Here is a 72,089-nt window from a genome sequence, read left to right as displayed (position 1 = left end):
CATCCAAAGTAGCTTGAACAAATCCTTACATTGCTTCGTTGTAAAATGCAAGTTATACAACCTAAAAGGGGGGTGAGTTGGAATTTTAAAACTTATGCAAAACAATTCACGCAACAATTTAATCTATTGCCTTAATTAAATCAAAAACAATAAATTCAATAAAGCAAAATAATAAAAAGAGTAAGGGAAGAGAGAGTAAAGACAAAAATTTTTACCTGGTTCGGTAATCCCCGCTTACGTCCACGCCTTCAAGCCAATCAAGCTCAAGGATTTCACTATCCAAGCCTCCCAAGGCTTCAAGTTCTTTACAATTAACTTCCAAAGTGTCAATAAACCTTTACAACCAGGAGATTATCTCCAAATTTCTTTACTCAAGTGTTTCTCACACTTATACACTCACAAATTTAATGAGAAAATAAAGTTTACAACAAAGAAACTCTCTTTTAGAGTGGAAATACAAATTATAGCACAATGATGATTCAATATATGATGATTTGCGAAATGGAAGCTCAATATATGTTGCATGCACTTGTTTGTGCTTGTAAAAGTCTTAAAAATGAAGTTGTAGTTGAGTTTTTATAGATAAAGCTAAAAAACTAGTCGTTACAGTAAAATTCTAGCAAGCAAGCAGCTAGCCGCTTAATTTAGCCAGCTCCCCGCTTCAGAACAGAAAAGTTACCATTAAATTTGAATTTTACTACAGTAACACTGTTAACAAAATTGTAATTTTGCCTAAAACATTCTATAATTATAGTATAGCTCAAAATGTCAGAGAACTTTGCAAAAAGGTCCAATTTTAGAATTTTTAAATAATACTTTTCATTCCAAAAACTTTCTGAAATTATGATATAACCCAAAGCATAATAATATTTTTTTAAAGAAGTCCTTTTAAAACTTTAACAAAATACTTATAAATTTCAAAGTTCTCAAAACCATTTTAATTTAGTACAAAATTTGAAAATATGAAATTTTCTTTAGGCGGTTAGCTGCTAACTCTCTGTCTATTTTTAATATTTACACTTAGCCCCAAACTTCTAGAAATTATAATATCACCCAAAACATTTAAACAATTTACAAATAGGTCCAAATCCAGAACTTAAAACAAGACTTATTAAAATCAAAGATTACAAAACTTTTTTATTTTAGTCCACATCTTAAAAAACAACTAATTGCCTAAAGTTCTTGGCTCATAATTGTTAAACCTTTTACTTATGAAAAATGATGATTTATTAAACAAAATATAGAGCTTCTCAAATGCTAAACCATTCATATATTAAATAATACCAGCTTTACAAGAATTGTCGCAATAATGAGTCTGTTAAGCTCCAAACTTTATTCTTGATCACGACATTGTCCGTTGAGTGTCTTGAGCTTGATTTCATGTGATTCACTTTATCATAAATATTATTCTTCAAGAACTAGTGAAAATGTGAAATACAATATTTATCAAATTACTTAAGACACATGTTTGTTATAATCAAAATTACATTATGTGTAAGCTCATTAGGCTAGCACATTGATCTTCTTAGCTTGTGCTCCCTAAATTGGCCCTTCTGGAACAAGTAATGGATATTTAATGCTCTAACCACTCTGGATCACATCATTCCCCCTCTCCTGAAAACGATTCATCCTCGAATTTGAGCCTGCAAATGGGCTCATGCTCTCTCTCACATACTCCTTGCTCATCAGCTCTATACTTCTATAGGCTGGTCTTTTGGGTATGACGGCTCTTGGTACGAATTATATCTGATGCTAAATGCCTCTAATAGGTGGTATGCCAATAGGCATTTCCTCAGGAAACATATCTTCAAACTCTTGTAACAAAGAAGTTACAACACTAGAGAGAGAAGGGCTAGTGTTATCAAAGGTTAGATATGATTATTTGAACACGAGCAAAACCATGAAATGGTTGCTTTTTATACTTTCCTAATCTCGCCCACTCTTGCGAAGAAGTTCTTTTTCACTCTCCCATTTTTCTCACTCTTTTCCTTTTTTCTCACTTTTGGCCTCACTCTCTTTCGTTTTCCTTTTAAAACTCTTTGCCTCACTTTTTTGTGTTCTCCTTCCTTTTCTCTCATTTTCATTTTGTCCTCGTAGACCTCTTTTAGTGTTAAAAGAACAAGCATCACAGTTCTTCTATCCTTGACAAAGTTATATCTATTCCTAAACCCATCATATGTCACATTTCTATTATATTGTCATGGCCTCCCTAATAATAAATGCCCAGCATGCATAGGGACTATGTTACAAAGCACCTCATCACTATAATTCCCGATAGTAAATGTTACCAATACTCGCTTATTAACCTTGAGCTCTCCATAATCATTTAACCACTGTAATCTATGAGGCCTATGATGCATTAACAAGGGAAACCCTAACTTCTCTACAAGGGTAGTACTAGCTACATTTGTACAACTCCCACCGTCTATTATCATATTACACGTCTTGTTACTCATAATGTATCTAGTATGGAAGATATTCTCTCTCTGCTACTCCATGTCATTAACACTTATTTGTGTACTTAAAGCACGCCTAGTAACTAGGGATTTAAATTTCACAAGGTATTCTACTTCGTCGTCATCACTAGCATCAATCAACTCTAAGATCTCTCCACCATCACTCTTACTCTCATTCACTACTTCCGTACTATCTTGCATTACTATAACTCTTTTATTTGGGCACTGAGAAGCAATGTGTCTGGAACCTAAACGCTTGAAGCACTTGATGTCCTGATTCTTCTATGGTTGAGATTTAACCTTAGACTTATTTTTGCTGCTGAAATCTTCTCTTGCTTTAGGTGGTTCAATCTCTATAGGTTCATTTTGTCTCTTATTACTTCTCCACTCTAGTTTCCATGGGTTTGAAGAAGCAGAAGTATATCTAGTTGTGCCCTTTTTCTTTAATTGCCTTTCTACCTTTATAACCATGTGGACCATATCTTCCAACTCCACATAATATTATACTTCACTACATTTGCAATCTTTTTGTTCAACCCGGTCAAAAATTGTGCTATTGTAGCTTCCTTATCTTTCTCTATATTAGCCCTAGTCATAGCAATCTCATCTCCTTGTAGTAATCCTCTATACTCTTCGACCCTTGGCTAAGACTTTGTAGCTTAAGATAAAGATCCCTATAATAATGACTAGGAATGAATCGCTTCCTCATAAGCACTTTCAACTCTCCCTATGTAGCTATTTTCATGATTCCTCCTCTTATTATTGACTAACGGATCCCACTAAATAATAGTTTTCCTTCACTACCAGCGAGAACTAAGTCTGGACGCAATCGAGTTCTCGGTCTTAGTATTACCTAGCGTAAAAGAGAATCGAATCCCTTGATTTAAGCATTGGAGAGGGTCCGAAGGAGGTGTTGAACTGATTCGAATCTTGGACTTTGACTAGATCTTGTTTTGTCGAAACGATTGGGTTTGCTGGCTAACCCAGAGTGCCTTTTCAGTCAATGAATTCAATAACTAATTGCTTTACCTTTTACTCCTTTGGATAATTGTGACAATAAAAGATCAACTCAACCTTTTTTTCCCACTCTAAGTAAGCCTCGGGGTCAATCTTTCCTTGAAATGAAGAAATTGTCATTTTGATTTTACCTAAATCTTTATCCCCATCATCTCTCTTATACCCTCTCTCTTGCCTACTTTTTCTACATCACATTTTATCCATATCTACTTCAGATGCTTGATCATCATGATCATCTTCCAAAATTCATTCTCTGCCTCATATCATTTATAGGCTCATATTTACACCTATTATTTCACCTGTTATGTCTTGCTTCATCATGTCTAGCCCCATTACGCTCTCCACTAGTTTGCTCCTTCTAAATACTCTCAATGGCAGCCCATGTTGCCTCAATTGGATTCCTATCTCTTCAAATCTTATATTCATCTTCTGAAATGCCTAGTGCATATCTTTCAAAGTTAAAGTAAGGTTTATCGTGGAAGGTTGCACCTCATCCATATGAGTTATTTGAAGTAAGCTGTAAAGAGATGTTAGCAAAAATAGAGAAATAAAATAATAATAAACCTCACAAGCCTCATGTATTTACACTCGAGATGTCACTCCACTTGTGTTTACACTTAAATAGGCTTTTATATGAAGCTATGCTCATACACTTTTGTCTTTTACCACTCTTATATTTTCTCAATCAAGTTCTTTATGAACTAATGACTCAATCAAGGGAAAGAAACAAAGTATAATCCCTCTAACAATCACAGTCCAAGAAGCAAGAATGAAAAAAAAACCAGAAACAAAGGAACAAGAAAACTCAAAAGAAAAATAACAAAACAAAGAAACAAAGGAGATCACTAAATATGATGATGATGATTATTATTATTATTATTATTAGGGAAATTATCCACCGTCCACCCATTTTTTCCAACTTTTTTCAAAAATACACAATTCTTTTTTTTTTTTTGTTAGAATCCACCCAAAGTTACATTTCTTTTCACTTTTCCACTTCCGTTTGGGGACCGTTAAGAAAACTAACGAAATATTGTGTAAATGACTTTTTTACCCTCAAATGTAAAAGATAAATTATCCACCAACCGCTTGTTTTTATCATATTTTTTAAAAAATACATAATTCTTAATTTTTTTTTGCTGAACTCCACTTGAAGTTATATTGTTTTACACCTTTCCACCACCGTGTCATTGTGAAATGACAATTTTACCTTTATGATGTCAGCAAAGTTCTAACGGTGTTATACCGAGAGTGGACCAATGAAAAAAATGTTAATTTCAGGTGGAGCGTTGCCCAAAAAAAAAATTTGTGTATTTTTTAAAAACGGTGAAAAAACTGGTGGACGGTGGATAATTTCCCTTATTATTATTATTATTATGTAAACCCTAAATAACTACAATTTGAATGGATTTAGGGAAAAAATAGGTAAATTTTGTGGATGTAAGGAAATAAACCACAAAGATGAAAATTTGATAAAAATAAAACCTAAAAAATATTGTTCATGCAAGACTTTTCACGCGGTACTGTTCATGTGGCACTGTTTACAAGCTTTTTTGTTTTGTTTAGAATACTAGAACAAGAATGAAAAATCTCAAACGAGAATGAAAAACAATAAAGATAAATGAATCTAACCTTGGTGCCTAAGCTCTTATACAAACTAATGAGAACCCCTATAGATCTATATAGAAAAACCCACAACTAGATTGATAAGAACCTAAGAAAACCAATATGATCAAAATTCGGATAAAAGATCTAAACCCTTGAAAAGCTAAGTCTCAAGAAGCTGGATTGCTAGATAAACGCCACAATGGTTAGTAACTCCTTTGATAAGTCGAAAGTTCTTTTAAGAACAAGTTGAGAAAATCCTTTCAATGTATTAAACTCAAGATTGTCAAAGTCTGTTCAAAAGAACATAAAAGAATGTTTATATAAGGTGGCTAACCCTATTTTAACTTAAAACCTAAAATTAAAAACCCTGAGCCGCATAGGCCTTGGCCTGCAGAGCCATTAATTTTAAACGGGCAGTAACTTGGGCATATGATTGTTGAGTGTTAGAAAATGTATATTTATAAAGGAGAAAAACATCATTTTACACTACAAGTTTTACTAACACCTTTACTTTTATGAATTTAACCTTCTTTTGATTTAATTCTATGTGTTTTATTTTAATTAAGTATTTTATGTATTTTAGGGGCATCGTAGTCATTTCACAATAAACGAGAGATCAGATGGCAAAACGGACATCACTTTTGAACTCAGGACGGTCGAAAATCTTAGGAGGAGTATAAAAGGAAAAATAACACTATTCACATGTACGGTACTATTCACGTGTACGGTACTGTATACGTTACTGTTCACAACACTGTTCACATAGACGGACGATGACGTGGTATTGACCGATGATGTGGCATTGACTGATGAGGTGTCACGATCCTGTTGGGCTAAACTTCTTATGTACTGTTGATGGTGACGTGACAGCATATCAGTGGACGAAAAATCTCGCGTACGGTACATGCATCACACTGGATTATTTTCAACCAAACCGCATTACTGTTCATCCGGGTCAAACCGTGTTACTGTTCATCCGCGTGGTCAAACCGCGTACTGTTGACTGATGACGTGGCGCAATCCTGAGCGTCCAAACTGTTTTTAATCCGATGGCCATGATTTACTCCATGTATCTATAAAAAGGGGGCCTCTCTCCCCTAATTTAATACCTCTGAATCCATTTTTGGACTTTGTTTTCTGTAATTCCCTCTCCATCTTGTATTTCTTCATATTTTAATAAATTTCTATTTTGCCCCTAGTTCAATTATGAGTGGCTAATTTTCTTTCAAGTTTGGGTTGAAGGTGAAATCTCAACATGTGTTATGGGCTTAATTTGGTAAATTTATTTTCTCTTCCCCTCTAGTTTTTGTGGATGTTTTGACTTCTCGTCGACAAATAATAATAATCTTGTCTAGATACCGTCTTGGTTACACCGGCTCTCTAGTACAAAGTTATTATTATTTGGCACGATAAGCCCTTAGCACCATATTGATTAGAGCGTGGTTCATGAGGTGTGGATTCCTCCCTCATGATTTAATTGGCATTAATAATGAATATTTAGCCCATGATGCATGTTGATACGGATCCAGATACCCAAGTACATCATTTCAATATAATTCTCTTCAATTTATTCTCGTCATTTCAATTCCAATTTCAGAATTTATTCTCGTCATTTTAATTTAAGTTTTAGCATATTCCAAATCATTTCCACCACAAATCCAATCACCCATTCACAAAATTAATTCTACACAATTAAAATCCACCTCCTCGTGGGATCGACACTCGTCACTATTGATCTATACTACAATAGATTCGTGCGCTTGCGAGTACATTAAAATTTGCACAACAAGTTTTTGGCTCCGTTGCCGGGGAGGTAAGTAATTTTAATTCATAGAATTAATTTGTGTGGATAATTTCTTTTAAATTGTTGTCTTGTATTTTTTTTAAAAAAAAAAAAGAAAAAAAAATGTGAATCTGCATTTAGAGGTTAGTATTTCTTTTCTTTCTCTATTCTTTACAATTATGCAATTTAATTTTTAAGTTATTTTTCTTTGTAATTTTTGTTTATCTTAATTTAATTTTCTTTATTAAGTTTTAATTTAATTTTTAGTTAATTTTACGTATTTATTTTTGTGTATTTTTATAGAAAGGTTGTAATAGCGCAATAAGGTTAGTATCGTAATTTCTACCTCTTCTTTATTTTTATTTGTTTTGTTCCCATCTTTATTTTTTTTTATTTGTTTTGCATGCATGGTCGTAGGTCATTATTACCTAATTTTGAACCTATAGACCTTGAACTAGAAAAAACACTTTGCACGCACAAGAACGTTAAAAATATAATGGATTTACAAGCACCACAGGAGAGGCCATTTAAGGACTATTTTAGTCCCTTAGCTAATTTGAGCACATTATGCATAAGATACCCAAATGTAGCTGCTAGGAGTTTTGAATTAAAACCCAGTGTGCTAAATTGTCTCCCAACATTTTATGGCCTAGAAAATGAGGACCCATATAATCATCTGAATTATTTTCATTCAATTTGTCAAACTTTTAAATATGAAAATCTTTCAGACGATGATGTTAAACTCATATTATTCCCATTTTCTTTAAAGGATAGAGCTCGTTCATGGTTAAATACTTTACTTGCTAATAGCATTTCATCATGGGAACAAATGGTAACAAAATTTTTGAATAAATATTTCCCAGTGCATAAAATCTCAGAGTTTACCCAGAGAGAGGACGAGCAGTTTTTTGAAATATGAGAGCGATTCAATGGGCTACTCTTGAAGTGTCCACATCATGGGTACGAAAAATGGCACCAATGCCAATACTTTTTGGAGGGATTATTGCCGAATGTGCAAGAATGGCTAATGGCAACAAGTGGAGGAGAGCTAATGTTAAAAAGTGCATCAGAAATTTGGGAATTCTTCCAGCAACAAGCGGATAATTCCCAACAACGGAGTCGATCACTCAGGAATACTAGAAGAATTAAAGGAGTGAATGAGGTTCACATTGGAGAGTCAACTTCAGGAATCAACGAAGTCAAGGAGATGGTTGAAGGTCTTACTCGACAAATAGCATCGTTATCGACTGCTAAATTAACAGAACCACATGACCATGACTCATACTCAGATCAAGCCAATGCCATAGGTGTAATGAGAAAACCATCAAATTACAACCCATACTCCAACACATATAACCCTGGATGGAGAGACCACCCCAATTTTTCATAGTCTCAAGGATTCCAACATAATGGACCAACAACTCCAGCTCCATCAATGCAACCAATTCCTCAAGCCTCTCAGCCACCATTTAGACTATACTATCAGAACCAAAACTACTCTCAACCCAGACCATGGGACGATGCATTCCAGAATTTCAAGAATGTTACTCACTCCATAATTGAGCAACAAAACCGCACCATTGATGGACTACGAAATGAGTTGAGAGCAGGCTTCAATTCACAATCCCAATCAGTTTCAAGCCTAAAAAAGATGGTGGGACAACTTACTTCTTCAGTTCAGACCTTGGCAATGACTGTTGAGAAAGAAAAATTTCCAAGTCAACTAATGCCTAATCCTAAAGGAGTGCATGAAGCAAGTACCAGTTCACCACAGCAGCATGGAGAAGTCAAAGCAGTTATGACCTTGCGAAAAGGAAAAGAAGTCGACAACAAAGTGGAGATGCCGGTGACAAAAGAAAATCAAATTGTACCTATAAATGTTGACGACTCATCACCGGAGGAGAAAGAAGAAACCAACCCACAAGAATATATTCCCAAAGCTCCATTTCCTCAGAGATTAGCTAAAGGAAAAAAGGAAAAATCCACAGGTGAGATTCTCAAAATCTTCAAACAGGTAAGTGTTAACATCCCTTTGCTTGATGCTATTAAACAAGTTCCATCTTATGCCAAGTTTCTTAAAGACCTTTGTACTAAAAAGAGAAATATGCATGTTCAAAAGAAGGCATTTTTAACAGAAAACGTTAGTACTATACTCCAACATAAAATTCCTTTAAAATGCAAAGACCCAGGCTCCCCCACTATCTCATGTAGTATAGGGAACCACACAATTGAGAATGCTTTGTTGGATTTAGGAGCTAGTGTAAATATGTTGCCTTATTCAGTATTTGTGAAATTTGGACTGGGAGAATTACACCCAACTCCAGTGGTGTTACAGCTTGCAGATCGGTCCACAAAAATACCTCATGGTATTGTGGAGGACGTGCTTATCCAAGTAGACAAGTTCTATTTTCCTGTTGATTTCATTGTAATTGACACTCAACTAATATAGGATTCAAGGAAGCACATTCCCATTATCCTAGGCCGACCTTTCTTGGCAACTGCGGATGCTCACATTCAATGCAGGACTGGAAATATGTAGTTGTCCTTTGGTAACATGACTATGAAGCTGAACATCTTCAACATTTCCAAACAACCTCACAATGCAGATGATGGAATTGTTGATGTGGATTTAATATAAACAATAGTTGATAACACTTTTCTTTCAAACCTTAGTGATGATCCTTTACAAACATGTTTAACTCACTTTGGTTTTGATTTTGATATTGACAGATCGGTCGATGAGGTCAATGCCCTACTTGACTCAGCACCATCCATGGACACTAATAAATGGAAGTCAAGAGTTGAACAACTAGCACCATCAGAGAAGAAACTCATCCCATCATCAGAATCACCACCAAAACTCGAGTTCAAACCATTGCCCAACACTTTGGAATATGCATTTTTGGGAGAAGAAAGCGCTCTGCCAGTAATCATCTCATCATCCCTCAATGACGAACAAAAAAGTAAGTTGTTGGATGTTTTAAAAGAGCACAAAGGAGCATTAGGATGGACCATAGCAAACATAAAAGGTATAAACCCAGTAGACTGCATGCAGTACATTCACCTCGATGAAAATGCTAAATCTACTAGGAAAATGCAACGTCGGTTAAATCCTAATATGAAAGAAGTTGTTAGAACTGAAGTCCTTAAGCTATTAGATGCAGGTATCATTTACCCAATTTCTGATAGTTCATAGGTCAGTCCTATGAAAGTTGTCCCCAAAAAGTTAGGAGTCACAGTAGTTACGAATGCTGATAATGAATTAATACCCACTAGAGTAACTACAGGATGGCGTGTATGCATTGATTATAGAAAGTTGAATTTTTTCACACGTAAAGATCATTTTCCTTTACCATTTATTGATCAAATGCTTGATAGATTAGCAGGCCATGAATTTTATTGCTTTCTAGATGGCTACTCAGGATATAATCAGATTCTCATAGCACCAAAAGATCAGGAGAAAACTACTTTCACTTGCCCTTTTGGCACATTTGCATATAGGAGAATGCCATTTGGATTATGTAATGCACCTCCTACATTTCAACGATGCATGTTGAGCATTTTTTTTGATATGGTTGAACGATTCCTTGAAGTCTTTATGGATGACTTTTCTGTTTTTGGTGATTCATTTGATCAATGTTTACATCATCTAACACTAGTTCTGCAGAGATGTATCGAGAAGAACTTGGTCTTAAATTGGGAGAAATGTCATTTTATGGTAAAACAATGTATTGTTCTCGGTCACATCATTTCGAGCAAAGGTATTGAGGTTGACAAAGCCAAGGTGGATCTCATTTCTAATCTTCCTTCACCCAAAACAGTCAGAGAAGTAAGATCTTTCCTTGGGCATGCTGGTTTCTATAGACGTTTCATTAAAGATTTTAGCAAAGTGTCTAGACCCTTATGCAATCTACTTGCTAAGGATGTACCTTTTATCTTTACTGATTCATATCTTGTGGCATTTGAAAAACTAAAGCAGTTGTTGACATCATCACCCATCATTCAGCCCCCAAACTGGAGCTTACCATTTGAGCTCATGTGTGATGCATCTGATTATGCAGTAGGAGCAGTATTAGGACAAAGAGTTGATCGAATTCCCCATGTTATTTACTATGCTAGTATGACATTGAATGATGCACAGTTGAACAATTCAACTACTGAAAAAGAAATGCTAGCAGTAGTGTTTGCACTAGAGAAATTTCGATCTTATCTCATTGGTTGTAAAATAATTATATTCACAGATCATGCTGCTCTTAAATATCTTCTCACAAAGAAAGATGCAAAAGCTAGACTAATTCGTTGGGTGTTACTTTTGCAGGAATTTGACTTGGAATTCAAAGATAAGAAAGGGACAGAAAATGTTGTGGCAGACCACCTCTCTCGTCTCTATTTTGACACAATTATGGAATCATTACCATTGAATGAGTCATTCCCAGATGAACAATTGATGAGTGTGGAAGTATTACCTTAGTATGCTGATATAGTTAATTATCTTGTTACAGGACTTCCAGTGCATTGGACAAAGAAAGACAAGACTAAATTCTTTGCAGAGATAAAGAATTTCTTTTGGGATGACCCATATTTGTTCAAGTATTGTACAGACCAAATTGTTAGACGATGTGTCCCAGAAAGTAAAATTTAGAATATCCTTTCATGCTGCCATGAACAAGCTTGTGGAGGCCATTTCAGTGCTAAGAAAACAGCGACTAAAGTTTTACAATGTGGTTTCTATTGGCCAACTATATTTCGAGACGCTTATACTTTCTGTTTTTCATGTGATAGGTGTCAACGAATGGGAAGCATTACGCGAAGGAATATGATGCCACTAAATCCAATTTTAGTGATTGAGATTTTTTATGTATGGGGTATCGACTTCATGGGACCCTTTCTCCCATCTTTTGGCCATCAATACATATTGGTTGCTGTTGACTACGTATCAAAATGGATAGAAGCAATTCCATGCAGAACCAATGATCACAAGGTGGTGATAGGATTTTTGAAAAGCAACATTGTTTCACGCTTTGGATTCCCTCGAGCGATAATCAGTGATGGTGGTGCCCACTTTTGTAACAAAGCATTCAAAGCTCTTTTGACAAAGTATTCAATCACACATAAAGTGGCAACTCCGTATCATCCGCAAACCAGTGGCCAAGTTGAGATATCTAATCGAGAAATAAAGCATATATTAGAAAAAACGGTGAGGCCAGACAGGAAAGATTGGTCATTAAGACTTGATGATGCATTATGGGCATATAGAATGGCTTTCAAGACCCTGATTGGGATGTCACCCTACAGGCTAGTGTATGGAAAAGCTTGCCACCTACCTGTGGAACTCGAGCATCGTGCATATTGGGCAATCAAGAAATTCAACTTTGACATGCAGCAAGCCAACTCAGAAAGAAGATTACAACTGGCAGAACTTGAAGAAATTCGCAATGATGCATACGAAAATGCCAAGATTTACAAGCAACGAATGAAAGTCTTCCATGACAAGCAAATTATGAGAAAATCTTTCACTCCAGGTCAGAAAGTGCTTTTATTCAATTCTCGCTGGCACTTATTCCCAGGTAAGTTACGCTCTCGTTGGTCTGGCCCATTTATTGTACATACTGTTTTTCCACATGGGGCAATTGAAATTAAGGACCCAAAGAACAGTGTCACGTTTAAAGTTAATGGTCAAAGATTAAAGTCATATCTAGAATACCAACCACATGGAGAAGACATCGAAATAAATTTGAGTGACCCACCAAATTTGAATTGATTTTTTTTCTTTTCGGTGATTTGATTTTTTCTTTCTTTCTTTCTTTATATTATTCTTTTGCTAATTGAAATTATTTCTGCATAAGTGTGTTTGTTTAACTATTAAGTTTTCTCTTATCATTTTTAATCATGAGTACCTTACTTAGACCGTTCCTCCTGAACATTCTTAAACCACTTCAACGTGTCAAAACTCATCTCAAAAGGCAGATTCAATTTTGTAAAACACATCGCATTTGGGCTCTACAACCACCAGAGTTAGTAGCCTATGTTGAGGGTTTAGAAAGCCAACTCAGAGACATTGAGAGAAGTGTTTACGACATCCAGTTGGAGCTTGAGGTAAATTCAACAAGAGGACGATTTTAATTTTCTTTGTGTGTTTTAATTTGTTTTTCTGTTTGTGTGCTTTAGTTTGTTACCCCGGTGAAGTGGCGGATAACGGTACTCCGTGACAATCAAGTCGGTTACTTCAGTTTCCCATAATAACTGATATTCTGAGGCAAAAGTATGGACAGAAACGAGATTCTAGCGAAGCTTCACAAGCGATTTCCTTCACTTCCTCAGAATGCCCTCCTTACGATCTATAAAGCTCGGTCCGAACGCATGCGATTATTCATGAGGAATAACATACCTGCTGACATCCGTTGGTTAATCGAGGCTAAAGTACGATCGGTAGGTGAGTTACCTCTAAAATTTATTGCATACATGTCTGGTTGTGGTAAAGGAAATTATGCAAGAAAACGACGAGCTCGAAGAATTTCTGTTGCTTGTCATAAGTGTGCCAGAATGAGTTACAATAAAAACCCATGTTCTTTAGGAATGGTATCTGATAACAGGGAAGATAAGATTCAATTTATTAGGGATGGCTTGAATAAGGAGTCATTGGATGATATCCTTTTGTCTCTTGAAACGCATCCCAGTGGATATGTGCAATGAGCGATTCTCCAGTTATGGTCATTATTCCAGAAAGAGCATGCACGATATAGTCTCGGGAATCTGACTATAAACGACTCTGTTTGCCAGTTTATAAGAAAACTGGATAGGAAGCCTATCCTCGACCCATAGAGGGCGTTCAAGCCGTTTCTAGACGTAAAACTAGAGGAAGATGTGAGCCACAGTCGCAGCTACTTGTAAATATCCTTTCACTTTACTGTTATTTTATTTCACTATTGTTTTATTGTGTGCATTATTATCTTTAATAATTTTATTACTGTTTGCTTTTTCCTTATTACTGTTTGCTTTTTCCCTTTTACTGTTTCCTTTTTGACTAGCGAGCCACGTGCTTTACGCGTTATTTGACACTAACATTTTACCTCATACACAACTGTGATCCACTGTCACAAAGAGTCTTAAATGTGATTTCTTTTTTTGTCAAGCACTCACAAATTATTTTTGAGAAGTATCACAATGGCAGCTACTCCCAATAGACAATTCAAGAACATTTGTGTGCTTTCTGGATTTACATATGGCAAACATAAAGAGTTCGTTGAGGCAGCCATAGATCTTGGTCGAAGCATAGCAGCGAGAAAATTACACTTGGTGTATGGAGGAGGTAATCGAGGGTTATCAAAAATGGTCTCAGAAGCAGCTTTTATCAAAGGTAGCCAAGTGTTAGGCATCATCCCAAGAGTCCTAAAACCATTGGGCAGTTCGTCTGACTCATCAACTGGAGAAGAGTTAGTCGTCTCAGGTATGCAAGAAAGAATAACTGAAATGCTTAATCATACTGATGTTTTTATTTTCCTTCCAGGAGATCTTGCAACACTAGAGGCACTTATCACACTAGCATCTTGGGCCCATCTGCACATCCACCAGAAACCCATCGGTTTGTTAAATGTCAATAACTTTTATGATGGCTTTATCGCATTTCTTAACCATGCAATAAAAAACTATTTCATTCCTTCTAATGTGAAAAAACTTTTTATTTGTGCTCACACTGCTAATGAGCTACTTGATCTGTTACAAGCTTATAAACCGGAGCCAGACTCCTGGACCTTTGTGTTGGAGCGCCCAAATAATGATGGTAATAGTAGCCGCAGTAAGAAGTACAAATTAGATTTAACTCTCCGCTTGTGAATATTTTCTTTTGTGTTGCACCACCCAGGTGATGTCTTCTAAACTCTACTTCTTTCCTTTCAAACATTGAGGACAATGTTTTGTTCTGGTTGGGGGGAGGGAATAGTCGACAATTGTGGAATTTTGGTTAAGTTTTTACTAATTTTTTGTTGTAGAAACTAACTGTTGCTAACTCTTTGTGTTGAAGATGGCTAAATATGGAGTGTAGTAACTCTAGAAACGCATCTTCATCGTTAAAAAAAAACTAAAAAAAAAATAAAAAACTAAAAAAAAATTTCAGACATTTTCTTTTTCTTTATTATGTTTTGATGTTCATTTTTCTTCTTCTTTTAATTTCTCCTTATAAATATATATTTTCAAATTTTTGAGTCAAAGATGGCTGAATATGGAGTGTAGTACCTCTAGAAAGGCATCTTCTTAAAAAAAAAAAAACCATTTTCGTTTTCTATCATTTTACGTGTAACTTTTCTAATTAGTTTTTATGCATCATTTTCACATTTCTGCATGCATATTTTCCTTTCATGTTTAGAATAGGTTGGGGGGTAGAATGTTGTTTAAAAAAAAATTGTGTGATTTGTTTTAACATTGGATGACATGATTAATTTCAAATTTTAGTATTTGTATTATCTTTGGTCTTAAGTGACGTTACATTATGTTTGCTACTCTACATGTTGATGTCTGAGACAAATATGAGTTGCTTGAAGGAATGAACATGTCATAATAAGTACCAAGTGAGTTTTTTAGCCTATCATTTTCTTGAAGAGTAACCTTTTTGCCCATTCTCTATACAGCTTAGCAGTTTATTATTTATATACACGATCTCTAGATTTCTTTTGAGTTAACCCTTAAAAAAATGGTAAAAAAAAATAAAAAAAAAGAAGAAAAAAATGTGTTGCTACATTGGGAGACCCAGCTAACTAGTAGATATGAATGATTATTTAGAGCCCTAAAAGATGATGGAAAGGCCATCTTTGATCCGTTTGAGCCTTTCTAGCCATCCCTTTTATTAAATATCCATAGTTAACCCTTTTGAGCCTTTAAAAACAAAAAACAAAAAACTTTTTCTTTGTCAACTTATCATCTTGACCCACTCCGATTTGGAGTATTACCCAATGTCTTATAAGTTCCATCACCTATTTATATTTGAGAAAATGTAAATAATTATTTTGTTCAGTGAAGTTATGCCAAAAAATAAAAAATAAAAAAACAAAACAAAACAAAAGTTGTTGTTTCAAAAGAATAAAAATAACAATAATAGGTGAAATCCACCTTACAACTTCCAAAAAAAGAAAAAAATCTCTCTGCATTTTTTCTCAAACATACACTTTGTTTTCCTTATTTCCCTTCTTTGTTAACCATGTCCCTAGCCTACGTTACGTCCTAATAAAAGTCCTTCTTGATTTTAGGGAACTATATTTTGAAGTAGAAGCTAGTTATATGGGCTAAAAAGATTAGTGGTGCATAATAATAATAAAAAAAAGAGATAAATAAAATGGGTTGACTAGCATTTTTGTTTGACTTGAGATCGTATTATTTCTAAGCTGAGGGCATCTTTCTTTCATCTTGGTGAGAGCATGTGATATCGCTTCTTTATTATTTTCTCTCTCAAGTACCATTCATTGGAGTGACTATTTTTATTGGGTTTAATTTCTTTGTGAGAGTGTCACTACTTCCAGTGAGGTTTTGGGGTTTGACATGTCATTCTTGAAAGTAGCTATGACAATCTACTAGGTTGATTCATGTGGATGGTTGATGTCGGTGTGATGTTGCTTTAGACTGGAGATAATGCTTATACTTTTATTTGATTGCTATCATTAATCTGATTGAATAAACACGAGTGTTTCTAAATAAAATAAAATAAAAATCATTTTGGTTTTGAATTTTGTTTTCACTTTATTTGCTAGGGACTAGCAATAAGCTGGTTGGGGGGTGTGTTGAGTGTTAGAAATATATATTTATAAAGGAGAAAATCATCATTTTACACTACAAGTTTTACTAACACCTTTACTTTTATGAATTTAACCTTCTTTTGATTTAATTCTATGTTTTATTTTAATTAAGTATTTTATGTATTTTAGGGGCATCGTAGTCATTTCACAATAAACAAGAGATCAGATGGCAAAATGGACATCACTTTTGAACTTAGGACGGTCGAAAACCTTAGGAGGAGCATAAAAGGAAAAATAGCACTATTCACATGTACGGTACTATTCACGTGTACGGTACTGTATACGTTACTGTTCACGACACTGTTCACATAGACGGACGATGACGTGGCATTGACCGATGATGTTGCATTGACTGATGAGGTGTCACGATCCTGTTGGGTTAAACTTCTTATGTACTGTTGATGGTGACGTGACAGCATATCAGTGGACGAAAAATCTCGCGTACGGTACATGCATCACACAGGATTATTTTCAACCAAACCGCGTTACTGTTCATCCGGGTCAAACCGTGTTACTGTTCATCCGCGTGGTCAAACCGCGTACTGTTGACTGATGACGTGGCGCAATCCTGAGCGTCCAAACTGTTTTTAATCCGATGGCCATGATTTACTCCATGTATCTATAAAAAGGGGGCCTCTCTCCCCTAATTTAATACCTCTGAATCCATTTTTGGACTTTGTTTTCTGTAATTCCCTCTCCATCTTGTATTTCTTCATATTTTAATAAATTTCTATTTTGCCCCTAGTTCAATTATGAGTGGCTAATTTTCTTTCAAGTTTGGGTTGAAGGTGAAATCTCAACATGTGTTATGGGCTTAATTTGGTAAATTTATTTTCTCTTCCCCTCTAGTTTTTGTGGATGTTTTGACTTCTCGTCGACAAATAATAATAATCTTGTCTAGATACCGCCTTGGTTACACCAGCTCTCTAGTATAAGGTTATTATTATTTGGCACGATAAGCCCTTAGCACCATATTGATTAGAGCGTGGTTCATGAGGTGCGGATTCCCCCCTCATGATTTAATTGGCATTAATAATGAATATTTATCCCATGATGCATGTTGATACGGATTCAGATACCCAAGTACGTCATTTCAATATAATTCTCTTCAATTTATTCTCGCCATTTCAATTCCAATTTCAGAATTTATTCTCGCCATTTTAATTTAAGTTTTAGCATATTCCAAATCATTTCCACCACAAATCCAATCACCATTCACAAAATTAATTCTACACAATTAAAATCCACCTCCTCGTGGGATCGACACTCGTCACCATTGATCTATACTACAATAGATTCGTGCGCTTGCGAGTACATTAAAATTTGTACAACAATGATGTCGAATTTGGGCCTATAATATGTCATTTCAAAGCTCTCAGCGTAAGAAATGCAGCTATAGTTTTAAAATTATTTTTCCAGCCCTTTTTCGACTTCAAAACCATCCTTTCCAACACTCGTCACCTTGTTAGCTCGAATCAAGTATTCCAAGGTTAGTTAATCCTCTTTCAAGCCCATCTTGAATATTGGTCTCTTGGAAATTGAAGTTGAATTGAATTCATCCAAAGTAGCTTAAACAAACCCTTGCATTACTTCTTTGATCTTCTTAGCTCATGCTCTCGTAATTGGCTCTTCTGGAACAAGCAACAAATTTGTAATGCTCTGACCACTCTGGATCACATCACAATCAGTACACTGAATACCTTAAACAGCAAGCCAGTTAATTAAAATTAGCTCTCTGAAATCAAACGGCATACTGGTTACCACTAAGCAGTAAATCAATTATTCACAAATTCAAATTTTGGCTACAATGGTAACATCAAGTGGCACCGGGTTAGCGTAAACGACAATGTAATTATATCACCAAAAAGTCAATAATGGCTAGTTTTGTGACTCTTTCTATAAATAGCCGAAGAAAACACTATTGCAAGTGTTGCTGAACAATCTTGGCAATATCTATCTGCAATCAAAAGTGCTCTAAGCTTACATTTTGTACATATACGCACATTTGAGCTATTATTTGGTTACATTTTAGTTGGGAGGGTTTGCTTTGTTGTATTCATCATTTACTTATCAAAAGTTAAGTGATTATAAGTGTGGGAAACACTTGGATAAGAGGTGAGGGAATCATCTCAAAATTGTAAAAGTTGATTGATACTTTGGAAATCAATTGTAAAATCTAGAAGTCTTGGGTTGTGAGGCTTGAATAGTAAAATTCTCAAGCTCGGTGTGTTTGAAGGCGTGGACAAAGGCAGGGTTTACTGAACCACAAAAAAACTAGCATGTTTGCTTTTCTCTATCCTTATCTCTTTATCTTTATTGCACAATAATTTATCTAATTTAAATCTGCATGTTTTAGCTCTTAAATTTTATAAAGTTTTTAAATATTTATTTTTAGAAACTCAATTTACCCCCTTTTGGGTTGCACACTTAGAATTTCATATTACATGAGAGTAAAATAATTAATTAAAAATTATGTAAAATCACCATTTACCTAATAAATGCACATCATATGATATTACAAAATTATTTACTTGTAACATCAAATTGTTGTTGTATTGGAGATTAATGTATCACACTTTAAACTTTTCAAGAGATTTCTTTTAGTAAAAATTTTTTAAATGAAAATTATCAATGGTCCACCTAAAGATTAATAGGTTATAAAAGAGGATCCAGCTACCTTGTAACGGGGATAAGTAATCCCCTTATTTTGTCTTTTTAAGAGAAGCAATCGTTGGATTGAAATTCATGTAATCTAACGGGTAAAATGTAATAGGTTAGATAGAAGAAGTTAACTGCAACCGGCGTTTCCGGTGGCAATCGCTATTGTTCTCCAATCCACGAATGTTGAATAAAAAAAAAAGTATTTTGCTCAGGCGTAACCTAGAATTTTTGTGTTTGGCTCCCAATTAGCAGCAACCATCTTCTTGACGGTAGGCAAATTATAGAAGACAAATAACCATCCTGCATCATTCAACTTAGAAGACATCTAGTAGGCGAGCCATAAAGAAGAGGATTTGAAACGATCCCAGCGTAGTTGTGGAGAATCAAATGCGGATGCGTGAGCGTGAAACTTGAAACCGAGGTACATTTTTCTAAAGAATTGGAAAACTGGTGGTTCATTATCCTGATTGCGGGGAAAAAAATCTTAAGTTCACTAGGATTGAAAATAGTATTGTGCTCCTTAGTAGAAACGATGCAATCAAGTACCCACATTATATGCGTCGTGAGTAGTATATTTGATTGGCTGATGACATTGAATTTAATATAAATGTAATTTGGTTGGATCCATTTCAGAATGCAAGCACTTGATTTTATTTATACCGTGTAAATAGGTTTCGTTGTCTTTGCCCTCGAAGGTAGACTGCTTGTGTGAAAATAGCCTGTAGAATGTAGATGATATAGCAATTATTAGTAAATAGATGAAATATTAATATATAATGGTAATATGATATATTAAAAATTGAGGCTGAAGTCACTAGATTGAAGGCAAGAAAGAAGAAAAGAATGTTAAAGTGATATTTAAGAATGATTTGGGTTGCAGGAATGGAATTGGGGAGAATTCGTAAGCGGAAGTTATGCAATCCTAATGGTGATCTCGAAAAAGTGACCATTGTCAATGGTGAAGGGAATGAAGCCACGCAAAGTAGCTATGGATTTGTCAGCTTCTTGTAAGTTTGTGAAAGAGTACCGAAAAATTAATGAAGTCAATTAATTTGTTCGCATAGACAAACTTGAATATGATGTGTTCGTAAATCAATGCAATTTTGTAAATGTGCAGTGGGGAAGCGGTACGTCGAATGAAGGCAAATGATGCAAGCGCAAGCATTACGAGAGAGGTTAGTAAATTAAAAGCGATGTTTTAATCGATTTAGTTGAGAATATATTGGAAATGATATGTAATAATTTCGTATAGGTTCGCAAAGAACTAGGAACAGAATTTAAAAACTTACCTCCGGACGAGAAAAGCAAATACATAACCCAATCGCACAGAGCTGAGAAAGTTGTTGAGGAGAGAAAGTTTCTCACCCGGTGCGCACCTGACAGGTTTGCAGCTATTGTGGTACAACTGACAGATGACCAGAGGGAAGTAGTTTCTGAAATGGGACTAGATAATCTGATTAAGCTTAATTGTGGAAGACTGAAAAGGAAACTATGTTGTTGGCTTGTTCAGAGGACGGATGTGGCTAGGTGTGTGATAGAATTTAATGGTAGGGAGTTAGAACTTAGTGCCAATAGTTTTGGCTACATAATGGGAGTATCTGATGGGGGAATGCCACTACAGTTAGAGGGTGATAGGTTAGATGTGGCAGCATATCTAGGCAAGTACAATGCAACATCAAGTGGAATTAACGTTAAGACTTTGGCCGATATTCTGCAAAATTCAAGGGAAGCTAATGACGAATTTAAAGTTACATTTATGTTATTTACCTTGTGCACCATCTTGTGACCTCCTATTGGTGTACACATAAGTTCATCTTTCTTATATTCTTTGAAGGACACTCAATTTATAAGTAAGAGAAATTGGGCAAGTTTTTGCTATGACAAATTGATTAAAGGTATCACTAGATACAAGGAGGACCATCTTGCATATGTTGGCGGGTGTGTGCTATACTTGGAGGTAAATATCGTATTATTAATTTCAAGTAAACGTATAATTAATAATATAAGTGTTCTATAATATTTTATACAATCAAAATAATTAGTTTACAACTGAAGGATAAGAATGCACATCGAGATACGGAGATAAAACTTTAGCATAAGATATATCAATAAAATTACTATATGGTAGCACTCAAAAACAATTAGGCTTCTTAATATGCCTTGAAATATTTTGGAGTACTAGTTAAACTGACTTCAAATTATTTAATTTAATTGTTTGTGTAGATGTTGTTCTGTAATTCAATTGTATATGGTGGACTACGCAGAGATAGATCGATTAGCCCAATTGCACTATGGAATGGATACGAGATCAAGAGGTTAATAAAATGGATAGAGAAGAAAGGTGGTTATGGGAGCATTAAGGTTGGTTAGTAATTTGTGTTTTTTTTTTATAATTGTTGGTGTTGTAGGTAGGATATACTAATAAGCAACTGTGCTCAACCAAGAAGTAATTTTTGTCTCAATGGCATAGCATCTGCTTCCTTCTAACTACATAATGAATTCTATTGTTAACGTCCAAAGGCATTTTCTTTCAGGTGTCAGTTCCTTTAAATGCAGGTTCAGCGAAGACATCAGGCAAGGGTAGTTGTATTCATGGTGAACATGATTGTACTAATAATTCATCACTTAGTCAATTTCCAGAGACAGTAAATTACCCACTCCTGAATTTGATAAGGCAATATAGGGCTGGACCTTTTGTTGTTGCAAGGTCACTGGAACACATAGATGTTAAGATAATTAAATACATCATGAATGAAGACTTAGATGAAGGGTAAGCATACATCTTTGAAATATTGTGTCAGCTACCAGGGTGTTACAGTTTATCTAAATTCGTGAAATCTAATAAACTCTACCAAATGTGTAGGGAGACGATTGTCAAGACGGAGAGGCATTGTTTAAATAGGAACTGTATGTTGTCGTTAGCACCCACGCGGTTGATAAATGTAGAGGTTAGTCAAGAGTAACGAAGTCAAGGCTGATTCAGACATTGAATTTCCTTAAATTAATGGAATCATCTTTTGATTGCATGTTATTTGGGTTTGAAATTATATCATTGGGACATATATGAATTATAAACTTCATTAAGGTTATGCTGTCCTGGTTTGTATTATTGCAGATTATCTCTGTTGTCGCTGAAATGCTATCTACATTGCAAAAATACAGTGACACAGCGAAGTGCTACAGCTGGTTTCTACCAGTTCTTAACGCTGTAAGCAGGCAATTAATGACTACACGTGGATTAATTGATTTGAAATTTTTTTGTCCTTTAATTTTGGTGGATATCCTGGGTGCTTGAAAGATTGGTTGCTTGTTTTAGTGTTGTATATTTTTGTCCGATAGACTAAACATTTATCTCGCTGAAATGAATGGAATTGGATGTTATCACACAATATTCCATGGTTACAATGATGTTCCTGTAATTAAAAAGATTTGCTAGGTCTTGGTATTAATATGTGGAGGCCTCTATTGCGGGCACAGGCGATCAGTGAAAAGGGAGTCCTGCAGAGGTGGGTTGAGGAAAATGTTACAAAATGGTGTGAAATTATTGATCTTCATACATGCGAGAGGGTACGAATATTATATTTGCAATAATTTCGATAAAATTTGGCTTATACAGAAGGCCAGAAATCTTATTATATTGCTTGTTTAACATTAATACACAGATTATTGTCCCTGTGAATCATGGATTTGCACATTGGTACTTGTTAGTGGTTTCAGTTCAGGAGCACTGTGCCGAGATATGGGACCCAATATCTAGTTCATTAACATCAAACCTGTTTGTGACAGAAGTGCAAGAAATTGTAAGTTATGCTTTTGTCTTTTGAATATAAGAGTTGGTATTTCCATAAAATAACAAGTCATTTGCAATAGGACTTGATATCATCATTTGTTTCCATTTAATTGCATGACAAATTGTTTTATGATCAGCTGAATTGTCTTGATATAGTTCTGAATGAGGATATCCAGAAAATATTTGGCCATTCCTTTGCATTTCGCACATTCTCTATTTTTCAACCATACTCACTTGTCAAGGATTGTCAAGCACATGACTGTGCTGTTTACATTGCTATGTTAATGAGGCGCATCGGGCGACCAACACAACCTGTAACAGAGGTAGACAAAATTGTTGCTGCTGTGATACTCGTAACTTTTATTATAAGTTTATAGAATGATGATGTATATGCAATGTAATTGTATTACAGATTTGGTCCAGTTCAGATGAAGAACGCTTGAGGCTTATGTTGCTGTTGGTTCACTTTGAAAATAATGTTGTTAAGAAGAAAGTTATGGAACGTGCAGACATTTATTACATAGAGACGGAAATAGATGGCGTCAAACGATATAACAGTTTGGAAAAGAAGCTAAGGACTAACAGGATGAGGTCAAGAAAAATGGGCCATGGGCCACGGAAATAAGTGTGGGAGTTAACACTGTACAGGCGATTATAACTAATTTTGTCTACTTGTCGAGAATGTTTGTGGTAATCACACAAGTATTCAGGTGGTGTATTATTATCTATCTTAGTTATAAGTTACCATCGTTGTTTTAATATACATTAAGTAAGATTTATCATCAATTGAAGTTTTACAAGATAATGCGGTAAAGTGCTATAGAACCTGTTATTCGTCATGTTTATTTACTGGATTGCTTCTATATATTTCAAACAAGAATAATTGGTCTGTGGAAATATCATTCTACTTCATTATAGTAGCGAAGAAAGACATTCCCCACCCAAAAAGGCCATAAAGCAAGTTCATGTAGGACATAAGTATATTTTATGTTACATAACAACTGTTTTTTTCCTTGCTGGAATGCAATAAAGTTTGTCAAATCCTGCTGGAATGCAAGTTGGCAAAGAAAGTGTGGAAAAGAGCCCGAGCATAAGGGAACCTCCCATAGGATGAAAGCCATGACATAATAAGGGTGATTGAAGATATGGAAAAGCAGCAAAAATTCTTGGATAAGGAGACAATTGTTGGTTTGCTCTAGGTTATATGGAATGCTGGAAATAAGTGGTTGTTTGAAAGGAAACAAAAGACCCCAGTCAGAGTTCCTTGCAAGAGTTGAATCAATAGTGGAGTCTTTGAAGAACTGTAGGCAATCAAGAGTACTAAGCCCATGCGTGAGAAAGATCGCAAGGAAGATCAGTGGCAATCCTCTCCTATTGATGGATTAAGATCAACGTGGATGCAACTGTGGATGTTGAGAAGCAAGTGGCTGGGTTGGGGGTAGTAATTAGGGATGATAAGGATAACTGTATTGTTGCTGCTATAATAAGTTACAGAATATTTACAAATGTTGCTATGGCTGAAGCTGCAGCCATTAAATGGGGAATGCAGGTGGCTCTAAAAACAGGATTGGTCTCTGCATTACTGGAGTCTGATTGTCTTGAGGTTGTACAAATTGTAAATAATAGATGTAGTAGCATGGTTGAAATCTCTTGGATGATTTCTGAAATTCTGGAAATGAATAATAGTTTCCAGAATTTCAGAGCTCAGCACACTGCTACAATTAACAATAGTGCAGCTCATGCTTTACGGTTTAAGATTTGCAAAAGATGACATATGTGATTTGGTTGGATGAATTTCCAACTGATGTGCTGTATATGATATCGAGTATCTAATGGAAAGGATTACAAAAAAAAAAAATTTACATCTATTTTTTTCCTCAAATCCGATGACTCCACAGATAAAAAGTAACAGTGCACTACATCTGATGAGTTTAACCATTCCAGTGAGATGCGATACCCATCATCTTATTACTATAACCTGCAACACGAAGCACAATCACATTTAGTTAAATAGTCACAATGCATTCAATACTATGGTTATTTATTAAACGCAATACTCACAATACTAGCATCCATGTCCATTCCATAAGCAACCGTGATTTGTTGCAAATGTTGATGTACTACCAATACCCGGTTCAAAATTCGGCAAGAATCCTCCGATGCCCGTGTTATCAGTTGAGTCATTGTCAGTGCTGACAGGGAATTGTTGATACCATGACTGTGAACTACTCTCAAGGCTTAAGCTATTGCTGTTCTGTGAGTGTGTAGACTGAGCATTCACTTCGTTGTATTCAATAGGAGTTTCTATACGCATTTTGAAGCCGAGTCCTCTTGTATTCATTACCACATTATTTTCACAGATGAATTGACTGCCTTGTGTTGCACATTTAACATTTGCTTGTTCCGGTTGTTCCTTTGCTTTGCACTTTCGAATTGTATGTCCAGGTTGGCCGCAGCTGCCGCATCTTCTTTTAGGCGGAGGCCCCATTTTCTTTTTCTTTCTACAACCTTTGGTTAAAACTACAGTTGGGTCTCGAACATGACTTCTTTTTCCCAACTGGCCCTTTAATTTTTCTTTCTCTTTGTAACATGTCATTGCTTCCAACCGTAATGACAAGTTGTGTAAGTCTGCAATGGCAATCTGAAAGGCCTCACTACTATTGGCTGCCAGTCGCTGTAAGTTTCGACAAGCAGCATGCAGTGATCCCAACCGTGCTTCAATGCTCATGTATGTGGAATTTGATTTTTCATTCATGTTATGTGAACAAACCCCAATCTTTGCATTCTTGGTCCATCTTCCCAAAATAATACACTTTGGAATAGTTCTAACATTTTCTGTCTTCATCACAGCAAAGATATGTGAGCACGGACTGCCAAGCGTCTCAATCATCAGGCAGCTACATGAAACACTATCCCACATGCCCTTAATTTCAACATTCCATTCTTTATCAGCAGTATCATATTTTCTTACGTGAAAAACTTTAACAATATCGTCATTGGATATTTGAGTAGTTATCATGACACCTTCCTTATTAATCTGATCTCTGATAATGCGGAATATAGCTCTTGTGTAAATGTCCCCTACCTGCCCCTCGTATGCCTTTAGGTGAGTTGTCAACACAGGCCGTCCATCAAAACTATCATAATCATCCTTGCCTTCAACATCTCGCTGCCTGTCCATTAGCCTATCCATTTGCTTGACGAATGATACGAGTCTCAATCTGATACTAACGTAGTGATTTAAAAACGCATTCATTCCTTCGGAGCGCTGTGTGGTCCTCATTCCACCAAAAAAACTTCCTTGTAAAAATGCTTCAGCCCACATCTGTTTGTCACTATACATCTTCACCCACTCATTGTGTTCAACATTATGCCGTGCCACCAACTCTGTCCACACTTTTTCGAACTGATCTTTAGTATACGGTTGCAGCATACATCTTTGAAATCCATTAGTAAATTCCTTGTTATTGATGTTTGCTTGTGCATTTCTGGCCAGGTGCCAACAACATAGCCTATGTACCGATTGTGGGAATTTCTTCGATATCGCATTCCTCATTGCCTTGTCCCCATCTGTAATAACTGACTTTGGCTGCTTACCGTCTACGGCTTTTAAGAAAGTTTCCAATAACCATGTGTATGTGTGTTCTGTCTCATCCGAAAGTAATGCAAATCCAAACACAATAGTGCGTCTGTGTTGATTTATGCCCAATAACACTACGAATGGTTTCCGATAAGCATTTGTTCGATATGTTGCGTCGAAAGCAACAACATCACCAAACACAGCATAATCTGCACGACATCCCCCATCACACCAAAATAAATCTCCTAACCTATTATCCTCATTTACCGTGTAAGCAAAATAAAAAGCAGGATCATCGCACTTCTTCCCTTCCAGATACGAGAGGCAAGACTCTGCATCTGATTCATGTAGTAGTTTCCTACGGTGTGTGTCCAATTGATTTTGCATGTCCTTCCGCAAATATCCAACCTTATTGTACCCTCCCGACCTGTCGACCATATACTCATGTATTTGTGATGGCTTCATACCAACATTGTGAAGAGATGATGCCGCAATTAAGTCTGCTCCAGAAATCTTCCGATGACACCTTATATAGTGCACGTGTTCAGGTGGTGTTAGAGTGTGGTTGTGTATGGCATTGAACTGTGTACATATCCAAGCACTATCCTCGTCCTTTCGTTTAATCTTAAAGGCAGCTTGGCACCCAGTCCGAGTCAGCGGTCTTGCTTCTCTTGTCCTATTATCCTGATGAAGAAACTTCTTTGGTCGATACCCTTCTCGGCTGCAAACCCACTTTCTTCCCATGAGCACTCCTTTAGTGTTCCATCTTTTATTGTGTCGTCGAACTCCGAATCCCATTGCCTTGGCATATTTACAGAAAAATGAATCGGCCTCTTTATCGGTTACAAACTCCCGACCCAAAACATCCATTGTCTCAATCATTCGTAAGGTCAATTCACTGTTAGCGGTATTACTCACGTTATTCACTTCATTTTCCTCCTCCTCTTCAATTTCTATATCTGTTTCAACGGAGTCCTTATTCATCTCGTTAGGGGGATCTCCGTCATTGGCCGCCCATTCAACACTCTTTTCTGCATGCATTTCGTGAGCTGCTATCTCCAGAATTTGGTAACTTATATCATGATCACTCTGTGAATCCGATGTCCACGACATTTTCTTGATCAGATATTGGCCTGACAATTTAAACACTTTTATTTACCAGAGTGGTATATAGTTATAGATAGTCCATATATTATAACCTCACCGTAAGGACTCAATTAATAACAGTTAAAAACATATTAATGAAACCGACACATATGCAATGCAATGTTAATTTCTATAAACAAAACCAATGTCTCTGATATAGTTCAATATTAATATACTTACAGAGTGAAGTGGGTTGATCTTAGGCACTCGGTTGTTGTTTCCTGTAAAGGTTGGAAAATAGTAGATGCGATAGCTGTAGATTTAAAATATAATTTGAAATCTACTGGTTGGCTGCATTTGGCGTCAACGGTCTTTGCCCTTGGCAAAGCCTGCAACATTTTTGGATTTTTCCGCAAGCTGATACTGTTGCCCTTCAATGAACAGTAATAGGCGGGCTCAATCTAAAGTCTCCCGCCCAAATTATTTGCACTTGGTTTTTGCGAAATTTTGAAATTGACTAAATTTCCATCATCATTACGGCCTATGCCGAGAAGGATGCCATAGAGTAATGGTCGCCTATTACAACTAGTTCAGTTGTTGCTTGGAATAACCCAAATATTCATGTTCTGGACAAACATAAAGTTTAATTTATCTGAGGCCAAGTTTCCACGTATAAGCCTTTATGCCTGAATAAAATTATATGCTTTCCTTCATTTTTTTTCATAAATACTTCAATATTTTTTTATTATCAAATTCAAAAAGTAATAAGAAGATTATGCGTAGTAGGTTTTTTTCGGATTTGTAGCTTATTCGGAAAATGTTAAATTTTGGCAAATAGATGGCAACAAAAGTGTTATTTGATAGGTTCATTGATAGTGCAAAACTATTACGATGAATGTTTTGCACAGTTTCCGATTACATCATATCTAATTGAACTCCATAGCTATAGGCATAGTGGAGCTATGCGATTAACTTAAGTACAACTGCAGTAACAACAGTAAATAACCCAATGGCTACACCTACCTCCAAGCACTTTCGGTTTATAAGCAGACTATAATTTTCCCTAGCGTTAAAGGAGGTGGGAATTTCTCCTTGATCGTGGCCTGCCGCGCACATGATTCCATAGTTTGCTTCTTGTTTAGAGGCAATACGGTGGGATTCATATGCCTTTTCAGCGGATTCCTTCGATTTGTACGACTTGAACGAGTTTCCAGGGAATCCATTCACTTGTAATTGACATTCGGGCCATGAATCATAAATCCCTAGTCTTCTTCCAACAAACACAACGTAATAAGTTGTGCGTGCCATTGCCTTCAAAAGCCTGCATTATTCCCAATTTTCTTAGCGACAGTAACAACTTATTTATGGGGGATTGTTTGTGCTTTGTTGGAACATGTCAGGAGATTATAAATCCGAAAGTTTAATTCGCTTACACAGGTCACTTACACTTACTTAATTGACTTTCAACTATAGCCACAAGGGCAAATTTATTACCTTTACAACCGACATGGAAATACTGAAACCCTAACTATCAACCACAACAACACAACCAGGAGATGTTGTACATTACATATTATAATCCACAATGCCATTCTTAATGACAAAGCTAACATAAAACACGCACAAAACATGTTAAGTTTATGCGATATTCCAGACATATAGTATGACTTTGGGCGATACGGTTCTGTAATGGACACTGACCTGAACAAGTAGAGCCCAACGGCAGTGGGGATCCCTCGAACTCCTCCGCACGTGCACGTAATGTGAGAAAGATATCTGCAGGCCAAACGATCCTCTCGCCAATGGTGTAAAGCCCTCCGTTTATGGAGCAACCAGATACCACGGTGGGTATGGAAAATTTTGGTAGACGAAGAAATGTTATGAACCTTGACTGTGAAAAGGCGTTTATACTGGCCAAACTGACACACCCATCAGGCACGTGCCAAACCTACATATTGGTCATGGGATCTATAAATTATGGCAATATTTTTTTTCTTCATATAAACGCCTTGTACATAATGTTATTTCATTAATGTTTAGGTGTTCAGATTATCTTCAACTTAGTGAATTGTGATGGCCCATCTACCTTGGTAAGTAAAATTAGTATCTTTGTAAGCTTCGCAGAGAATTTGTTGATGGTGTCTGAATTTAATTTAGGCTTAAAGTGACCGTATTAATGTATGTCTGATCCCACAGTGAAGTTTAATTAGATATCATAATGACACATCATTATAACAATTAATTATTAAAATTATGACCAACGTATTTCATTCAAGGGGGTCACCTTATAATAATGGACATAACTATCTTGCCTCCATTATACCAAACACCCAATTTATCCAACATATAATTCTTCTAAAATATCAAAAAATAGACAGTCTTCTAACCACATAATTAGATTAATTTCTTGAACACAAAATCCCATAAAAATAATGTGTGCATTCTCTTAAAAGAAATCTATTGTGTTTATTTTTAATAATTTTTACGTGCCTGAATAAGAAAAGAACTATATCTTGCTCTCTATAAGAAAATCTAAACAATTAGGGTCTATTGAATGTGGTTAAAGATGGTGACATATGTTTATTTTACTAAAATTTTGAATCCAATATAGTGTTTGGTAGGGGTGTTCAGAATCCAATCCGATCCGCTCAATCCGTCCGATCCGCTCAATCCGATCCGTATAAATCCGATCCGTGGATTGGATATGGATTATAAATTTAAAAATCCGCAATCGATGGGCCATTGGATATGGATTTACTTATGTAAATCCGCAGAATTCTGTGAATCCGCAATATATATATATATAATTAAAAAATTATTATAAATACCACATAAAAAATTTATAAATGTGACATTGCATAGTTACTAAGCACTATAACATATCTTAGCCATTACCCAATAATAATATAAAATGAAAATTAATTAAATAATCAAATATACAAATATAACGTGTCAACATTGTAAAACAAAATAAAAGCAAAGTTACACGCACTAGCAAAAGCAAAGTAACATAACGTCAAATCACCAATAATTTACAAACAAAAAACTCTAAGCTTCTCCGTCGTCACACAAACTAGCAGCACTCAATATTGGTTGGATACACTCTCGACATGGATCTAAAGGATATCGGCCGCGCGATTCCGGCGAGAGCAAGCCATATTCTTTCCCAAGTCCATTGAGCCACTTCACATTCACTCGTTCCATATGGATTGGATATGGATTGAGTCAAATCCGCATCCGATCCGCAGATATATGGATTGGATTTGGATTGAATTTATCAATCCGTGGATTGGATTGGATTGAAAAATTATAATCCGTAAAATCTTGGATCGGATATGGATTAATGTCCAATCCGTAAAATCCGATCCGCGAACACCCCTAGTGTTTGGCATGGATAAGTAAATTAAGAATTATAGAGTTTATGCCAATCAAATTATCATATGATAATTAATTTTTTGTCCTAAGAGGACCCTTTGAATAAATATTTTAGACTAAATTTATATCTTATGCTAGCAATTATAAGGTTATATGATGTTGAGCAAATTTATAGAAATAAAAGTTAAGTTTGTTAACATAAATATGTTAATAATATTGATTTTGATGATAACAAATTTTAAATGTATTTTGACAAAAATAATGGAGCTATTTCTTAATAAACGAAAACTCTTTTAATCATTGCCTTATTTCTTCATAAAAGATGGATTTCAAATTAGAAAGAAATTCTCTGCGAAAACTTGTTTAAAATTGCAATACTGGTCATAAACGGTGAACCGTTTATTATAAAACAGTTAACCGATTAAAGGCAGAGAGTAACACATTTCCTTAACCTCTAACCGTTAATGGAAAACGGAAAACACCCAAGATGAGAAGGTTACTGGAAACTAACGGTGAACCGTTTATTTTTAAACGGTTAACCGATTATCACCAGAGAGCATCATATTGCCTAAGCTCTAGCCGTTTACGCTTAACAGAAAACACCCAAGATAGGAAGGCTACTGGAAACAACCGGTGAACCGTTTATTTTTAAACGGTTAACCGATAACGTCTAGAATTGAAGGTTGTCCGCCACTGGTATTGATTAACTGATGTTCATTGTGCAGGTTACTGGAGACAAACGGCTAACCGATTATTGTTCAAACGGTTAACCGATAATATCCAGAAACGTTACCTCACGCAAGTCCTTAACCATTTAGCGTAAACGTCTAACGAATGCTCATCTTGCAGGTCTCTGGAAGGTAACGGCAAAAGGGCAATCCTAAACGGCAAACCGTTTATTTGAATTCTGGTCCAACGGTAAATTTGAATGAGCGAAACGGTTAACCGTTTAAAGTTAACGGCGAACCATTTTCTGCCCGACAGTTTGTAACGGCTAGATTTTCAGCTCCAGATATAAATAGGCTCATTCAAATTCAAAGAAGGTTGATCACAACACTACCATTGAGCATATATCCGAGAGTACAATCTTCATAGAGCTTTAAAACATATTCTCATTTCATCTATTCACACTTTGAGCATTGATTTGTAATCTTAAATATTGTGTGAGAGAAAAACAATTTGTAATCTTTTACTTTGAGTGATTGTAAGTGTTGGGATACACTTGGGTTAAGACATTGGGGATAATCTCTTGTTGTAAAGGTCCATTGACACCTTGGAAGTCAAGTGTAAGCATTTGAAGCCTTGGAGGCTTGCTTAGTGGAATCCTCAAGCCCGGAAAGCTTGGAGGCGTGGACGTAGGCGAGGTTGGCCGAACCACGTAATAATCTCGTGTTTGAATCTCTCTTTCCTTACCTTTTTATATTGTGATCATCTTAATTATTATTGCTTTGAATTTGAGTTATAATTGCATTAAGATTTTCTTTATTATTGAATAATTTTTTAGAATCTCAATTCACCCCCTCTTGGGTTGCTTACTTGTATTTCATAAATTTTTGTATATGTAGATATATTAATTTATTAAATTACCTGGACCCCTATAAAGATTCTAAAATATTTTCGTAGACTTCTGTGTCAAAATTTTGAAATTTAACCTTTTCTTATTTTTTTATGAAACAAGAGGGGCTGCAATGTTAATAAGCAAGTAATTGCATCCTTGCCGTTGTAATTGCTTTTGCAACTCTTGGGTTGAATCTAATGGTTGGATAAATAAAAGACAAAAAATGGGATACTAAATTACGGTTGCAAGCTAGCTGGACCCTATAATAATATATTTAAGAGGTCTCTAAGGTAAAAATAACATATTGTCACACGACGATCAGGCAATGCCGAGGGTTTAATAACATCATGCAAAGAAACCAATCCACTACTGAAACATAGGATTGTGAAAACATTAAGGTTGCGTTAACCACCGGGATTAGGGAATCCAAACCCAGATTGGGGATCATTGATCATTAACTAATATATAATAGTATTTAGTTGTTTACAATATTCATATGATGATTATTAACTAATTACAATATTGATATAATGCTAACAATAGGTAGCAAAAGACATAGTATTGAATAAATTTTCACATTAATTGAAGTGTTAATAATAAATTTCATATTACTAAAGTATTTAATATACTTTGGAGAAAAGTAAGTGAATACTTATTTTAAATCTTCTTATTCAAATAGTGAATATTTATTAATTACTGAGGCATTTTAGTGAACAGAGGGGGGGAAGCTTATTCCAATTCGATCCGAAGTTTTCTCGTCTGCATATACTGCTTCGATCATAAAAATAGAGTAATGAGAGTTCAAACCACAATTGCCATGAGGGCTCCACGAGCAACCAGATACCACATCCAGATTCAAATAATAATTACATAATTAATTAAATATGGGGCACATAGTTCGCAAAACTGTAGTGGTTCATTTACGTTCAAATAATTATTTAAAGAAGCATGGAATACTTCCTGAATGAAAGGGAAATACACGCGACTTAATGGACGAACAATTAAGGCATGAGTGAAGCTTCGAATTCCTCATTCCACTGGTGAGCATATTACAAAATACTTACCTGATCACATTTGTACAAGGCATACACACCTACTACAAGACATGGGCCATTTTCAAAACATAGATATCACCACGAACTTCAGCCTCTAAGGCATAAAAGTGACTTAACACACCCGTCACTTTCTAACAAAAGTGGTGCATATACTACAACAAAAAGTACGTCATCACTACGCACGAAAGGATGGTGGTGGTTCAAAGTACTATTAAGTTGACGAAGCAGGTTCTGCCTCCCCAAGCATCACTACGGGGAATGCTTCAATATCCCCCCTCTGTCCATTATCCCCCCGTTTAGTATCCTGGACCACAGAACAATACAGCTTAAAACAGATAAACAATAATTATAATGTGCATAACCATACAAACAAATGTGGTAACTTTTGTCATCAAATAGAAAATGAACATCATGCCCAAATATCTTACCTCTGCAGATGTAGAGCTTTCAGGCCGAACATGAGCAGGTTTCTTAAGCTTACAAAAGCGCTTGCTGTGTCCAATGCCTTCGCATTTCTGACACTTATACATGCGTTTGGGGGCGGAAGGTGGTTTTCCAGAAATCGCGCTATCACCAACATCTGGTTGCACTGGCAGAGGGGTATGGACAGATTCTATAACTTGTTGGGCGGGAGAGTGAAGATGCACCTCATTATATTCGCTCTGTGGAGGTGCATGGGTGACGCCTTCAAGTCGTGGATTGACTCGAACCTCAGTTGCTCGTTGGCCCTGAAGAGTATTGACAGGTGAAGAAACAGTTGCAGCGGCCACATGAAAACAGACCGGCATCCTATTTTGTGGTGCATGCTCAGTCACTCCATTGAGAGGTTGTGTCGAGGGTATTAAAGGCACTGCTGGCCTAGCTGCAACCGCCACTACAGTTGGAGGTGGGGCTGGGACATGAGTCACATGTTGAACAATAGGATGGCGATGTCTGCCTCCCATGTCCACAATAACTGGAACCTCAACAGGAAGACCGTTGAGTTCTCGTGGTGGGCCTGAACGACGAGCGCCAATAGGTGTGAAATTGACAGAAATATGAAGTGCGTTGTCACCTCTCTTAATGCTCTCGTGGATCATGACTTGAAGAACGTCATCGGAGAATAATTTGACAACATGGCCCAGCCACGATGGTGCACACGTTGGGCGGAACAAGTGATTTGGTGGTGATTCGTCGTTTTGCAAAGCCGAAGAAGCTATGAAGCAGAGGTTCAATAGCTTGAACCGAGTGGGTCGAACAGTTTGAACAGCAATGCTCTCGCCCATATAATCCAAGATGTACGTGAAATGGGCGTCTGAGGTATAATGGGTACCATGAGGCTGAACCATCTGAAAAAATTAAACACATGCAATTTTTATTACATATATTGTAATGCAACAAACTGCACATCATGATATGTGAAACTGAAAATGAAAAAATATTTGAGGTTTCAGTCCAATAATAACTTAGTAATCACGACTCATGGAGGAGCAGTAGATTACTGAAAACAACGCGTTTATGCATCACATGCTAACAAGTGTAAAACACAAAGTGAAGGCTGACTTTACATGACGAATAATAAGTTATTACACACTAAAATCTATGTGTGCGAAGTTTGAATGCAGAAAAGTACCTTGTGTTGTTGCAAAGCTGAATGGATTTGTTGCATAGATGAATGAAAATGTAGGGCTCTTATAGTAAAAGGTCGGTGGTGGGGTAGGTAATTGATAGAGCACGTATTCTATATCCATTAACCTAATATTTTACAGAATATGAAATTTCCGCCCATAATCCTCCCTTTACAGTTATTTGCAAGTATGAAGCTAAACATTAGTATTATTGAAATACACACCTCAAGTAAATATATATATTTTTTATTTTGTAAGAAAAATAATTATGAAGTTCATTGACTTGAGCACGTGTCTATAAGTATAGGTACGAGAACATGTTGAAGGGCCATACTGAAAATTTTATATAACTACCACCACTACGTTATAATTTCTGAAAGCCAAAGGTGCTTATGCCAACCGCTTAAAGATATTACCAACCTATGCCTATGGATCCGCCCATCCCTGTAAGGCTGCAACCACTATTTGTGGTTCTGTTTTAAGTAGTTTAAGTGAGAAATGATAGAGGTTAGTGATAAAGTCACCGGAGCACTAATCGATAGTGCAATACTTCCTACCACAGATGTAGATCTTCGAGGCCGCAAGTCACGTAATCAACTTTACCCCTTAACATTTTCTGTCTTAATCGAAATGAACATTGTTGCCTTTTTTGAAAGAGACATGACTTACTTTGCTTACACTTGTCTTAAAACCCGGCGCGCTTTTGGGGTAATAATGATACAAGTATTAATTACATCAAAAAAAAGTTTTTGTCACTTTAAAATCACGTGGCATCAGCGGCTGTGATCATTATGCACATGGCATAAATTTTCTTCGAAGTAGCATTCCCCTTCGAACCGTGCAAATTTGGAATCAACACAAATGTTAGGTAATTACCTGCAGTAATTTTTTGTATACCTTAAGTGGCTACCATCTAATATCATATGATACACAAGACCATATGCTATAAAATATCAGGTGAGCCGCTATGTAGTTGGAGGGACCCCAAGAGGCCAATGTACGTGAATAGAGAGGAGGGCTTCAGTCTTGCAATGATATCGGCAATTTGGAGACACTATTACCATATATAATTTGTCAACGTCAACTCTTTAAACTTAAAAAAGTTTGTGAAATTGAGCCATGCCCATTAAATACTAGCTTTTCTACCACGGAAGATCCTGTCACATCAGGGCACTAATAATTTTGTCCTTTTCTCATAACTGTTAAATTTTTAATTAATTTAACTTATATGTAGTTTGTTGCCTCGCATGGAGTGAATTTCCAATGATCATATACGTATTTGACACTGAAACCATACATCATTATACGTACAGTCTACAATCAAGAATTTATTCTGTATAATGAATAGCTGCAAGTGAAAACAACGTATTTAAGTAACTTCATCGACTGGGACACTCGTTTTTGGCCTTTTAATGTGAAATACTTGGGGGATTTCAGCAATATAAAGAGCACTTAAATGTTGTTAAGCGGCTAAACAAAAATATCTTTGAGATTAATGATTTAAAATAATGAGCCGACAACTATCTTAGGGGCTATGCGATCGATTAACAATTGAAACTGTTATTAGACGGTAACTGGCCAACATATCATTAATTTATACGTAGTTCAAATTTGTTATAAGACGACGAATAAGTTTTTTTCCAGCATAGTATTCATTTATACGCAGTTATATTGCGCAATTTATAAATGCGTATCAAGTATTTTAAAAATAACAAACTACACAACTGATGGATAATACGATACAAAAGATCCAGAAAATGAACAAATAATGAAATGGGACGATAGACCTAGTATCGAGCTGCTCTGAGGTTTTGATCCGGCCCAAATGTTCACAGTTGACTTACAGTATTACCCTAATATCAGTAACAATGGGCCTAGTCACATGTTAATTGGTGGGAGTCATCGCCTTTACGTAGTTATAAAAGACGAATAAATGCCTCTACTTCGCGGTCTTTAGGTTCAAATTTGAAGAATCGCCAATTGTAATTTGCAAATAATCGTGCTCGAGGAATGAAAAAAAAACAGATATTTTCATCTTTTATTTTTCTACAAAAGCTCCAGTTACGAATCAAAAACTGAAGGTTTATTTTTATATTACTCCTTGTTTTACGAATTGTTGCTTTGGCTTCGTAACAAAGTTAGGGGAATCATTTACCATCGGCGACGCGAATTCAAGAAAAAGCTCCAAAACAACCGACGGGAGGCAGCAACCACAACGCTAATGAGGTACTGCCTATGACGAAGACGTAAAATCTCTTCAATCGTGAATATTAATTATAAATTCCTTGTGTACTTATTATTTCATTCATTTTCTTAACAAACTTACAAAGACATGTTCGTTGTGTTATTAGTCATAAAATTCCATATTACACTAAAATTATATATACTATATATTGCATCCGTTAACAAAAGTTATGTTATCGAATGGTTGTCAACGTGTCTGCTGTGATTATTTATATATATTTGTTAGGGAACCCAAGCATTTGCGGACTTCCCCAAGATTGGTTGTTCAAAATGCACGGAATATTGAGGACGTTGAATCACCTACGCTAGCATCAAAGATGAGAACGTCTAATACACGTAAAAAAAACATCGCCAAAGTCCTGTTTCCAGATGGAAGGAAGTCAGGAGATAAGGGATGTTCGGATGTTAAGGTTCAACAGTGTTGTGGACATGTGTATGGAGGCTCAAGTTCTGGAGTTCAGTTACAGATGCCTTACGGTCAATGCACTATTGCTATTGATTCCAAATATACTTCAGACCAACCAAGGGGAGTACATATTTCCGACACTGAGGTAATAAATGATCTAAAGGATGTTGATGAGTCTGATAATGTTGAACACTCTGTCATCGCTATTATAGACTCTGCTATCAACTTTCTTGCCAAAGACACTATGGCGGGAGAACCACCTTGGCCATTTTTCAATCATAACCGTGATGTTGGTGAACTCTCCAATGATGGGAGTGTATTTTTGTCTGACAGCACTGAAAATGATGGCAGTGCATTAGAAAACTCATGGGAAGGGTACGAGGATTATTTAATACAGAATTTTGTTAACAAAAAAAATGAAAGATCATCCATTGATGGGTTTTTATTTCGCAAAGGGGGGGCGAACGGTATTACCATGGAGCTAGGACAAAGATTTAAGGATGAATTTCATTTTAGACGGGCTGTGGAGATTCAGGCAATGCGAGATGGCATCAAACTTTGTGTAATGGAGAATACAAGTACCCTCATCAGTTGTGAATGTTCTAACCTCATGTGTGATTGGAAAGTAAGTGCAGCGAAGGTGCGCAAAGGCAATGTGTTTGTGCTGAAGGAAATCATACCAAACCACACATGTAAGAGGCACAATAACAATTTCGCATTGGGGACCATGTGGAACGCAGCAAAGTTCTTACATTTGTGGGTAGAAAACCCGAATATTGATTTAGATAGATTGGGGGACGAAATTGAAAGATGCTCTGGAATCAAATACCCAACATGGAAGGTAGAGGCTATAGACAAAGTTGCTAAATTTTGGCTGCGAACCGATCACAGTTATGGATACGAGCACTTACTCCACTACAAAAATGAAATGTTGAAGGTTAACAAGGACAATATTATCAAAATACAGACAAAAACATATGATGATCTAGTTGCTCCGATATTTGACAGAATGTTTGTTCTATTTGCTGATTGTTCACATGCTTTCAAAACAACGAGTCGAAGACTAGTAATTGTTGATGGATGGGAGATTGATAGTCCATACAAAAGTGTGATGCTCGTTGCAGTGTGTCGTGATGGTAACAATGCCGTACTCCCCATCGCGTTTTGCGAGGTACAGGAAGAGAACTTGGATTCGTGGTCATTTTTCCTTAAGAATCTATATGAAGGACTCCGCATGGACTATATGGATTATGGAAAAGGTATTTGCATAATGTGTGATGGGGATAATGGAGTTGATGAGGCAGTGTCAGAGTTCCTTCCCTATGCTCAATATAGGCAGTGTTGTTTTAGTATTTACAACAAACTTATGAAGCAATTTCCCCATGCACTTGTGTACTCGTTGTTTTGGAGTGCTTGCAGGAGCACAAATAAGGCTGCCTTCCAACATCAAATGATGCTATTACAATGTCATAACAGGGACTGTTATCAGTGGCTGATTGATAGAGGATGTCATACATGGGCTCTTTACTGCATGCCTGAATGGGCTAAGAGTACCGACATAACTATAAGTGCTACAGAGCAACTTCGGATTTGGTTGTTGAAGTATCTAGATATGAATGTGGCAAACAGATTTACTGCAATAACAAAAGAAACTGCAAAAATTTTTCAAAAAAGGTACTTGGCTGGGTGGGATTGGGTGCATGACAGCATCACTCCAACAACACGGCAACAAATAACACAAAATGTCATTGAAGGTGACGGCTGGAACATACATAGTGGTGCAGACCCAAAGATTTTAACTGTCACGATGAATGGACTTTCTTTTGTAGTTAACAAGGAACTTGCGATATGCTCTTGTGGCTTGTGGCAACTTTCTGGAATACCATGTCCCCATGCTTGCCGATGCATAATCCATTGGGCTGCGTCATATGCTGACTTTGTACATGATTTTATGACAGTTGAGGTATACAGGTCAACCTATGGACCAGGTATGAAAGAGCTTCCCGAAATATGTAAGTGGACGCCTCAACTTATTGACATTGTTCAGCCACCACTGAAAAGGTTAATAGATCCTATGAATGGAGACGATGAAACACAGGTAAACTTATCCAATTAAATATTTAATATCTTTCACTTCAACATCTTATGTTGCTGTATGTACCTAAACATCTTATGCTAAAATAACCATTGCTTCTTATTTGTTTTTCATTTTTCATTATATTATGCCACCAGAGCCACACACCTGTGATAGAGTACGACAACCTCAACATTCCAAACAGCAGCAGCTGGGATGATTCAATTAGTAAGTGGGATCACACTTGTGCCTTCTTACCATTGTATAATAAGAAATTTAATCACTTTTGTTTAATAATCTCTACAGGCCTTTAGGACCCCAGTCAGCGATGTGCAACTTTTTGGTTATTTGTATCGCAGGAAATCAATGTGGCCTGCTCTGTTATTTTGTATGCTACTTTTTGGTTATTTGTATCGCAGGAATTCAATGTGGCCTACCCTGTTATTTTGTATGCTTTGATATCATTATAACAATATTTATATTGTCAAGAATGTTGTATGTGATTCATTGTTTATGTCTAACTTATTATTGTTCCTTGTTCAACTTGTTATCCCAAATTGCGGATGGATCGTGCTGGTCATTGGGTGAATGTACTAGTTACATCCTGTGGATATTTTCTCAGCACTGATGTTTCAAATAAATGAGGACAATTAATGTAAGGGTTAAAAGATCAACTACTACAGAACTGAAAATTTATCATTATACCTATACATTTCTTCATAACAATTATCACACATGAGCAACAGAGATAACAAATTCCCATAGAGAAGATGGAGACACTTCGAAGATGATAAGGTGATCAAATAAAGAGAAAAAAAGGGAAAAAAATAATAAGATAAGTTAATATTATAGTGTCTACAACAAACAATTGCACCGTTCCAATTACAGCTTTCCGAGCTTCAGGTCTTATTCATATTCACTACATAGAGGGAATTCCAATACCATATCTCAATTCTTTTAAACGCGGTACTCCTGCATCAAGATCACCAGCATACCTACAGGCGAGTGCATGACCTACATCCTTGTACTAGTCACTAGAATGAAAACAAGACCATTGAGTGCACTTATTTCACCTATATTCGAGAACATTTTCGATAAAACAGACACCATTCAAAGTCAACTAAATAAATCCTCAGCTTCAGCAGTCAAATCCCACATACATATATGAAACAACACAATTGTAAATCTTTAATTAAAACATTTTATGATCGGATTATCTTAACTCCTTGTTCCAAGAGCAATCATTTCCCCAACTGCATCAATCATCTTATTTTGGTCGGTTAATAAACCTCGTAAACCCCTAAAAGATTAAGAATGCCATAGATGCAGAACTTTTCCTTTAATAACATTTTAACAGGTGACTCAAGCATAACTTTAAGCATTGTATTTAATACATATTATCCTTAAGCTAAGATGTTGGAATACCCTCTATGGCAAATAAACGGTATCCAACAATGGAATTGCAGCTGACAGCATATTATATTGTTAAAAGAACCAGGAAACTACGTAATTATCATTAACTTTGTCTACTAACAAATCACATTGTCAAAGTAAACTCAACTACGAAATTTTGCAATATCAAAAAAGTTTTGGCTGTAATCAAAACAACTATTTTAATTTTCTTCAGTTAAATCGAATGAAGTTTAATTTATACCCCCGATATGATCACTGGTAGTATGCAAGCTTTGCTTCATGTGCTCTCCCTTTTGTTTCTAGCATTGCATTGCTTTTACCCTTATTGTTTCACGTCCAATCATAGCCTTTTCCCTCTCCGTTTGTTGCTTTTACGCTTGGATCTGTTCTTCAGTTGCTTGTCCAGCTTGCCTCGCAAATGCCTTATTGATGTCTCTTCTACAAAATTTTCAAGCTCATCGTTTTTTGCTCTGTGATAATCACTTTCAGCCTGTGGTAACTTCCAGTCCATTTTCCAAACATGTCTATAACAAATATAATTAAGCGACCCCCAAAACATAAAATGCTACATCGCTGCATCCTCTTTATTGCCAATTCATCATCCTAACAAGCAATCTTCATTTTGTTTGTCTATTATACTGACCTGAATTTATCTACTCTTCATAACTTACCATTTCCCTCTCCTTACCATAAAAATAAGAAAAAGTTTCGTTACTAAAATGTTTCAACAATGTTCCCCAAGGGACATAATCAGTAGTTACAGGCATAAACCAATTATCTTATGTAAAGATCAGGTAAGCCAGAATGTTAAATATATCCAACTCATCTTTGTTTCCCCTATTATTTTAACCTCCAAATTAAAAAGACTCATTTACAAAAGACTATCGAAGCCGGTTGATACACTAACGAAATTGTTCCACAAATAAAATGTGAATACAACTTTAAAAAGTATGAAAAAATGCCATTAAATTTTTTTCTTCAAGTTCACACAACCAAGACATGTTAATCCAACATCTATAATGCAGCCAAGCCAAAACAAGAAATCAAATGTTAATCCTATACTTGCCTACCTCTAAAGTGTTAAAAAACTGCAATGCAAGATCTTTAATTTATCACCCTAATCAATAAACAATCCCACTTCTACAACCAACACATGTTAAACACTACTTATATAAAAAAAAAACAAAAAATTTCTATAGGCACCCAATTAAAATGAAAAATTTGCCTGAGCTTCAATAAAGAAACAAACAGGTTCCTGCATCTCCAACGTTATATTCTTCTAACACCACAGGAACAAGCAAATAATTCTTTATCAACCCCAAAGATGAATAACAAAGCCAGTTAAAAAGTAAGCATCTTACATTTTCGCCTTCAGCCGACATAGCCTTATATTCAACAGCCTTTGCACATAGTTTTGCTTGTTATGCCTCCCCTTCTTCTTCATCATATATTCAAATGCCTAAAATAATATGTGTGTGTGAATCACTGAAATAAAGCAAACAAATCGACTGTAAAAGGATTTAAATTTAATAATACAAAATAAATCAACTGAACTTTGATTACTTCTTCGCATTACAAGATACGATAATCTCCCTCAAAAGCTTGCCGCCTCGCTCTAAGGGCTCCAGCTTGAACCTCGCAGAGCTCGTCCTGGGATTCTCATTACTTAGCCTTGGCGCGTGTAGGAGCATAAGCGGACTCATCTCAATCCGCTGCTGCACATCACTTAAGCTATTTCAACGGTTGACATTGGCCAGATTGAGAAGAAGGACGAAAAGAGAAAGGGTGATGTTCAAAGGGCCACAGCAAAAGTGGTGTTGGATTGGTACCGACCAGACGGCTGCTGCTGGGGTGATGATGTTAATTGATTTTTTCGTTCTTTTTCTTTTCGCCGAGAGTTGGAGTTCTTTACCTTTCAGCAAAATTGTGATTTTTTGTCCAACTGACATTTAAATGGATCCAAATAGTTTCTTGCAACGAAGAATTGCATGTAACGAGTTCTTGCATTCAAGAACGTCTTTTTTGTTTGTAACCGGTTACTTGTATTTCTGTACCACACAATTGTTTATATATTTGGTCACCGGCTTCTAACTCGTCTCCCCGTTTTCTATATGTATCTTTTCCAACCGTTAGATACTATCCAACGGTTGGTTCGTTAAAGACAAAATTGGGGGATAACGTATCACGGTTGTAAAGTAGCGGGCTCCTATAAAAGATACTATAAACATTTAAATTTGTTCAATTTTACATCCACTGTATACAAAGTGTATTACATGTCCACTTTGCCATTAATAGACATAAACCTTTAATGACATCAAAAGGGTAATATTGCCCTTTAATATGACGACTTCATATCAATTGCAAAAAATATTTTTTTTCCTTCCAATGATTACAAACAGTATCAATTTTGCACCCAATAGTTGTAGTATGTAAGCCCAATATGTGTGCATACGGGTTGGCATGACAGTCTGAATATAATAATAACTATTATATGACTACCAAATAGATATATGAAAACCTCTCTATAGTCATAATATTGGGACCAACTATTTTTATTAGTATGAGGAGGCTATAATTTAATAGAGATGTGATTATAAAATTTATTAATTTGACTTAGTTATCCTTTCCAAGTGATATAGAGGTAAAGTAAGTATGCACTACTTTGATCTTATAGGATTGAGAATATGCAAAATCATTTTAAAGGTTTAAATATTTGCATTCACTTTAGTGTTTCTCTCTCAATGTAATTTGTATAAATATTATACAATGGTTGAGTAACAAATCTAAAGAATAAATCATTGTCTCAAGCAATATTAGAAATATATTTTATTCTATCTTATATATTTTATGTAATAGATAAAATACTATTTGCAATATACAATTACCATTGTGTGGATGTAAATTTTTTAAGATGAGATATAGAAAACTTATAACTTATTATAGTGTGAAGTTTAATTATTTTATTTATAACTAACCCAAGTTAGGAGTATAATTTTTTATAACTATATGAGGGTTATTTCAATATCAAGTATTACTATAGAGATTTTTTTCATAGATATATTAATATTTCAAATAATTAAACAATAAAATAATAAATAATAAAAGACATTGAAAGGAATTTAGATCTATTACAAATATATGTAGGCAAAATCTCCAATATAATTAACCTAATTATATTAAAAACACAAAATTAATTAAACTAAATTAACTTTTTGAAAACAGAGTTCACGAGTACTGTTCATGTGTCACTGTTCACCCCCATTAAAAACATTAATTTTGTTAAACACAATCAATTGCAAAAGTTAAATGACACGGAGATTTTTACGTGGTTCGGATTAATCAATCCTATATCTACAAGGTCACACCTAGATGAAAAGTAATTCACTAAGTTGAGATGTTACAACCTATGGATTTACCAAACTTAAGCCTCTCACTTACAGTTCATCACCATACAGCTTACTTAACCTTAAACTGAATCTGCTTCTCTTGAATAACTGTTATCCCTCTTGATCCACGATCCTCAAGGCACTTTTCAAAGTGATCAATAACAATTCTTCAATTTATCAATGTCTACTGATCTAAGATCCATATAGACTCTCCATAAAGGTGAAAATAAATAGTCTCGTTACAAGACTTAAATGAAGAAGACAAGAAAATAAATCAACACAACATCATGTGCTAAATCCGATCTATGGAGGAGGCCGAATTGTGCCTCTCTGTTTTATGCTCTGTGTTGTGCTTCTCCAATTGTGAAATATTTCTCTTTATACAGGCACTAAGATTTCACAAAAATCACAAGTCTTAAAAGATTTTGATTCTTTTTAAATAAGAGTTTCTTTCCTCTTATAATTCCTATGAATATGAATAGAAATAAATCTTATATTCTTGCCTTGCTTGTCTTCTAAGAAATATTTAGAGCATTTAATTAACTTCTTGTTTGAACCAACTTCTTGCTCCAAATAAATCCTACCCGCCAATTATAGAATCCCGTCACTAATTGACATTAGATTAGGGATTTAATAAATTAAATCCTATTACAAAATTTCAATGAATAGAATTGTAATTTAACTAGACTTGTCATAAGATATCAACTCTATGTATGAATAATGAACTTAAGAGACATGAAGAAAGTTTTAAGCGCCAAGCACAACACCATTAAGGCATGACACTAATAGTAATATAGACCAATAAATTATATATGTTGAGCTAACTTTTTCTAAATTAGGCTCAACATAAGCATGACATAAAACATAAATGATCTTAAATTTTTCAGATCCGACCAGTATAACATTATCCAATTTGAAAGTCAAAAGCCCACCTCCACAATATTTTTATTATTAATTCAAACACAAATTAATATCATCAATGATACTTTATTTACTGAGTTATTAAATCAAGACTACTGGACTAGTCATAAAAGTTCAGATCCTGTACTCTTAACAAAGAAAAGAAAAAACTGGAGGTGGTCCAAGCAAGAATTGTACTTTGGATCAAGTATAGGAAGTAAATATATTAATGGCAGTCACATTAGACCCACCAACGAGCCACATTTATGAATCTGTAAATCAAACTTCAAGCGTACAAAAATAGGAAAAAGGATTTCGAATTACAGACACAAACCTCCGCATTTATGGCTCTATGTACGCTAACCGTAATCTGGGGTCAGAGTTCACGTAAAAAGAAACACTTTAATTCAGTAATTTCTTGAGTAGTATCATCTTTCTTCCATGGAAACCACAAATGGTATGGCACAATGGCTTAGTCCTTGTGAGTTCTTGTGAGCATCTCCTTAATGCATCCACTCTTTCATGTGACCTTCTCTTATCTCCCACACTCTTGCCCTGTGATTTGCTTCAATACATACTCTTCCTCTCTTAGCCGCAACCTTTCTTTATATAACTTTCCCTTTATTGGAAAAATTTTCTCATACTCAAAATTACAAACTCACTGAAAGAGTAAAAAAAAAAAAAAAAGAAGAAGAAATCGAACACAAAGTGATCAAACATGAAGGGCTCTGCTTTGATTGCTGTATTATTCATTGCTCTCATTTTTGTCCCGGCTCTAATATCTGCTAGACACATCGGCTTGAGGCCACACTCCCGTATGCCTCCCGTAACTTGAATATTTCTTTTTGTTTTATGACCCAATTGTGATTTAAGGTTTTTTTAATTTTTATTTTTATTTTTGATCTGATTTACAGATCACGGCCACCACCAACATGCCCCACATTCCAAGTCATTATCAAGAGATGTTAGAGCTGCAAGACCAAAGTTCTATTGGGAAAGAATCCCAATAATGAAGCGAAAAGGCGCAGAGACGCTTCAAATTGCAGGCTCAAGCTTACCCGATTGCTCGCATGCTTGTGGGTCATGCTCTCCATGCAGACTGGTTATGGTTAGCTTTGTATGTGCATCACTTGAAGAAGCTGAGACATGTCCCATGGCTTACAAGTGCATGTGTAACAACAAGTCTTATCCTGTTCCCTGATCTTTGAATTTTTCAGTGTGTGCGGATTCATCTTTTCAACTTCTTGTATACATAGGCTACATGAGGCTATCTAACTAGCTATGTACCATAGTATAGCTAGCTAGTCATCTATTTTTGGTTTAATTAATTTGTTTTCTTCTTGTAAGCTGTAGGCGTGCATGGCTTGTTTTGTGTCATCAAGAGAGTTTCGATTTTGATTCTTATTTTTGCCTTTAAAGCCTAATTAATTTTACCACTAGTATCATGAATCATGATGATTAATTGTATCCACGAAAGCTTAATTAAAATTTACTTCATCATCTGGGCAATGCACAATCCATTTATTGAACACGACTATAATCAAGAAAAGTCCCAGCTAGTAGGAGAGTCAGAGAGATAATTAATTAGAAACATTCAAAAGCGTTAGATCAGTCAACAGTCTTTTCAAATGGTTACATTTTAAACATTATAATTCTCCATACACGGCTAACATAATTTTACAATAAAGGAATTACTTAATATACCATAATCAATTACTTTAATAAAGTAAGGCAGAAGTTAATATATATATATACACTATTTCAATATATGTTACAAGATAAAATATATTGTATTAATTTTTTTTACCTTATATTTCTTATTGTAAAATTAGTCATACCTGCAATTAAGGTTTGACATTATGTGATTTGGTTTAATTTGGTCTAGAATTGAACCAAAACGAAATCAATTAGTTTATAATTTTCTAAACTAAATAAGAACTAAACCGAATCGAACCAAATTAATTCAGTTCAATTCGATTAAGTTCTATGATTTAGTTTGGTTCGAGTTAATTTATACTTTATATTCAATAAAAAATAACATAACAGTAATTTATTATTATACTACAATAATAATTTTATTTACTATTATACTACAATAATAATTTTAAGTCCATAAATTTACAAATAATAAACAATATAATAAAGTCAAATAAATCAATATAATAAAGTCCAACACCAAACAAACTTATATAGTCTAAAATCCACTACAACTTAAAAATCCAATAATAATTAAAACAAGAAAGAAACAAAAAAATACATGGACAATTTATCATCCACATTTACCACTTCTTGATTCATCAATATATTTTTTGTTAGCTATGAGAGTTTATGGTACTTCAAAATATCAATATCCCACATTGCTAAAGAAAGAGAGTATAATGTAGTTTGTAAACTAAATATGATTTGACAACAAGCCCATTAAGAGAAGGTCTATGTAAACAAGTCTTAAGATCGAAAGAGGAGCCCATTTCAGAAAACTCTTAATTGGACACTCTCGTCTAATAACTCACCCACAAGGGGAACCCACCCGTATAGGGGAGTCGCTTGGCTTGACCTATTTTTATGGTTTTACCCTTTGTTTATTTTGTTTATTTAAATTTGAATCCTATTCGAATTAAGATTTGTTTAAATCAAATCTTTATATATTTATAATTAGGATTACAAGAGAAATAGGACTAGGGCTTGTATCTGTATAAGGAGTTGCAGAAAACACACAATTAAAATTCAAAAAAATTAAATGGAGAGTTCTCTTTTTTAGCTGCTTCAATCTTATATTTCTTCATTGTTTAATTTCTTTTATTGTTCAATATTATAGTATTTGGAGTGCATCTTCACAATAGTCGTCATTGAATTCTAGAGATTAAATCCATATTGTTTGTTCTTTTTGTACAGGGAAATCTTTTTTTCAGGCGCATGATTTGGTCTCAAGGATATTATCCTTGACATTATTTCTGGTTCGCTATGAATCTATTTTTGTTTTGTTGATTTGTCAATTTGCAGTCATTATTGCTTATTATGTTTGCTGATTGCTATTTGTCGTGATATGCTCAAATTTTCCAATATCTTCTAATAATATTAGAACTCCACACCAAATTATCAACACACATCCACATCCACAATATTGAGCCAAGTACCAACAATTAAACAACTTAAAATAAAATTATACACCATCACATTAATAATCACTTGTATTAACTAACATAAAATTTATTTTTAAATTTAATTGTTAATAATCACATCTGTATTAAACTTAATTATTAAAGTTAAAAGAGAAAATGACACCTACACCGCAAAAGTAGGGGGAAATGATCATGTAAATCATCAAGTTTTCAAAAACGGAAACCAAGACCTTCTTTTGATTGTAATAACCTTTATAAATAGTGACTAAAGAAATTGACTTTAAAATTTTTAATAAATGCAAATATAATTTAAATAGTTAATTTGTCTAATAGATTGATAATTTTAAATATATTTTAATATTAGTTTTTAAAATGTAAATTATTATAATTATATTAATAATATATTTTTATTTATTATAAAATTTTAAATAAATCTTTGGGTTAAATAGATTCTACAATTAATAAAATATATCTCATGTATTAATAATATTAAAATTGTGTTTATATACTATGAAAAATAATTTAAATTTTTATATATTTATTTTAACATTATGTTTCTATCTATTATAAAATTTAGTTTAATATAATATAAGATTGTTAAGTATTAAAATATTTTTAAAATTTCAAAATTATTTTAAAATGTATATACTATTAGATTTATTTTAATATTATATTTCTATTTATTATAAAATATTGGAGTTCAATTTTTTTGAATTAATAAGAGCGAAAGATATTATAGTCTAAATGGGATCTCGGTATCCCTTATTGAAAACTTGAAGGTTTACATGATTACTTTCCCAAACCTTATAATTGTCATTTTCCAAGTTAAAAATAAAATTTTTTATTTGCGTTGCTTTCACATCATCTGTACTCTTTGTGTTTTTGGGGGTGTTCACGGATCGGATTTTTTGAATTAAATATCAATCCATATTCGATCCACGATTTAACGAATTATAAATTTTCAATCCAAACTAATCCATAGATTAGTGAAATTACATCCAAATTCAATTCCTACGTCCGTGGATTTAACTTAATCCATATCCAACTCACTATTTTACAGATTGGTTTGCTGATTAAAAAATTTTAATTTCTATCAAATCCATGAACTAATTAAATAAAAAAATCTAATTTAAAAATAATTTAACTACCAATCAAATTCGAGAGATTGAATAAGATTTAAATAGACTAATTGCTTAAATAAAGCTAGAGTAATACATTTAAAGTTTTAAAAGATAACAGACCGAAAAGAAAAAATCTCATTTGTTTAGATCAATACATGAAAATTAACTAAAATTATGAATTTAAAACTATACAAAAGTTGAAACTTGAGAGCTTGGATGATCTATTAAAATTTCTAATGCCAACTTATATTTTGTACGTAATTTAATTAATTATTCAATTATTTAATTATTTTTATTTTATATTATTATCAGATAAGATATGATATAATGTTAATGTAATTATATTTTAACTTATTTATTTGTTAATAAATAGTAATGCCACATTTATAATTTTTTTAATTAAGTAATTTTTTTTTGCATATTCATAGATTTTTGTGGATTTACATAAGTAAATCCATATTCAATCCACCGGTGGTGAATTTTTAAATTTCAATACAATCCATTAATTTACAAATCAAATTTTACAAATTAAATTTTTATAAATCAAACAAATTGAGTGGATTATATTAGATTTTGAACACTCCTATTGTCTTTGACATTCATATCATATTGGGCCAAGCTTGGGTTACTCTAGTAGTCTAGTGCGCACAAAGAAGTTTTTGGGTGAAGCCCATATACGATAACGACAACAAAGGACAATGTTGTGTAATAAATGAATTAACTAAAATAACCTTCAGAATTATCTTTTACATTAATTGCATCATTATCAAAATTTGAATAAATAAACTTAAACGAATCAAATTTACTTCTATCTCTATTCCAGTGATTAAAATTATTCTATAGAAGCCTTATGATATAATTCGGATGGTTGTGAAAGTGTTTTAGACCAACCATCAACTTGAGTTTGATAACAATAAATAACTATAATTAATATTTAGAGGGTAAAATTACCAAATCTTTTATAAAAAAAAAATTAAACTTTCAAAAAATAATTAATTTATAGAGACATTATATCCTTTTTGAAAAATTGTAATAAATTATGGATACAAATGTAAGTCATCTGATTTATAATTTTTTTTATAAGATAAAATTATAGTGCAACTATGTACTATATCACAATTACACTCATTCATTAAATTCAATTATAATTATCACTATAATTAGAATTAATAATTGAAAATAACTACAGTATGATACTACAGTTGCGCCGTAATTGTATCCCTTTCTATGATGATGAGACCCGTGAACAACGATGTTGGCAAATTTGTAGGAAAATCTCTGGTTTCCACAGCTTGGAAAAAAGAGACAAAACCGACCCACAAATGACTGCTTCTAAACATCCTCCAAGAAAATATCAATATTGTTTTCTGTTCACAAATCTATCTAAAACAAAAATGCCATTTTTCTTCTTCTTCAACCTTTTTCACTTCGTCTTCTTTGTGTGCCAGTTCTGGTCCCACCACCACCGCCACCACAGTGCCCCACTGGACCCTGCCTATATCCTTACATCATCACCATTAAAACCAATATATGTTTTTCTCTGTAGCCACAAAAGGTACTCTTTTTTTGTTTTCCTTTCCTTTTTAAACAATCGTGTGTCTTTATGTGTTTGTGTTTGTGGGGACGCCATTTTTGTCTTGTTTGTCAATGTCTTCCAGAGCAAAGACACCTTGCATACTTTTTTCAAAATTTTTAGTCTTTTTGACAATGGAAAATTTCCAGAATGTTGGTTTCATGGCGAGGGGGAAAAATAAATATTTAAAGTTTTGCAAAAGAGCCCTTTGATTACGCTGTTAATCTTCAAAAGTTATTTCCTCTTTAGCTTCTGGGTATCTCTGTATTTATCCCATCATTGCATTTCTTGAGAGAGTGGGAAATGGGAATGATGAGAGGTTGAATTATGTGAGGAGAGCCTGAGCAGGTGCAATAATTTGTTTCCTATTTCTTCAATTTTCTTCATCATCATTATTATTCTTCTCTTTTTTGGCTTTTACTTTCGGTTAGAAAAGGGTGAAAAAACTACATGTTTAGTTTTTGGTCCCCCTCATGAGATTAAGGAAGCGTAGACAATGCTTTCCTTCTTGCTCTTCTCTTCACAGAGTAAACCCCAGCCTTCTTTAGAAACTTCTATTCTTATAAGAACTAATGCAGTCTAATTTTGATTGTTTTTGTACATCTTAGAAATGCCCATTGGCTTAAAATATGCCAATTTCTATTATATTTTAGTCTTCAGTATCTTCTAATTGATATTGCTGTGGGTGGCTGCCTGCATTAGAGGAAAAAAAAAGTTTCTTTTCTTTCTGCAGGATGGTAGTTCTAAAGTTGCTTGATTGGTACTATTAAGGGGCTGTTAGTGTCCATTGCCTTTCTTTTTATGTTTATGCCGTCACTTGTCGCATCCTTCTATTGAAATTGATTTGGTGATCGATTTCTATGTTATTACTTGATGTTATCTGCTTCTATGCAAACTGGGGTTTCATTGTATAGAATGCGGCTCTTGTGAGAGTTTATTATTGTCGTGTGTCATGTTAACAAGAATTATACTTGTTATTTGTTAGATTCTAAATTGTTTATACTCTTTTTGAAGTTCTCAGGTCATTGCAAGGATAACATTCCTACACTTTTGCTTTAAACTATTGCATTTGTTTTCTTTCTTTGTTTCCAATTTGTTTTTTTTTTTTTGGGAAGCTAGCTGGATAGGTTAATTGTCAATTTGCTGGAAAAGATCTGCATACAGTTTTGGCAGTTCGGTACTCTGTGTTTATTCACCTCTGTTATGCAAATACTTGATACTAAAAGGTGCTTTCAAAATTAAAATGTAGGTTGATGAGGATGAAATCTATTGGAGACAGAAGAAGGATGATGAGGAGTTGGAATGGTCACAGAATTCCAGTCATGTAATTTCTCAGTTGGCTCAATGTTTCAGTAAGTACAGGTTCCTAACACCCATCTCCGCATTTCCTGTTGAGATGTTTGTTTCCTTCAAAATTTAGGATTTTTTTTTTCTTAATTTTCCTTCTATAGCGCCTTCTAAGGTAGCTTAATTACATCCAACTTTTTATTGCCAAATCTATTTTTGTTGATTCAAGTATATCAAGATCAGAGGCATCAATATATTTCTGCCCTTGTATCCCTGTGACATGAACATCAGTACATTACTTAACCCCTGGGAATATGGTGCATTATTCCAATGTAACATGGAGTACTGTTGTTCTTATACGTTATTATTTCTTGGGAAGCCACTGAGATGCCATTAGACTAACTGCTTCTTTAATATTAAGCTGAAACATCTCAACAGATGTTACTATTTAGAAGTGACTTAACAAAGCCATATGTCAATTGTGCACCAATTCAGCTTACCAAAATATCCATTAGATCAGCATGTTGTGATCATTTCTTGATATTGAGTTTCAAGTTAATGAAAGACTTAGTGTAACTTTTCAACATTATTTCAACTTTCTAATTATATCATTAATGTTCTTGATGATATTATATAAAACCTAATATTTCCTTTCTACTGAAGGTTCTTACATTTTCTTTTATTTTTATCGTGTCTTACTTTCAATTGTTTTGACAGTCGCTCTAAGGCTCCTGTCTTGCAGTGTGTAGGGTCGGGAACAAACTTTTGAGATCATAGTGATAAACTATTTTAAACGTGAATGTACTGAGTTCAAAGCTGCACCAGCGAATTTCTTTTTTAACCTTTTAAAGTTTCAATTAAAGATGACTGAACTGAATTATTACCTTTATGTCATATATCATCTCACTTATCAGTTTTTTTTTGTTTGTAGCTAGTGCTATGGTTGGACCACGAGCATGGATAGGAGGGCTGTTTAACCGCTCAGCAAATAGACGTAATGAGAGGTTTCATGATTATCATTTGACTCCTCCTCAGGTAAGATAGAATTTTGATCAAGGAGTCAATGTAGTCAGACAAGTTTGTGTGGAAGTCAGGCTTAGTTGATTAAAAGTTGAATCCTTCGTCTGTCTTTTGAGGTGGCAGTCTCTTTCTCATGGCATCACTCTGTAGAATTAATGGATTTTTTGTTTAGGTCAAAATTTTTTCTAGGAAGATTGTTGCTATGATGTGTTTTAGTGGTTTCATTTTCCACGCTGTTATTACAATTTGTAGTTAAACTTCTTACCAGGAAGAGAGACTTCAAAGACTTCAAGAAAGATTACAAACTCCTTTTGACGAGAGTCGCCCTGATCATCAAGTAGTTTCTTTTTTCCTGTGAGATTTATTGTTTTTTAATTGAATGAAAGTACAAATGCATTAATTAGACTTAATTATATATTGACAATATGTTCTTTTTATCAATCCATCAACAAGACACTCTACCTTTTCTGGTCTCACTCTTTGTGAAGTACTTTATTATGAGTAAAATAGGGTATATGGTTTTAAATCTCTGCTTCCAAATGCATGATCTGGTTTGTGGTTCCCAGTCATGAGAGATAGACTGCACATTTGCCTAATCTCCAGTCTATATATATTTTGTTTTCTTGTGCAATTTCTTGAGAGGATATTCTTTGTTGTAAGTTCCAGCATTTATCTTGTTAAGAATTGCTTTTATGCCTATTAAAAGTCAATGTTTTTGGCCTTTTTCATTGACAGGCAGCTCTTAGAGATTTGTGGCGCTTTGCCTTTCCAAATGTTGTTCTAAATGGCATGATCTCTGAGCAATGGAAAGACATGGGGTGGCAAGGTCCTAATCCATCAACTGACTTCAGGTACCATTCTTCTTAATATAAAGAGATTTTATATACAATGGGTTGAGAATCATGAGAGGAGCAAGTGTTCTACCATTGAGGTTTTAGTCATGGATTTTCTCTAATCATCCTTCTTAATGTAAAAATAAGAATAGAATATACACTTGTGGGGCTAGTTTGAAACTGCATATGGGAAACAGTAAGTTCATTGTAATGCTCTATTTTAGTACTCTGAGAAAGTAATATAGTACCATGTGTTTTGCATATGCTACTGAACATGAAAATCGATAGACTTTGTTTCTGCGGACTTTAATTATGGTTACTTTTTATGCCATACAAGTACACACGGTATAAAAACATCATTGGTTTCTTAAGAAGCCAAAAATCTCAATCACTTGAAAACTGATCTGAACTTCTTTCCTTAGGGGTTGCGGATTTATTTCTCTTGAAAACTTGCTTTTCCTTGCCAAGAATTATCCGGTATGTCCTTTCTATTGTTCGGGTTCTGTTACCAATTACATCAGCTTTCTTCATTTTCTTCCTCTCTTTTTCTTTTTCTTTTAATTTCCCCAGCCTTTTGAGCATCATTTCAATCTCTTTTAAGTTTTCTGTATATCCAAATCTGTGTTAAAAAGAAAAAAAACTGGTTGTACATTTTTCTAACTGTATAAACATTTAAATGAAGGCATCTTTTCAGAGGTTGTTATTCAAGCAAGGGGGAAATCGAGCGACTTGGGAGTATCCATTTGCTGTTGCTGGCATTAATGTGTCATTTATGTTGATTAAGATGTTGGATTTATTCTCAGGTTTGTAGACATGTTCATTAGTGTTTGATACCATGTTCAGCTGTTTAGCACCTCAGAATTTTAAGAGGGAAAACTCACCAGTAAGGTGTTTGGGGTAATAAGTGAAATTCTGATCATTCCGTATTATTTGCCAATGTTTGATAGATTGTATTGTGCATCCATAACATTAAGTGATTCCCATTTTTCCCCTCTCTCTCCCTCCAAATAATTTTTTGAGGAAATCATGTTGCAATTTTATAGATGAATTTTTTTTTGTTACTTTCTTTTTTCTGCCATCCAAGCTTATTTAATGTCTCCCTTTCACATTGTATAAAAACTTTGGAAACACTTAACTGAGAAATTAGCTGTCTATCTAAATGTTTTATCAATCTTATTGCCACGTAAAAATATTTTTTTACAGCCTGCAACAATAAAGATGCTTCGAGTCTTTTGCTTTCCCTGGCTACTGATAAATACTTTTAGTTTGAAAATTATCAAGTGTCCTCTAATATTTTTTTTCTTCATCTTTCTTTGCAGAAAAACCACGATGTCTCCCGGGAATGAATTTTGTTAGAATTTTAGGAGGTAATAGGATTACAGCTCTAAATACTTTATGCTCTAGTATTTCTCAATTTCCTGTTTCAATTTTCATTCTTCTTAGTTGTTTCTCATGATCTGATTATTCCTAATTGTAGAAGATGAAGCCGCCTTTGATGTACTATACTGTGTAGCTTTTGAAATGATGGACGCTCAGTGGCTTGCGATGCATGCTTCTTATATGGAATTTAATGTAATCTCTCCCTCTCTCCCTTTCTCTCTCTCATTAAGTATATAAAGTTTTATCAAGTTTTCAAAGTTCGAGGTCATGCTTCTTCCTTCTGTTAAAAAATTATTATCCTTTTAATATTAATTCTGTCTTTTTTTTTATCTACTTTAACGTGTTAATGAGATCACCTAATGGCATTATTTGACAGGATGATACTGAAAAATGAGATATGCCGGCGTATGTTGCGTTAGCTGGCAGGTTTTTTTTTTTTTTGTGTGAAAAATCCAATTACTAGTCTCAACAATTTTCTATTCTTTCAGGAGGTTCTAAAAGTAACCCGGCGACAATTGGAGAGAGAACTTTCTTTGGAAGATATTGACCGAATACAAGATTTACCAGCATACAACCTAGTGTACCAGGCCCAAAAAGTTACTCTCGATAATTTTAGAAGGGATCTGAATTATGAAGATAGGCTGAATTATGAAGATAGGGACCACTTTTGAGGCTTATTTGAATACCCGGAGGAACTAAATTGCTCACATCATATTTCTGAGGCTTTAAATCTAAGAATTGTAGTTGTACAGTACTCTGAACCCTACACAAGATAACAATATTTATATTGTTGTTATTGAACCCTGTAAACTCCAGACAAACTGTAGGTAGATCATCAGATTACAAAGATTCAATTCTTCTAATCAGTCATTAATAGTGTTGGGTTTCAGAGGTCTCTAGCAACCAATCCCCAAGAGGAGACATCAATTAGTGGTTCCAAAACGGTATTTCCCTTCTAAGTTAAATTCTATAGAGTTCAAATATAGATTTGCAGTGGGGACCTAAGTGAGTATGATGCTAGAAACAAACCAATCACAAAAATCTGCTCCAAATATGAATTTACATTTGGTTTTCTAGGTAGCTAGTAATTTTCAGGCCTTCTTTTTGTTTTTTCAATTTTATAGTTATCAATTCCAGTGCTTGATCCTCATACAATTTTGAGCCAACATGGACTCATTTTCTGAATTCTGATTGTACTTTCAGCCAACGCTTGTACGCTCGAAGCTAGATTTCATCACTGGAAAAGGTCATCAATCCTGTTAGAAAGAAAGTTTGTCACAGTACCATTGAATTGAAGCTATGACTATGTTGTAGCATATCTATGGTAGAGCATGAATTTCAGCCACACACGTAAAGTGATCAATAGTAAAAAATTTATTATAACTTTGATCGTGTGGTTATGAAGGAGTGTTTTACCTTAGAGCAATTCCAACATAGCCAAAGAATTGAATATGCTTTTAATATAAATAAATTTAATAAAAATAATGATATAACTCCAAACCCTCGTGCAAACAAAGTCTAAATAATATTTTCATTATCTGTTTTTATTTTTAACCAATCCCTTTATACCATGTAAATTGACGACTGACGATTTAGTTCATATACAAAATGTTTGTACAACTGTTTGCAATTCTAACCACAATATGGCAACTCAAATTAATGGTAACATATTCATGCTTTGCAGATCCCTTAATCCCTTATTGTTTGCTGAAATGTATTTTACAATATGACGTGCAACTCAAATTAATGGTAACAATCTAACGAATGAAGGTGTATACATCATAAGCACTCAAGATTTGTTATTGATTAGTTCCAAGTATACATAATGATAGTAACTTAGGTCTCTAATGCTTCTTATTAATTTTGGTCACTTGGGTTTTTGTTTTTAATTACCCATTACATCCCCGATGATAAAATAATAATAGAAAAATGCCCTTTTTGAATTATTTTAGTATAATACTTTTGTAGCCAATATAATATGTTGTGTTTGTCAAATTGTAGGAAAGATATTGTATGTTTAGAAGTCACATTTTTAAGGTTATTAATTCAAAGACATATTGGTATTCAAGTAGATTTTTTTTTAAACTAGTCACCTAAGTATGAATCTTGAAGAAGGTAGGAGCTTTAAGGAATAATTTGAGATTTGTCCATCCCTACCTTTTTTTTTTGTTAAATGTTATTCACTTTGTGATATCTCTACATCACTTTTGTTTTGTCATATGTACATTTAATCACAATAAAAGTTTGACAAATTCTCTACACCACCTTTATTTCTAAACTTATATTAATCAACTACTTTGACATTAAAAATTTAAATAAAATGATTATTTTACTCCTAAATGAATTAAAAGACTATTTTATCTTATAAAATCTTTAAAAATAAAAACATTGTAATTACAAGAAACCTCTAAATTTAATAAAACAAATAAATCTCAAAATCCAATATGTTAATTTTTGTAATTATAATTTTTTTTAATATTCAAAATTGGTTTAGACTATTATTATTTTGGTGATTAATTTAAACAATGAAAATCGTTTGATAATTATGATTGTATGATTGATAATTTTTTATTATTTTGAGATACCTCTAAAAAAAAGACAAATACTTGAGATGAGTATTATACATTTTTTTAGGTCAAAATTGAAATGCAAGTTACACAACCCAAGAGGGGGGTGAATTGGGTTTTTAAAAATTATGCAATACAATTCGCACAACAAATTAATCTAACGCCTTAATGGAATAGAAAACAATAAATTCAAACAAGCATAAAAATAAAAGAGTAAGGGAAGAGAAAAACAAATACATGGATTTTTACGTGGTTCGGCAATCCCCGCCTACGTCCACGCCTCCAAGCCAACCAAGCTCGAGGATTTCACTATTTAAGCCACCCAAGGCTTCAAATTCTTACAATTGACTTCCAATGTGTTAATGAACCTTTACAATCAAGAGATTATCTCCCCAATCTCTTTACCCCAAGTGTTTATCATACTTATACACTCACAATTTGATAAGTAATGAAAATTACAACAAAAACTCTCTTTAAGAGTGGATATGCAAATAATAGCTCAACAATGATTCAATCAATGATGATTTGCATTTTGGAAGCTCAATATATGTTATATGATCTTATATTTGCTTGCATTAGTTCTTTGAATGAAGTTTGAGTTGAGTTTTTATAGTTAAAGCCCGAAAACTAGTCGTTATAGGCAAATTCCCGCGCCCAAGCAGTTAGCCGCTTGATTTATTCGGCTAGCCGCTCAGGAACAGTGATATTACCGTTATTTTTGAATTTTGCTACAGTAACATTGTTCACTAACATTATACTTTGGCCCAAAACTTTTTATAATTATACTACGACCTAAAAAGTCATAAAACTTTGTAAATAGGTCCAATTTCAGAATTTCTTATGAATAATTGTCTTTCCAAAACCTTCTGAAATTACGATATAGCCCTAAAGATATTATTATTTCATAAAAAGATCCTTTTCAACATAATATCCATATTTTTTAAAGTTCTCAAAACCTTTCAATTTAGTCCAAAATATTCATAAATTATAGTATGGCCCAAAATATTTTAAATGTTTGTAAAAACGTCCAACTCTGAAATTTAATATTAATAATACTTATTAAAATCAAAGATTTCATAACTTAGCATTTAAGTCCAAATTACTCAAATCCACAAAATACTTTACTTTATAAAAATAAAACCTTTTAGTTTATGAAAAGTATTTAATTGAATTAATCTCTTGAGCTTCTCAAATGCTAAATCATGCATCAATTAAATCATACCGGCTTTACAAGAATTTATCGCACTAATTTATTCGTTGAGCTCTAAACTATATTCTTGATGTCGCCGTTGTCCGTTGAGTGTCTTCAATCTTTTCACTTGATTCACTTGCATAAATATTATCCTTAAAAAACTAGTGAAAATGTGAAATACAATATTTATTAAATTACTTAATACACATGTTTGTTATCATCAAAATTACATTATGTGTAGCCCTTTAGGCTAACAAAAATGATTATAAAAATCAATAATATTTTCAATTAATTAAATGGTGTTCAAACACCCAATGTTTCAATAATATTTTATCAATTACTTAAACAGTTATTATAATTTTTTTATTTTTCAAAAAATTTTAGCATAAAATGGTTTTTTAATTAATGTAAAGGTAAAATAGTTATTTTATTTAAATTTTTAGTATCAAAGTGTTTGACACCCCTCATAAGACTGTATTAAGAGCTTGCATTGTATTAAGAGTAATTATCCATGGCCCACCCGCTTTTTCTATTTTTTTCAAAAATACACAAATCTTTTTTTTTTCGCAGCACTCCACCTAAAGTTATCGAGGGTAAAATTGTCATTTCACAACGACATTGTTTGAAGACAAAAGTGGATAGGTGCAAAACAGTATAACTTTACGTGGAGTTCAGTAAAAAAAAAAATTAAGAATTGTGTATTTTTCAAAAAATGAGAAAAAAATAGGTGGTCGGTGGATAATTGCCCTTTTATATTTGGTGGTAAAAAAATCATTTACACAATATTCTGTTAGTTTTCTTAACAGTTATAAGACGGAAGTGGACAGGTGCAAAATAATATAATTTCGAGTGGAGTTCAGCAAAAAAAATTAAGAATTGTGTATTTTTGAAAAAGTGTAAAAAAATAGGTGGTCATTGAATAATTGCCCTTATATTAATATAATACTATATCATGTTTGAGGTTCATCACGTATTGTATTTCACCACATTATAATGTGGCTACACGTATAAACTAAACTTGTGGGAGGAGTAGTTCGGCTATTGCGGGTTTCTTACTGTTCATCTAAATAAAATCGAAAGAAAACTAAAAAAACAATGATTCACTACCAACACCCGATCTCTCCATTACTGTCGATCTCTGTTCACCAACAAAAATGATCGGCCAGCTTTGCTTCATCACCACTATGGTAGCTTGCTTTGCCTCGAGACACCCAACTCCACCACCATCCTGTCACATGAACCATAGCTCCACCACCTGCGCCATCCGACACTACAGCCCATCAACTACTGTGTAAGGACACTGGTCCACCATCGTCTTTCTTCTTCTTCTTCTTCACTAATTGGATCTTTAAGCTGCATGTTTGATTATGTATTTATTTTTTATTCTAAATTAGGGTTAACTTAAAATTTGGGGGTTTTATTGAATTGCTTCAACCTTGAATGAATTTTTGAATTTTCTACTAGTTTTTTATTTTTGAATTTTTTGGTTTTGTTAGTGATTAGCTTTAGTTAATTCCTAAATATTTTGGTGTTAATTGTGTTTGTTGTGTTTAAGCAGTCTATTTGTAGCGTATTAGCTATGTTTGCTGTTTGGAATGTGTGTGTCTGCAATTTTGTGTGCGCTCAGTGTGTGCGTGTGTGCGCGCGCTATGTGTACGGTGTGTGTGTGTGTGTGCAGTGTGTGCAGTGTGTGTGTATTGTGTAAGCAGTGTGTGTCTCTGTGTGCATTCCAGTGTGTGTGTGTGTGTGCAGCGTTAACATTACAATGTATTGAAACATTGTCCTTAATATTGCGAAAATTTAACTTTGTACAAATTTATCAAATGGCCTACTAGTTCTATTTTTTTTTTCAATTTACATCTTGTTTTAGATATGGACATGAAAAACAAATTTTCTTTCTTCATGTGGCAAATGAAATTGAGATTCATGTTTATGATCATGTATTTTTTATTAATGATGTTGATCTAAAGGCATGTTGAAAGAAAAATAATTTGTAGTTGTGCACTTCAATCAATGCTACGCGATTACAGTACTTAGATAGCATTATAGGCAATAATGATATATAATGTGTAAATCAACTAAGAATGGATAAGACATTTGGCCTATTATGTGAGCTGCTTTGATCGAATGGGAGGCCTAAAGGCTAATGGTTCAATGATGAATAAAGAATGAGTTTGCATGTTCCTACACAATTTGTCTCATTATGTTAAGAATCACACAATTGGCAGTAGGTGTTTTATATTTGGTGAGACTATTAGTAGATATTTCAACACAATATTAAATAGGGTGTTATGGTTACACAATGTCTTACTATGAGCACCAAAACTTGTACCAGAGAATTCCACTGATGAGAGATAGAAGTGGTTCAAGGCATATTGTTAATTACTTAATTTTTATTATTGCTACGGATAATTTAATGCTAATTAAATATTCATTTGCTTTATGTATGTAGAATTGTTTGGATTGGATGGAACTTATATTACAATCTGTGTGCTAGAAAATAATAAGCCAAGATATCGAACAAGAAAGGGTGAGATTGCTACTAATGATAGTATATTCATAAGATATGAAATTCATCTTTGTGATGCCTGGATGGGAAGGTTCTGCCTCTAACTTAAGAATTCTTCGTGATGCATTAAATAAATCGACTAGTTTAAAAGTTCCTACAGACATTATTCAAATTCTAAAAAATTAATTTAATCAAATTACATATTAAAAAATTATATTAATGCTTATGTGAAATAAATAGGTTACTACAATCTTGTGGATGCCGGATATACAAATGCTAAAAGATTCCTTGTATCATATAGGGAAACGAGATATCACTTATCAGGATGGAGAGATGGGTGTGCTCCTCGCAATTAAGATATTTTTTTTAACATGAAACATTCATCAGTTAGAAATGTAATTGAGTGATGTTTTAGGTTGCTCAAAATGCAATGGGTCATTCTTTGAAGTTCTTCATTTTATACAATTAAAATCCAATGTTGCATTAACACTGCATTTTTATTGCATAATCTGATTAGGAGAAAAATGTCAGTGGATCTAATAGAGCACAAATTAGTTGACATTTCTAATAACGAAGTAGAAGATAATGATAATATAAGTAGTCTTGAAGCTTCAAACCAGTGGATTAGCTAGAGAAATGATTTAGCTACTGTTATGTATAATAATTGGCTTGGAAATTAGGACTCAAGGCTGTACTTTTCTTAATATATAGATGTTATTAGGATAATACCAAAGGTTGTACTTTTGTTTACATATAGATGTCATTAGGATAACATTCGAGGCTACACTTTTGTTAATATGTAGATATCATTAGGAAAGCAAATGAGATTGTACTTTTGTTAATATGTAGATGTCATTAGGAATGCATTTGAGATTGGATTTTTGTTAATATGAAGATGTCATTAGAAAAGCATATGAGATTGTACTTTTGTTAATATGTAGATGTTGTTGAGTGTTAGAAATGTATATTTATAAAGGAGAAAATCATCATTTTACATTTCAAGTCTTACTAACAACCCTTACTTTTATGCATTTAACCTTCTTGTAATTTAATTGCGTGTATTTTATTTTAATTAAGTATTTTATGTATTTTAGGGGCATTATAGTCATTTCACAATAAAGGAGAGATCAGATGGCAAAACGGACATCACTTTTGAACTTAGGACGGTCGAAAACCCTAGGAGGAGCATAAAAGGAAAAATGGTACTATTCACATGTACGGTACTATTCACGTGTACGGTATTGTCTACGTTACTGTTCACGATACTGTTCACATAGACAGATCGATGACGTAGCATTGACCAATGATGTGGCATTGACTGTGAGGTGTCACAATCTTGTTGGACTAAAATTCTTATGTACTGTTGATGGTGACGTGGCAGCATATCAGTGGATGAAAAATCTCGCGTACGGTGCATGCATCACACAGAATTATTTTCAACCAAACCGTGTTACTGTTCAACCCGGGTGAAACCGTGTTACTGTTCATCCACTTGGTCAAACCGCATACTGTTGACTGATGACGTGGCGCAATCCTGAGCATCCAAACTATTTTTAATTTGATGGCCATGATTTACTCCATGTATTTATAAAAATGGGCCTTCCCCCCTTAATTTGATATCTCTGAATCAATTTTTGGACTCCATTTTCTGTAATTCCCTCTCCATCTTGTATTTTCTACGTATTTTAGTAAATTTTCATTTTGTCCCTAGTTCAATTATGAGTAGCTAATTTTCTCTCAAGCTTGGGTTGAAGGTGAAGTCTCAACATGTGTCATGGGCTTTATTTGGTAAATTTACTTTCTCTTCCCCTCTAATTTTTGTGGATGTTTTGACTTCTCGTTGACAAATAATACTAATCTTGTCTAGTACCGCCTTGGTTTCACCGGCCCCCTAACTAATCATATTTGTAATTCACTTTATTGGTTTCAGGAAACTAGGAAAATAAGTGAATGAAGCGTCAAGCTGCAGTTAAGGACAGGAGAGTTCGTGTCAGCTGTGAAGATTGGATCTGTTTGATTATCTTTTAATAATGAGACTTTAGTTTTGAATGACTGTCTTTATTTTCCAGACATTAAGAGGAATTTAATTTCAGTAGCTTATTTGTTAAAGCAAGGGTACACTGTAAATTTTGGATCATCTGTTTCTATTTTCATAATAAGAGACTTATTTGTTCTAGTACATTGGAAGATAATTTATATCACTTAAGTCCAATGATCCATTCTATGCATGACACAATGATCAATAATGATGAGCATACATATTTATCTAAGAAAAGAAATATTTCTTCCAACCAATGTTACCTCTGGCATTTACGCTTGGGTCATATAAATCAAAATAAGATACAGAGAATGATCAAAGATGGGCTCTTGGGTCCATTAGAAAATGAATCATTGCCACTCTGTGAATCTTGTTTAGAAGGAAAAATGTCCAAAAGGCCATTCTCGGCCAAAGGAATACGTGCAACAGTACCACTTGAATTGGTACATATAGATGTATGTGGACCAACCAATGTACAAGCTCGAGGAGGTTATGAGTATTTCATCACTTTCACTGATGATTACTCGAGATACGGTTATGTTTATCTGATGCGTCACAAGTCTGAAGCTCTTGAGAAATTCAAAGAGTATAGGGCTAAGACAGAAAAGCAATTAGATAAGAACATAAAGAAACTTTGATCTGATCGAGGTGGTGAATTTCTCTCAAGAGATTTCAAAGAGTATCTGGTTGAAAATGGGATTATATCTCAGTTGACTGCCCTGGGAACACCACAACAAAATGGGGTAGCTGAAAGAAGAAATAGAACTGTTTTGGATATAGTGAGATCTATGCTTCGTTATTCGTCATTACCAATTTTTTTTTGGGGACTAGCACTGGAAACTGCAGTTTACCTCTTGAATTTAGTTCTATCTAAGTCAGTGCTTAAAACCCCAATAGAATTATGGTCAGGTCGCAAACCAAGTTTACGACATGTCCGTATTTGGGGATCACCAGCACATGTAATGAAACCAAAGGCAGACAAAATAGATTCACGTTCTGAGGTTTGTATGTTTGTGGGGTATCCTAAAGGAACAAGGGGAGGTTTATTTTATAGTCCTCAAGATAGGAAAGTGATCGTGAGCACACATTTCACTTCCCTCGAGGAAGACTATATGAATAATTTCAAACCTAAGAGTAAAGTAATACTTGAAGAACTGTTAGGTGATTAGGTTGATGCTCAACTTTCAACGCCTGTTACAGAACAGGAAGAACAGCAACAACCGGATGATCAACACAGGATTATCCCTGAACAACCATCACTTTTAGAACCTCGTCGTAGTGGGAGGGTAACTAAGTTACCTGCTAGATACATGCTTTTGGGAAAAACCTATACGGCTATCTCAGATGAACATGTACAAGATCTCACTAGTCACAACGAAACTCTAATAGATAGAGATGTTGAATTTTGGAAAAAGGCCATGAATCAAGAAATGGAATCTATGTATTCCAATAAAGTCTGGGAACTTGTAGAGGCACCAAATGGGTTAAAACCTATAGGGTGCAAGTGGATCTACAAGAGAAAAAAAGGAGTAGACGGAAGGGTGGAAACATTTAAAGCAAGATTAGTAGCCAAAAGATTTACTCAGAAAGAGAGAATCGATTATGAGGAAACATTTTCTCCGATTGCTATGCTTAAATCTATCAGGATTTTGCTCTCCATTGTTGTAGTGCTAGATTATGAAATTTGGCAAATGGATGTCAAGACTGTCTTTCTTAAAGGGCATCTTGAAGAAAACATCTACATGTAGCAACCAGATGGATTTATACAAAAAGGCAAAAAACACATGGTATGTAAGTTGCAGAGATCCATTTATGGATTGAAGCAAGCATCCTGGTCATGGAACATCAAATTTGATCAAGCGATTAAATCGTTTGGATTCATTCAGAACATTGATGAATCATGTGTGTACAAGAAAATTCAAGAAAAAACTGTAGCCTTCCTAATTCTTTATGTAGACGATATTCTCCTAATTAGAAACGATATAGGAGTATTGACTACAATAAAGAGTTGGTTAGCAAAACAATTTGATATGAAAGACCTGGGAGAAGCAAGTTATATTCTTGGTATCAAGTTACTACGAGACCGGAAGAATAAAACTTTAGCCGTGTCTCAAGCGGTCTATATCGATAAGATATTGGCTAGATTTAACATAGAAAATTCCAAGACTGGTTTATTACCATTCAGACATGGAATTACATTATCTAAGGATCAATCACCTAAAACATCTAAAGAGATAGAGAGAATGAGACAAGTTCCCTATGCAGAAGCTGTAGGAAGTCTCATGTATGCCATGCTTTGTGTTGTGCAAATTTTATTGAACTCACAAGTGCACGAATCTATTGTAGAATAGATTAATGGTGACGAGTGTCGATCCCACGAGGAGGTGGATTTTAATTATATGTAGAATTAATTTTGTATGAGGGTGGTTGGATTTGTGGTGAAAGTGACTTAGATTATCCTAAAATTGGAATTAAAATGGAGAGAATAAATTGAAGAGAAATCTATTGAAATGACGTACTTGGGTATCTGGATCCGTATCAACATGCACCATGGGTTAAATATTTCTTATTAATGCCAATTAAATCATGAGGGGGGAATCCACACCTCATGAACCACACTCTAATCAATATGGTGCTAAGGGCTTATCGTGCCAAATAATAATAACCTTGTACTAGGGAGCCGGTGAAACCAGGGCGGTATCTAGACAAGCTTATTATTATTTGTCGACGAGAAGTCAAAATATCCACAAAAACTAGAGGGGAAGAGAAAATAAATTTACCAAATAAAGCCCATGACACATGTTGAGACTTCACCTTCAACCCAAACTTGAAAGAAAATTAGCTACTCATAATTGAACTAGAGGCAAAATAGAAATTTATTAAAATACGTAGAAAATACAAGATGGAGAAGGAATTACAGAAAATAGAGTCCAAAAATGGATTCAGAGATATCAAATTAGGGGGGGAGGGCCCTCTTTTTATAGATACATTGAGTAAATCATGGCCATCGGATCGAAAATATTTCGGACGCTCAGGATTGCGCCACTTCATCAGTCAACAGTATGCGGTTTGACCACGCGGTGAACAGTAACACGGTTTGACCCGGCTTGAACAGTGACGCGGTTTGGTTGAAAATAATCCTACGTAATACTTGTACCGTACGTGAGACTTTTGGTCCACTGATATGCTGCCACGTCATCAATCAACAGTGTATAAGAATTTTAGTCCAACAGGATCGTGACACCTCATCAGTCAATGCCACATCATCGGTCAATGCCACATCATCGATCCATCTATGTGAACAATGTCGTGAACAGTAACGTAGACGGTACCGTACATGTGAATAGTACTATTTTTTCTTTTATGCTCCTCCTAAGGTTTTCGACCGTCCTGAGTTCAAAAGTGATGTCCGTTTTGCAGTCTAATCTCTTGTTCATTGTGAAATGACTATGATTCTCCTAAAATACATAAAATACTTAATTATAATACAACACACATAATTAAATGACAAGAAGTTTAAATACATAAAAGTAAGGGTGTTAATAAAACTTGAAGTGTAAAATGACGATTTTCTCCTTTATAAATATATATTTTCTAACACTCAACACTTTGCACTAGGCCAGACATCTGTTTTGCGGTAGGGATGATTAGTAGATATCAATCTAATCCTGGACCTGAACACTGGACTGCGGTCAAGCATATAATGAAGTATTTTAAAAAGAACTAAAAATTATATGCTTGTGTATTCTGGTGATGAACTCATTCCAGTGGGTTATACTGATTCTGACTTTATGTCAGATAAGGATTCCAGAAAATCAACTTCCGGCTATGTGTTTATATTGGAAAGTTGAGCTATTAGTTGGAGGAGTGTAAAACAATCTTGTATCGCAGACTCCACAACTGAAGCTGAATATGTGGCTGCATCCGAAGCTGCAAAAGAAGCTGTATGGCTCCTCAAGTTCCTACAAGATCTTGAGGTGGTACCTGCTGTAACTGCACCCTTTCAACTATTTTGCGATAATAGTGGCGCAGTAGCTCAATCTAAGGAACCAAGGAACCACAAGAAAAAAAAACATATTGAAAGGAAGTATCATCTTATAAGGGATATAGTGCAGAGAGGTGATGTGGAGGTTGCTCAGATTGCGTCACAACAAAACTTGGCAGATCCTTTTACTAAGGCCAAACCTGGGAAACCTTTTAACTTGCACTTAGAATCCATGGGCATGCGTGAGATGCCAAATATGCTTTGAGAGCTAGTGGGAGATTGTTGGGAAAATATGCTCTTTAAAAGCATATGTGTTTATTTAATTGTAATAAACATTTTTTCTGATTAATAAAATTAATGAGGTATTTTATTCAAATATCTTAATTACATTAATATTTTGATCAAAGTCCATTTAATCATATTATATGTATTTATGTGATCACCATGTGGATTCACAGAAGACATAAATATAAGTTATCTTATGATTAAATAAATTTAGTTCGCAGTTGATAAATAAAGTTGGGCACTTTATTTAGGTATAGACTGTAATGAATTCATTGAATGATTTGTCTTAATCATATATGAATTTATTGATGTAGTACGACTACATTGAACTGGATCACATATGAGATTTAATTAACTTTGTAATAACTATCAGACTTATTAAATTTCATAGGCATTGATTTTACTGTAATCTTAATCTTGAGTTAATTATGATTTCATTATTGTAATTGTTATTCCATTTGAGTTACCAATGGGCACGATACATACTTGTGGTCAAGATTATCCGGTATCTTGGTGGGAGCAATTATGAGTATTGGAGTTATGGATTAACAATGTAGAATTTGTACAACACATCTCTTGATGGGTTTTCGGCACTTGATCATAGAATTCTCTGGCCAGAGTGTGTCAACATATTTAGTATGTTGAAAATGATCATTAGAGAAAACCAGTAAGTATTAAGGAATAAGATGTAATTAAATTGATTGGACAATTGAGATATCAATTTAATTAATGATGTGGTACAAAGGATTGTGCAGTAAAGAAATCAATGTGGCTTGGGACGAATTATTATTCGAGCATACAATTACGGAGGTCAATTCCAATCTTTTAGTGGAGTGGATTTGGAATTAAATAATTAGGCTATTTTAATTACAGGCCTAATTGTTATAGCCACTATTGTATGTTCCTAAATAATCCCCGAGTTAGCTCATTTAATTGAGTGCACCACTGCTGGATTAATAAGCAAGATAACTAGCTATTTGGGTCAAAAGCCTACATATATCATTTAGTGGGAGGCTCCATTTAATTAGCTTGTGTGTAAGGGGCCTTATGTTATTTTACAAGGTGGGTTCCCTATAGAAAAAGCAAATAACGTGAGTTTTGATTTTGATTATTTGGAGCCTAGGGTTTTCACTAAAGAGAGATATAAAAGGCTTATTTTCTCTAAAGAAAGAGAGCAGCCACTTTATATAGATCAGAGAAAAAGATTTTTCTCTTAATTGTTGTGAGAAAAATTTTCTCGTGCTAGTTGCTTTGGTAGTAATATAGGCACCCACACGTCAAGTGCAGATCAAACCTGAGTCATAACCTAGAAGATCATTGGTGACAGTTCGTGATCTAACAAGCGTGGTGGTGACGGATCGTGATCTAACAGATGTGGTGGTGACGAATCGTGATCTAGGAGCCTAAATCACTTCAGCGGAAAAAGCTAAATCAGATTTTCAATGTACGATTTCTAGATTACAAATTCTTATATATTATATGAGAGCGATCTTAAAAAGATTTTATAAAAATTGAAAAAACTGATCTTTCCCCAATAATTGGTATCAGAGCCATCTCATATTAATATATAAGAATTTTGTATGAAATTAATCTTGATATTTATGTATTAGAGTGGTACAATTTATTCAGATATATGTTATTTGTTTAATATATGAATAAAATGTGTTTATGGTTTGTCTTAATTTATGATTAGATTTTCTGCAGTATTTTTTGTTTGGATTTGTAAAAATAGAGGTGGCTTTTTATCACCATGTTTCCCTCTTGATTTATTTTATTGTTATAAAATTTTTTGTAAGCCAAAAATTGGCCTAGGATAATTGTATATCACTGGAAAATTGCGGAAACTTGCTGGAAACTGCGGCAACGAACCAGCGCACGCAGTAGCGAGCGGTCAGCAGCACACGCTGCTAGGCGCTGCACACGCAGCAGCTGCAGCGCGCGAGTAGCAACTGCCGCGCCCAAGTAGCTGCGCGAACGTGAGCTGGAGGCGCGCGTGTGTAGGCAGCTGGCTGAGCATTTTGGTTGGCGTCTTTCCGGCGTTGATGATGGCTGCTCGGTGTGGAAACAGTGAACAGCAGCTGGGCTTTTGTGGAGATGGCGGCTGGGGAAGAAGGAGAAAGAAAAATATGGATTTTAGGGTTTTGTGATTTTTATCATTGGGGTCCCTATGGTTCTGTAATTTTTCTTTTGGGCAGAAACGTATTAATTTTTTACGTTAAAGTCCAAAATAATTTTGGGCTTAATGAATCCTAGTTTTAGGCCCAATTTCAATTGGGCTTAATGGATTACAATGCATAGATAAAATTGAACACATTAAATTTATTTTTGGTCCAAAAATTTTATTTTAATAAAAACATTTAATTAATTATTTATTTCCTTTCAAAATTAAAGTTGGACCAATAATAAATTTAAAAGCTCAATTTCCCCTAGTCCATCAACAAAGACAAGCTTATGGAATATGGACATTGACAAGAAGCCCTATGAAGATTAGGCTTAGGGTTAATGTATTTTTTCATTTTAGGAAAAGCCATGAATTAAGATTATTTAATTATTTTTCTATATGTTATGTTTTGGATGATAACATGCCATGATAACATGTCATATAGAATAGGTAGTGCCACTCTATACATAATGATACATGTCATTCATTAATAATGAATCTCATTATATTGTTTGAAATTTGTACATGCTTAATAATATTTGATATCATCTAGATAATATTATAGGAAGCATGCAATTAACAATATGTATGCTTTAAAAAGGAAAAACCAATTTTAAAATATTGAGTGAGAGAGGGAAAATTCAAGATAATTTTCCCACGGGCTCCATTGTTAGTTCAATAATAAAATTATATATATACCTCGACTTCATGATACGGTGATGCTCCCTTCGAAGGGTATATTTATTAGATATTTTATTTGATGAACTTCTTCAAAAATAAAATTGAAATATTTTTCAATCGATTGTTCACCCCAAAGGTGACTATTGATATGAAAAATACGTAGATTGAAACAATGGTTATACACTCAATTAAAATTTGTTATTAACCTTCCCAACGAAGCTCTGTTAACAAATTTAGGCCCAAAAAGGATAACGATAATTATTTATCATGTCTCTACATGAAAGTAAATAATCCAATGGGTAATTGGGTCTAGTAAGTATAGACATGACTTCCCCAACGGATAGCTTGTCAAAGCGGAACTAGATTATCGTTATAATAAATTAAAATGCATTTACGGTTTTATCCATTTTTGTCATTTATTGTGAATATTATTTCAAATTATTTATGCATGGATGTTTTATTTTTCAGAAAATGTCTTCCCTGAGCCCACTTACTATTATTCTGAGTCAAAACAAACTCACTGGAGAGAACTATATAGATTGGAAAATAAATCTATT

General features: G+C 34.4%; 3 protein-coding genes, 1 long non-coding RNA gene and 1 other non-coding gene across 15 annotated transcripts; 3 read left to right on the top strand and 2 right to left on the bottom strand.

Annotated features, from left to right (window-relative positions):
• Positions 1–7,719: 7,719 nt before the first annotated feature.
• Positions 7,720–7,827, bottom strand: LOC127900470 (small nucleolar RNA R71). Its single transcript, XR_008052653.1, has one exon. It is a non-coding gene; the product is annotated as a small nucleolar RNA R71 (small nucleolar RNA).
• Positions 7,828–19,575: 11,748 nt separating this feature from the next.
• On the top strand, positions 19,576–20,543 carry LOC127900435 (uncharacterized). Its single transcript, XR_008052588.1, has 3 exons — positions 19,576–19,728; positions 20,188–20,314; positions 20,425–20,543. It is a non-coding gene; the product is annotated as an uncharacterized LOC127900435 (long non-coding RNA).
• Positions 20,544–25,028: 4,485 nt separating this feature from the next.
• LOC107178760 (protein FAR1-RELATED SEQUENCE 5-like) lies at positions 25,029–27,790 on the bottom strand. Its single transcript, XM_015534350.1, has 2 exons — positions 25,192–27,790; positions 25,029–25,075 (listed from the first exon to the last, which is right to left on the bottom strand). The coding sequence occupies exons 1-2, from the start codon at positions 27,788–27,790 to the stop codon at positions 25,029–25,031; spliced, it is 2,646 nt and encodes an 881-aa protein (XP_015389836.1).
• An 18,097-nt stretch (positions 27,791–45,887) lies between these two features.
• On the top strand, positions 45,888–47,149 carry LOC112495839 (protein EPIDERMAL PATTERNING FACTOR 1). Its single transcript, XM_025092688.2, has 2 exons — positions 45,888–46,596; positions 46,696–47,149. Exons 1-2 carry the CDS (start codon positions 46,500–46,502, stop codon positions 46,980–46,982), a joined length of 384 nt encoding a protein of 127 aa, XP_024948456.1. The 5' UTR covers positions 45,888–46,499; the 3' UTR covers positions 46,983–47,149.
• Positions 47,150–51,259: 4,110 nt separating this feature from the next.
• Positions 51,260–57,097, top strand: LOC102624950 (uncharacterized). 11 transcript variants are annotated; one of them, XM_015534341.3, is made up of 11 exons: positions 51,980–52,121; positions 52,844–52,946; positions 53,813–53,916; positions 54,170–54,238; positions 54,637–54,752; positions 55,157–55,211; positions 55,417–55,537; positions 56,054–56,101; positions 56,212–56,306; positions 56,491–56,519; positions 56,603–56,750. In XM_015534341.3, the coding sequence occupies exons 1-10, from the start codon at positions 52,068–52,070 to the stop codon at positions 56,506–56,508; spliced, it is 783 nt and encodes a 260-aa protein (XP_015389827.1). In that variant the 5' UTR covers positions 51,980–52,067; the 3' UTR covers positions 56,509–56,519; positions 56,603–56,750. The 11 variants fall into 11 exon arrangements, with proteins under 11 accessions (XP_052288023.1, XP_015389825.1, XP_052288031.1 ...); XM_052432063.1 differs by lacking the exons at positions 51,980–52,121; positions 56,491–56,519 and adding an exon at positions 51,260–51,576 and having other exon boundaries at positions 53,817–53,916; positions 56,603–57,097; XM_015534339.3 differs by lacking the exons at positions 51,980–52,121; positions 56,491–56,519 and adding an exon at positions 51,261–51,576 and having other exon boundaries at positions 56,603–57,097.
• The last annotated feature ends 14,992 nt before the right edge of the window (positions 57,098–72,089 follow it).

The sequence above is a fragment of the Citrus sinensis genome, chromosome 2 (assembly GCF_022201045.2).
Source record: "Citrus sinensis cultivar Valencia sweet orange chromosome 2, DVS_A1.0, whole genome shotgun sequence".
Taxonomy (NCBI): domain Eukaryota; kingdom Viridiplantae; phylum Streptophyta; class Magnoliopsida; order Sapindales; family Rutaceae; genus Citrus; species Citrus sinensis.
The sequence above is the reverse complement of the archived record's forward strand: the minus strand, read 5'-3'. Positions and strand labels throughout refer to the sequence as shown.

Bases quoted from the DNA above. Each gene is read 5' to 3' on its own strand.
- LOC107178760 (XM_015534350.1), bottom strand. From the start codon at position 27,790: ATGTCGTGGACATCGGATTCACAGAGTGATCATGATATAAGTTACCAA. The intron at 25,076-25,191 runs GTTGCTTATGGA...TTCGTGTTGCAG, and splicing joins AACATTTGCAACAAATCACG to GTTATAGTAATAAGATGATG.
- LOC112495839 (XM_025092688.2), top strand. From the start codon at position 46,500: ATGAAGGGCTCTGCTTTGATTGCTGTATTATTCATTGCTCTCATTTTT. The intron at 46,597-46,695 runs GTATGCCTCCCG...TCTGATTTACAG, and splicing joins CGGCTTGAGGCCACACTCCC to ATCACGGCCACCACCAACAT.
- LOC102624950 (XM_015534336.3), top strand. From the start codon at position 52,068: ATGAGATTAAGGAAGCGTAGACAATGCTTTCCTTCTTGCTCTTCTCTT. The intron at 52,122-52,843 runs GTAAACCCCAGC...ATTAAAATGTAG, and splicing joins CTTGCTCTTCTCTTCACAGA to GTTGATGAGGATGAAATCTA. The intron at 54,239-54,636 runs GTAGTTTCTTTT...TTTCATTGACAG, and splicing joins AGAGTCGCCCTGATCATCAA to GCAGCTCTTAGAGATTTGTG.